The following is a 71,532-nucleotide window of genomic DNA, read 5'->3' as shown; positions in this document are numbered from 1 at the left end:
AAAAGTTGAAAATTTACATGAAAAGATTTCGACTTCAAAAAAGTTGAAAATTTACATGAAAAGATTTCGACTTCAAAAAAGTCTAAGATTTTCATGAAAAGATTTCAGCTTCAAAAAAGTCGAAGATTTTCATGAAAAGATTTCTGCTTCAAAAAAGTTGAAAATTTACATGAAAAGAATTCGACTTCAAAAAAGTCTAAGATTTTCATGAAAAGATTTCTGCTTCAAAAAAGTTGAAAATTTTAATGAAAAGATTACGGCTTCAAAAAGTTGAAAATTTTCAGGAAAATATCTCGTTTTCAAAAAAGTTGAAAATTTTCATGAAAAGATTTCGGCTTCAAAAAGGTTGAAAACTTTTATGAACTATTTCGACTTCAAAAAAGTCGAAGATTTTCATGAAAAGATTTCGGCTTCAAAAAAGTTGAAAATTTTCATGAAGTATTTCGGCTGCAAAAAAATGGAACATTTTCATGAAAAGATTTCTGCTTCAAAAAAGTTGAAAATTTACATGAAAAGATTTCGACTTCAAAAAAGTCTAAGATTTTCATGAAAAGATTTCTGCTTCAAAAAAGTTGAAAATTTTCATGAAAAGATTTCTGCTTCAAAAAGTTGAAAATTTTCATGAAAAGATTTCGGCTTCAAAAAGTTGAAAATTTTCATGAAAAGATTTCTGCTTCAAAAAGGTTGAAAAGTTTTATGAACTATTTCGACTTCAAAAAAGTCGAAGATTTTCATGAAAAGATTTCGGCTTCAAAAAAGTTGAAAATTTTCATGAAGTATTTCGGCTGCAAAAAAATGGAACATTTTCATGAAAAGATTTCTGCTTCAAAAAAGTTGAAAATTTACATGAAAAGATTTCGACTTCAAAAAAGTCTAAGATTTTCATGAAAAGATTTCTGCTTCAAAAAAGTTGAAAATTTTCATGAAAAGATTTCGGCTTCAAAAAGTTGAACATTTTCATGAAAAGATTTCGGTTTCAAAAAGTTGAAAATTTTCATGAAAAGATCTCGGCTTCAAAAAAGTTGAACATTTTCATGAAGTATTTCGTCTTCAAAAAAGTTGAATATCTTCATGAAAAGATTTCTGCTTCAAAAAAGTTGAAAATTAACATGAAAACATTTCGACTTCAAAAAAGTCTAAGATTTTCATGAATAGATATCTGCTTCAAAAAAGTTGAAAATTTTCATGAAAAGATTTCGGCTTCAAAAAAGTTGAAAATTTTCATGAAGTATTTCGGCTGCAAAAAAGTCTAAAATTTTCATGAAAAGATTTATGCTTCAAAAAAGATGAAAATTTTCATGAAAAGATTTCGGCTTCAAAAAGTTGAAAATTTTCATGAAAAGATTTCGGCTTCAAAAAAGTTGACCATTTTCATGAAAAGATTTCGGCTTCAAAAAAGTTGAAAATTTTCATGAAAAGATTTCTGCTTCAAAAAAGTTGAAAATTTTCATGACAGGATTTTGGCTTCAAAAAGTTTGAAAACTTTCATGAACTATTTCGACTTCAAAAAAGTCGAAGATTTTCATGAAAAGATTTCGGCATCAAAAAAGTTGAAAATTTTCATGAAGTATTTCGGCTGCAAAAAAATGGAACATTTTCATGAAAAGATTTCTGCTTCAAAAAAGTTGAAAATTTACATGAAAAGATTTCGACTTCAAAAAAGTCTAAGATTTTCATGAAAAGATTTCTGCTTCAAAAAAGTTGAAAATTTTCATGAAAAGATTTCGGCTTCAAAAAGTTGAAAATTTTCATGAAAAGATTTCGGCTTCAAAAAGTTGAAAATTTTCATGAAAAGATTTCGGCTTCAAAAAGTTGACCATTTTCATAAAAAGATTTCGGCTTCAAAAAAGTTGACCATTTTCATGAAAAGATTTCTGCTTCAAAAAAGTTGAAAATTTTCATGACAGGATTTTGGCTTCAAAAAGGTTGAAAACTTTCATGAACTATTTCGACTTCAAAAAAGTCGAACATTTTCATGAAAAGATTTCGGCTTAAAAAGTTGAAAATTTTCATGAAAAGATTTCGGCTTCAAAAAAGTTGAAAATTTTCATGAAGTATTTCGGCTTCAAAAAAATGGAACATTTTCATGAAAAGATTTCGGCTTCAAAAAAGTTGAAAATTTTCATGAAAAGATTTTGGTTTCAAAAAAGTTGAACATTTTCATGAAAAGATTTCTGCTTCAAAAAGTTGAAAATTTTCATGAAAAGATTTTGGTTTCAAAAAGTTGAAAATTTTCATGAAAAGATCTCGTTTTCAAAAAAGTTGAACATTTTCATGAAAAGATTTCTGCTTCAAAAAAGTTGAAAATTTTCATGAAGTATTTCGGCTTCAAAAAAACGGAACATTTTCATGAAAAGATTTCGGCTTCAAAAAAGTTAAAAATTTTCATGAAAAGATTTTGGTTTCAAAAAAGTTGAACATTTTCATGAAAAGATTTCTGCTTCAAAAAGTTGAAAATTTTCATGAAAAGATTTTGGTTTCAAAAAGTTGAAAATTTTCATGAAAAGATCTCGTTTTCAAAAAAGTTGAACATTTTCATGAAAATATTTCTGCTTCAAAAAAGTTGAAAATTTTCATGAAGTATTTCGGCTTCAAAAAAATGGAACATTTTCATGAAAAGATTTCGGCTTCAAAAAACTTGAACATTTTCATGAAAAGATTTCTGCTTCAAAAAAGTTGAAAATTTACATGAAAAGATTTCGACTTCAAAAAAGTTTAAGATTTTCATGAAAAGATTTCTGCTTCAAAAAAGTTGAAAATTTTCATGAAAAGATATCTGCTTCAAAAAAGTTGAAAATTTTCATGAAAAGATTTCGGCTTCAAATAAGTTGAAAATTTTCATGAAAAGATTTCGGTTTCAAAAAGTTGAAAATTTTCATGAAAAGATCTCGGCTTCAAAAAAGTTGAACATTTTCATGAAGTATTTCGGCTTCAAAAAGTTGAACATTTTCATGAAAAGATTTCGGCTTCAAAAAAGTTGACCATTTTCATGAAAAGATTTCGGCTTCAAAAAAGTTGAAAATTTTCATGAAAAGATTTCGGTTTCAAAAAGTTGAAAATTTTCATGAAAAGATCTCGGCTTCAAAAAACTTGAACATTTTCATGAAAAGATTTCGGCTTCAAAAAAGTTGACCATTTTCATGAAAAGATTTCAGCTTCAAAAAAGTTGAAAATTTTCATGAAAAGATTTCGGTTTCAAAAAGTTGAAAATTTTCATGAAAAGATTTCGGCTTCAAAAAAGTTGAAAGTTTTCATGAAAAGATTTTGTTTTCAAAAAATTGAAAATTTTCATGAAAAGATTTCAGCTTCAAAAAGGTTGAAAACTTTCATGAACTATTTCGACTTCAAAAAAGTCCAAGATTTTCATGAAAAGATTTCGGTTTCAAAAAGTTGAAAATTTTCATGAAAAGATCTCGTTTTCAAAAAAGTTGAACATTTTCATGAAAAGATTTTTGTTTCAAAAAAGTTGAACATTTTCATGAAAAGATTTCTGCTTCAAAAAAGTTGAAAATTTTCATGAAAAGATTTTTGTTTCAAAAAAGTTGAACATTTTCATGAAAAGATTTCTGCTTCAAAAAAGTTGAAAATTTTCATGAAGTATTTCGGCTTCAAAAAAATGGAACATTTTCATGAAAAGATTTCGGCTTCAAATAAGTTGAAAATTTTCATGAAAAGATTTCGGTTTCAAAAAGTTGAAAATTTTCATGAAAAGATCTCGGCTTCAAAAAAGTTGAACATTTTCATGAAGTATTTCGGCTTCAAAAAGTTGAACATTTTCATGAAAAGATTTCGGCTTCAAAAAAGTTGACCATTTTCATGAAAAGATTTCGGTTTCAAAAAGTTGACCATTTTCATGAAAAGATTTCGGCTTCAAAAAAGTTGAACATTTTCATGAAAAGATTTCGGTTTCAAAAAGTTGAAAATTTTCATGAAAAGATTTTGTTTTCAAAAAGTTGAAAATTTTCATGAAAAGATTTCAGCTTCAAAAAGGTTGAAAACTTTCATGAACTATTTCGACTTCAAAAAAGTCGAAGATTTTCATGAAAAGATTTCGGCTTCAAAAAAGTTGAAAATTTTCATGAAAAGATTTCGGCTTCAAAAAGTTGAACATTTTCATGAAAAGATTTCTGCTTCAAAAAAGTTGAAAATTTTCATGAAAAGATTTTTGTTTCAAAAAAGTTGAACATTTTCATGAAAAGATTTCTGCTTCAAAAAAGTTGAAAATTTTCATGAAGTATTTCGGCTTCAAAAAAATGGAACATTTTCATGAAAAGATTTCGGCTTCAAAAAAGTTGAACATTTTCATGGAAAGATTTCGGCTTCAAAAAAGTTGAACATTTTCATGAAAAGATTTCTGCTTCAAAAAGTTGAACATTTTCATGAAAATATTTTGGTTTCAAAAAGTTGAAAGTTTTCATGAAAAGATCTCGTTTTCAAAAAAGTTGAACATTTTCATGAAAAGATTTCTGCTTCAAAAAAGTTGAAAATTTTCATGAAGTATTTCGGCTTCAAAAAAATGGAACATTTTCATGAAAAGATTTCGGCTTCAAAAAACTTGAACATTTTCATGAAAAGATTTCTGCTTCAAAAAAGTTGAAAATTTACATGAAAAGATTTCGACTTCAAAAAAGTTTAAGATTTTCATGAAAAGATTTCTGCTTCAAAAAAGTTGAAAATTTTCATGAAAAGATATCTGCTTCAAAAAAGTTGAAAATTTTCATGAAAAGATTTCGGCTTCAAATAAGTTGAAAATTTTCATGAAAAGATTTCGGCTTAAAAAGTTGAACATTTTCATGAAAAGATTTCGGTTTCAAAAAGTTGAAAATTTTCATGAAAAGATCTCGGCTTCAAAAAAGTTGAACATTTTCATGAAGTATTTCGGCTTCAAAAAGTTGAACATTTTCATGAAAAGATTTCGGCTTCAAAAAAGTTGACCATTTTCATGAAAAGATTTCGGTTTCAAAAAGTTGAACATTTTCATGAAAAGATTTCGGCTTCAAAAAAGTTGACCATTTTCATGAAAAGATTTCGGCTTCAAAAAAGTTGAAAATTTTCATGAAAAGATTTCGGTTTCAAAAAGTTGAAAATTTTCATGAAAAGATTTCGGCTTCAAAAAAGTTGAAAATTTTCATGAAAAGATTTTGTTTTCAAAAAGTTGAAAATTTTCATGAAAAGATTTCAGCTTCAAAAAGGTTGAAAACTTTCATGAACTATTTCGACTTCAAAAAAGTCGAAGATTTTCATGAAAAGATTTCGGCTTCAAAAAAGTTGAAAATTTTCATGAAAAGATTTCGGCTTCAAAAAGTTGAAAATTTTCATGAAAAGATTTCGGCTTCAAAAAGTTGATCATTTTCATAAAAAGATTTCGGCTTCAAAAAAGTTGAACATTTTCATGAAAAGATTTCGGTTTCAAAAAGTTGAAAATTTTCATGAAAAGATTTCGGCTTCAAAAAAGTTGACCATTTTCATGAAAAGATTTCGGTTTCAAAAAGTTGAAAATTTTTATGAAAAGATTTCGGCTTCAAAAAAGTTGAAAATTTTCATGAAGTATTTCGGCTTCAAAAAAATGGAACATTTTCATGAAAAGATTTCGGCTTCAAAAAAGTTGAACATTTTCATGAAAAGATTTTGGTTTCAAAAAAGTTGAACATTTTCATGAAAAGATTTCTGCTTCAAAAAGTTAAAAATTTTCATGAAAAGATATCTGCTTCAAAAAAGTTGAAAATTTTCATGAAAAGATTTCGGCTTCAAAAAAGTTGAAAATTTTCATGAAAAGATTTCGGTTTCAAAAAGTTGAATATTTTCATGAAAAGATTTTGGTTTCAAAAAAGTGGAAAATTTTCATGAAAAGATTTCGGTTTCAAAAAGTTGAAAATTTTCATGAAAAGATTTCGGTTTCAAAAAGTTGAAAATTTTCATGAAAAGATCTCGTTTTCAAAAAAGTTGAACATTTTCATGAAAAGATTTCGGCTTCAAAAAAGTTGAAAATTTTCATGAAAAGATTTTTGTTTCAAAAAAGTTGAACATTTTCATGAAAAGATTTCTGCTTCAAAAAAGTTGAAAATTTTCATGAAGTATTTCGGCTTCAAAAAAATGGAACATTTTCATGAAAAGATTTCGGCTTCAAAAAAGTTGACCATTTTCATGAAAAGATTTCGGCTTCAAAAAAGTTGAAAATTTTCATGAAAAGATTTCGGTTTCAAAAAGTTGAAAATTTTCATGAAAAGATTTCTGCTTCAAAAAAGTTGAAAATTTTCATGACAGGATTTTGGCTTCAAAAATAGTTGAAAACTTTCATGAACTATTTCGACTTCAAAAAAGTCGAAGATTTTCATGAAAAGATTTCGGCTTCAAAAAAGTTGACCATTTTCATGAAAAGATTTCGGTTTCAAAAAAGTTGAAAATTTTCATGAAAAGATTTCGGTTTCAAAAAGTTGAATATTTTCATGAAAAGATTTTGGTTTCAAAAAAGTGGAACATTTTCATGAAAAGATTTCTGCTTCAAAAAGTTGAAAATTTTCATGAAAAGATTTCGGTTTCAAAAAGTTGAAAATTTTCATGAAAAGATCTCGTTTTCAAAAAAGTTGAACATTTTCATGAAAAGATTTCGGCTTCAAAAAAGTTGAAAATTTTCATGAAAAGATTTTTGTTTCAAAAAAGTTGAACATTTTCATGAAAAGATTTCTGCTTCAAAAAAGTTGAAAATTTTCATGAAGTATTTCGGCTTCAAAAAAATGGAACATTTTCATGAAAAGATTTCGGCTTCAAAAAAGTTGAACATTTTCATGAAAAGATTTCTGCTTCAAAAAGTTAAAAATTTTCATGAAAAGATTTTGGTTTCAAAAAGTTGAAAATTTTCATGAAAAGATCTCGTTTTCAAAAAAGTTGAACATTTTCATGAAAAGATTTCTGCTTCAAAAAAGTTGAAAATTTTCATGAAGTATTTCGGCTTCAAAAAAATGGAACATTTTCATGAAAAGATTTCGGCTTCAAAAAAGTTGAAAATTTTCATGAAAAGATTTCGGTTTCAAAAAAGTTGAAAATTTTCATGAAAAGATTTTTGTTTCAAAAAAGTTGAAAATTTTCATGAAAAGATTTCTGCTTCAAAAAAGTTGAAAATTTTCATGAAGTATTTCGGCTTCAAAAAAATGGAACATTTTCATGAAAAGATTTCGGTTTCAAAAAGTTGAACATTTTCATGAAAAGATTTCGGCTTCAAAAAAGTTGAACATTTTCATGAAAAGATTTCTGCTTCAAAAAAGTTGAAAATTTTCATGACAGGATTTTAGCTTTAAAAAAGGTAAAAATTTTCATGAAGTATTTCGGCTTCAAAAAGGTTGAAAACTTTCATCAACTATTTCGGCTTCAAAAAAGTTGAAGATTTTCATGAAAAGATTTCTGCTTCAAAAAAGTTGAACATTTTCATGAAAAGATTTCTGCTTCAAAAAAGTTGAAAATTTACATGAAAAGATTTCGACTTCAAAAAAGTCTAAGATTTTCATGAAAAGATTTCTGCTTCAAAAAAGTTGAAAATTTTCATGAAGTATTTCGGCTTCAAAAAAATGGAACATTTTCATGAAAAGATTTCTGCTTCAAAAAAGTTGAAAATTTACATGAAAAGATTTCGACTTCAAAAAAGTTGAAAATTTTCATGAAGTATTTCGGCTTCAAAAAAATGGAACATTTTCATGAAAAGATTTCGGCTTCAAAAAAGTTGAAAATTTTCATGAAAAGATTTAGACTTCAAAAAAGTTGAATATTTAAATCAAGTATTTCGACTTCAAAAAAGTCGAAGATTTTCATGAAAAGATTTCTGCTTCAAAAAAGTTGAAAATTTTCATGAAAAGATTTCTGCTTCAAAAAAGTTGAAAATTTTCATGAAAAGATTTCGGCTTCAAAAAAGTTGAAGATTTTCATGAAAAGATTTCGACTTCAAAAAAGTTGAAAATTTTCATGAAAAGATTTAGACTTCAAAAAAGTTGAATATTTTCATCTAGTATTTCGGCTTCAAAAAAGTCCAAGATTTTCATGAAAAGATTTCTGCTTCAAAAAAGTTGAAAATTTTTATCAAGTATTTCGGCTTCAAAAAAATGGAACATTTTCATGAAAAGATTTCGGCTTAAAAAAAGTTGAAGATTTACATGAAAAGATTTAGACTTCAAAAAAGTCTAAGATTTTCATGAAAAGATTTCTGCTTCAAAAAAGTTGAAAATTTACATGAAAAGATTTCTACTTCAAAAAAGTCTAAGATTTTCATGAAAAGATTTCGGCTTCAAAAAAGTTGAAAAGTTTCATGAAAAGATTTCGGCTTCAAAAAAGTTGAAAATTTTCATGAAAACATTTCGGCTTCAAAAAAGTTGAACATTTTCATGAAAAGATTTCGGCTTCAAAAAAGTTGAAAATTTTCATGAAAAGATCTCAGCTTCAAAAAAGTTGACCATTTTCATGAAAAGATTTCGGCTTCAAAAAAGTTGAAAATTTTCATGAAGTATTTCGGCTTCAAAAAAGTTGAAAATTTTCATGAATTATTTCGGCTTCAAAAAAATGGAACATTTTCATGAAAAGATTTCTGCTTCAAAAAAGTTGAAAATTTACATGTAAAGATTTCGACTTCAAAAAAGTCTAAGATTTTCATGAAAAGATTTCTGCTTCAAAAAAGTTGAAAATTTTCATGAAAAGATCTCAGCTTCAAAAAAGTTGAACATTTTCATGAAAAGATTTCGGCTTCAAAAAAGTTGAAAATTTTCATGAAAAGATTTCGGCTTCAAAAAAGTTGAACATTTTCATGAAAAGATTTCGGCTTCAAAAAAGTTGAAAATTTTCATGAAGTATTTCGGCTTCAAAAAAGTTGAACATTTTCATGAATTATTTCGGCTTCAAAAAAATGGAACATTTTCATGAAAAGATTTCTGCTTCAAAAAAGTTGAAAATTTACATGTAAAGATTTCGACTTCAAAAAAGTCTAAGATTTTCATGAAAAGATTTCTGCTTCAAAAAAGTTGAAAATTTTCATGAAAAGATTTCGGCTTCAAAAAGTTGAAAATTTTCATGAAAAGATTTCGGCTTCAAAAAAGTCTAAGATTTTCATGAAAAGATTTCTGCTTCAAAAAAGTTGAAAATTTTCATGACAGGATATTGGCTTCAAAAAGGTTGAAAACTTTCATGAACTATTTCGGCTTCAAAAAAGTTGAAAATTTTCATGAAGTATTTCGGCTTCAAAAAAATGGAACATTTTCATGAAAAGATTTCTCCTTCAAAAAAGTTGAAAATTTTCATGAAAAGATTTCGGCTTCAAAAAGTTGAAAATTTTCATGAAAAGATTTCAGCTTCAAAAAAGTTGACCATTTTCATGAAAAGATTTCGGCTTCAAAAAAGTTGAAAATTTTCATGAAAAGATTTCGGCTTCAAAAAAGTTGAAAATTTTCATGAAGTATTTCGGCTTCAAAAAAATGTAACATTTTCATGAAAAGATTTCGGCTTCAAAAAAGTTGAAAATTTTCATGAAGTATTTCGGCTTCAAAAAAATGGAACATTTTCATGAAAAGATTTCTGCTTCAAAAAAGTTGAAAATTTACATGAAAAGATTTCGACTTCAAAAAAGTCTAAAATTTTCATGAAGTATTTCGGCCTCAAAAAAATGGAACATTTTCATGAAAAGATTTCGGCTTCAAAAAAGTTGAAAATTTTCATGAAAAGATTTCTGCTTCAAAAAAGTTGAAAATTTACATGAAAAGATTTCGACTTCAAAAAAGTCTAAGATTTTCATGAAAAGATTTCGGCTTCAAAAACGTTGACCATTTTCATGAAAAGATTTCGGCTTCAAAAAAGTTGAAAATTTTCATGAAAAGATCTCAGCTTCAAAAAAGTTGAACATTTTCATGAAAAGATTTCGGCTTCAAAAAAGTTGAAAATTTTCATGAAAAGATTTCGGCTTCAAAAAAGTTGAACATTTTCATGAAAAGATTTCGACTTCAAAAAGTTGACCATTTTCATGAAAAGATTTCGGCTTCAAAAAAGTTGACCATTTTCATGAAAAGATTTCGGCTTCAAAAAAGTTGAAAATTTTCATGAAAAGATTTCTACTTCAAAAAAGTCTAAGATTTTCATGAAAAGATTTCTGCTTCAAAAATGTTGAAAATTTTCATGAAAAGATTTCGGCTTCAAAAAGTTGAAAATTTTCATGAAAAGATTTCGGCTTCAAAAAGTTGACCATTTTCATGAAAAGATTTCGGCTTCAAAAAAGTTGAAAATTTTCATGAAAAGATTTCGGTTTCAAAAAGTTGAAAATTTTCATGAAAAGATCTCGGCTTCAAAAAAGTTGAACATTTTCATGAAAAGGTTTCGGCTTCAAAAAAGTTGAAAATTTTCATGAAAAGATCTCGGCTTCAAAAAAGTTGAAAATTTTCATGAAAAGATTTCGGCTTCAAAAAAGTTGAAAATTTTCATGAAAAGATTTCGGTTTCAAAAAGTTGAAAATTTTCATGAAAAGATTTCGGCTTCAAAAAGTTGACCATTTTCATGAAAAGATTTCTGCTTCAAAAATGTTGAAAATTTTCATGAAAAGATTTCGGCTTCAAAAAGTTGACCATTTTCATGAAAAGATTTCGGCTTCAAAAAAGTTGAAAACTTTCATGAACTATTTCGGCTTCAAAAAAGTTGAAAATTTTCATGAAGTATTTCGGCTTCAAAAAAATGGAACATTTTCATGAAAAGATTTCTCCTTCAAAAAAGTTGAAAATTTTCATGAAAAGATTTCGGCTTCAAAAAGTTGAAAATTTTCATGAAAAGATTTCAGCTTCAAAAAAGTTGACCATTTTCATGAAAAGATTTCGGCTTCAAAAAAGTTGAAAATTTTCATGAAGTATTTCGGCTTCAAAAAAGTTGAAAATATTCATGAAGTATTTCGGCTTCAAAAAAATGGAACATTTTCATGAAAAGATTTCGGCTTCAAAAAAGATGAAAATTTTCATGAAAAGATTTCGACTTCAAAAAAGTCTAAGATTTTCATGAAAAGATTTCTGCTTCAAAAAAGTTGAAAATTTTCATGAAAAGATTTCGGCTTCAAAAAGTTGAAAATTTTCATGAAAAGATTTCGACTTCAAAAAGTTGACCATTTTCATGAAAAGATTTCGGCTTCAAAAAAGTTGACCATTTTCATGAAAAGATTTCGGCTTCAAAAAGTTGACCATTTTCATGAAAAGATTTCGGCTTCAAAAAAGTTGAAAATTTTCATGAAAAGATTTCGGTTTCAAAAAGTTGAAAATTTTCATGAAAAGATTTCTGCTTCAAAAAAGTTGAAAATTTTCATGACAGGATATTGGCTTCAAAAAGGTTGAAAACTTTCATGAACTATTTCGGCTTCAAAAAAGTTGAAAATTTTCATGAAGTATTTCGGCTTCAAAAAAATGGAACATTTTCATGAAAAGATTTCTCCTTCAAAAAAGTTGAAAATTTTCATGAAAAGATTTCGGCTTCAAAAAGTTGAACATTTTCATGAAAAGATTTCAGCTTCAAAAAAGTTGACCATTTTCATGAAAAGATTTCGGCTTCAAAAAAGTTGAAAATTTTCATGAAAAGATTTCGGCTTCAAAAAAGTTGAAAATTTTCATGAAGTATTTCGGCTTCAAAAAAATGTAACATTTTCATGAAAAGATTTCGGCTTCAAAAAAGTTGAAAATTTTCATGAAGTATTTCGGCTTCAAAAAAATGGAACATTTTCATGAAAAGATTTCTGCTTCAAAAAAGTTGAAAATTTACATGAAAAGATTTCGACTTCAAAAAAGTCTAAAATTTTCATGAAGTATTTCGGCCTCAAAAAAATGGAACATTTTCATGAAAAGATTTCGGCTTCAAAAAAGTTGAAAATTTTCATGAAAAGATTTCTGCTTCAAAAAAGTTGAAAATTTACATGAAAAGATTTCGACTTCAAAAAAGTCTAAGATTTTCATGAAAAGATTTCGGCTTCAAAAACGTTGACCATTTTCATGAAAAGATTTCGGCTTCAAAAAAGTTGAAAATTTTCATGAAAAGATTTCGGTTTCAAAAAGTTGAAAATTTTCATGAAAAGATCTCGGCTTCAAAAAAGTTGAACATTTTCATGAAAAGATTTCGGCTTCAAAAAAGTGGAAAATTTTCATGAAAAGATCTCAGCTTCAAAAAAGTTGAACATTTTCATGAAAAGATTTCGGCTTCAAAAAAGTTGAAAATTTTCATGAAAAGATTTCTGCTTCAAAAAAGTTGAACATTTTCATGAAAAGATTTCGGCTTCAAAAAAGTTGAAAATTTTCATGAAGTATTTCGGCTTCAAAAAAGTTGAAAATTTTCATGAAGTATTTCGGCTTCAAAAAAATGGAACATTTTCATGAAAAGATTTCGGCTTCAAAAAAGATGAAAATTTTCATGAAAAGATTTCGACTTCAAAAAAGTCTAAGATTTTCATGAAAAGATTTCGGCTTCAAAAAAGTTGAAAATTTTCATGAAAAGATTTCGACTTCAAAAAGTTGACCATTTTCATGAAAAGATTTCGGCTTCAAAAAAGTTGACCATTTTCATGAAAAGATTTCGGCTTCAAAAAAGTTGAAAATTTTCATGAAAAGATTTCTACTTCAAAAAAGTCTAAGATTTTCATGAAAAGATTTCTGCTTCAAAAATGTTGAAAATTTTCATGAAAAGATTTCGGCTTCAAAAAGTTGAAAATTTTCATGAAAAGATTTCGGCTTCAAAAAGTTGACCATTTTCATGAAAAGATTTCGGCTTCAAAAAAGTTGAAAATTTTCATGAAAAGATTTCGGTTTCAAAAAGTTGAAAATTTTCATGAAAAGATCTCGGCTTCAAAAAAGTTGAACATTTTCATGAAAAGGTTTCGGCTTCAAAAAAGTTGAAAATTTTCATGAAAAGATCTCGGCTTCAAAAAAGTTGAAAATTTTCATGAAAAGATTTCGGCTTCAAAAAATTTGAAAATTTTCATGAAAAGATTTCGGTTTCAAAAAGTTGAAAATTTTCATGACAAGATTTCGGCTTCAAAAAGTTGACCATTTTCATGAAAAGATTTCTGCTTCAAAAATGTTGAAAATTTTCATGAAAAGATTTCGGCTTCAAAAAGTTGACCATTTTCATGAAAAGATTTCGGCTTCAAAAAAGTTGAAAACTTTCATGAACTATTTCGGCTTCAAAAAAGTTGAAAATTTTCATGAAGTATTTCGGCTTCAAAAAAATGGAACATTTTCATGAAAAGATTTCTCCTTCAAAAAAGTTGAAAATTTTCATGAAAAGATTTCGGCTTCAAAAAGTTGAAAATTTTCATGAAAAGATTTCAGCTTCAAAAAAGTTGACCATTTTCATGAAAAGATTTCGGCTTCAAAAAAGTTGAAAATTTTCATGAAGTATTTCGGCTTCAAAAAAGTTGAAAATATTCATGAAGTATTTCGGCTTCAAAAAAATGGAACATTTTCATGAAAAGATTTCGGCTTCAAAAAAGATGAAAATTTTCATGAAAAGATTTCGACTTCAAAAAAGTCTAAGATTTTCATGAAAAGATTTCTGCTTCAAAAAAGTTGAAAATTTTCATGAAAAGATTTCGGCTTCAAAAAGTTGAAAATTTTCATGAAAAGATTTCGACTTCAAAAAGTTGACCATTTTCATGAAAAGATTTCGGCTTCAAAAAAGTTGACCATTTTCATGAAAAGATTTCGGCTTCAAAAAGTTGACCATTTTCATGAAAAGATTTCGGCTTCAAAAAAGTTGAAAATTTTCATGAAAAGATTTCGGTTTCAAAAAGTTGAAAATTTTCATGAAAAGATTTCTGCTTCAAAAAAGTTGAAAATTTTCATGACAGGATATTGGCTTCAAAAAGGTTGAAAACTTTCATGAACTATTTCGGCTTCAAAAAAGTTGAAAATTTTCATGAAGTATTTCGGCTTCAAAAAAATGGAACATTTTCATGAAAAGATTTCTGCTTCAAAAAAGTTGAAAATTTTCATGAAAAGATTTCGGCTTCAAAAAGTTGAAAATTTTCATGAAAAGATTTCGACTTCAAAAAGTTGACCATTTTCATGAAAAGATTTCGGCTTCAAAAAAGTTGACCATTTTCATGAAAAGATTTCGGCTTCAAAAAGTTGACCATTTTCATGAAAAGATTTCGGCTTCAAAAAAGTTGAAAATTTTCATGAAAAGATTTCGGTTTCAAAAAGTTGAAAATTTTCATGAAAAGATCTCAGCTTCAAAAAAGTTGAACATTTTCATGAAAAGATTTCGGCTTCAAAAAAGTTGAAAATTTTCATGAAAAGATTTCGGCTTCAAAAAAGTTGAACATTTTCATGAAAAGATTTCGGCTTCAAAAAAGTTGAAAATTTTCATGAAGTATTTCGGCTTCAAAAAAGTTGAACATTTTCATGAAAAGATTTCGGCTTCAAAAAAGTTGAAAATTTTCATGAAGTATTTCGGCTTCAAAAAGGTTGAAAATTTTCATGAAAAGATTTCTGCTTCAAAAAAGTTGAAAATTTTCATGAAAAGATTTCGGTTTCAAAAAAGTCTAAGATTTTCATGAAAAGATTTCGGCTTCAAAAAGTTGAAAATTTTCATGAAAAGATTTCGGCTTCAAAAACGTTGAAAATTTTCATGAAAAGATTTAGACTTCAAAAAAGTTGAATATTTTCATCTAGTATTTCGGCTTCAAAAAAGTCCAAGATTTTCATGAAAAGATTTCTGCTTCAAAAAAGTTGAAAATTTTTATCAAGTATTTCGGCTTCAAAAAAATGGAACATTTTCATGAAAAGATTTCGGCTTAAAAAAAGTTGAAGATTTACATGAAAAGATTTAGACTTCAAAAAAGTCTAAGATTTTCATGAAAAGATTTCTGCTTCAAAAAAGTTGAAAATTTACATGAAAAGATTTCGACTTCAAAAAAGTCTAAGATTTTCATGAAAAGATTTCGGCTTCAAAAAAGTTGAAAAGTTTCATGAAAAGATTTCGGCTTCAAAAAAGTTGAAAATTTTCATGAAAACATTTCGGCTTCAAAAAAGTTGAACATTTTCATGAAAAGATTTCGGCTTCAAAAAAGTTGAAAATTTTCATGAAAAGATCTCAGCTTCAAAAAAGTTGAACATTTTCATGAAAAGATTTCGGCTTCAAAAAAGTTGAAAATTTTCATGAAAAGATTTCGGCTTCAAAAAAGTTGAACATTTTCATGAAAAGATTTCGGCTTCAAAAAAGTTGAAAATTTTCATGAAGTATTTCGGCTTCAAAAAAGTTGAAAATTTTCATGAAAAGATTTCGGCTTCAAAAAAGTTGAACATTTTCATGAAAAGATTTCGGCTTCAAAAAAGTTGAACATTTTCATGAAAAGATTTCGGCTTCAAAAAAGTTGAAAATTTTCATGAAGTATTTCGGCTTCAAAAAAGTTGAAAATTTTCATGAATTATTTCGGCTTCAAAAAAATGGAACATTTTCATGAAAAGATTTCTGCTTCAAAAAAGTTGAAAATTTACATGTAAAGATTTCGACTTCAAAAAAGTCTAAGATTTTCATGAAAAGATTTCTGCTTCAAAAAAGTTGAAAATTTTCATGAAAAGATCTCAGCTTCAAAAAAGTTGAACATTTTCATGAAAAGATTTCGGCTTCAAAAAAGTTGAAAATTTTCATGAAAAGATTTCGGCTTCAAAAAAGTTGAACATTTTCATGAAAAGATTTCGGCTTCAAAAAAGTTGAAAATTTTCATGAAGTATTTCGGCTTCAAAAAAGTTGAAAATTTTCATGAATTATTTCGGCTTCAAAAAAATGGAACATTTTCATGAAAAGATTTCTGCTTCAAAAAAGTTGAAAATTTACATGTAAAGATTTCGACTTCAAAAAAGTCTAAGATTTTCATGAAAAGATTTCTGCTTCAAAAAAGTTGAAAATTTTCATGAAAAGATTTCGGCTTCAAAAAGTTGAAAATTTTCATGAAAAGATTTCGGCTTCAAAAAAGTCTAAGATTTTCATGAAAAGATTTCTGCTTCAAAAAAGTTGAAAATTTTCATGACAGGATATTGGCTTCAAAAAGGTTGAAAACTTTCATGAACTATTTCGGCTTCAAAAAAGTTGAAAATTTTCATGAAGTATTTCGGCTTCAAAAAAATGGAACATTTTCATGAAAAGATTTCTCCTTCAAAAAAGTTGAAAATTTTCATGAAAAGATTTCGGCTTCAAAAAGTTGAAAATTTTCATGAAAAGATTTCAGCTTCAAAAAAGTTGACCATTTTCATGAAAAGATTTCGGCTTCAAAAAAGTTGAAAATTTTCATGAAAAGATTTCGGCTTCAAAAAAGTTGAACATTTTCATGAAAAGATTTCGGCTTCAAAAAAGTTGAAAATTTTCATGAAGTATTTCGGCTTCAAAAAAGTTGAAAATTTTCATGAAGTATTTCGGCTTCAAAAAAATGGAACATTTTCATGAAAAGATTTCGGCTTCAAAAAAGATGAAAATTTTCATGAAAAGATTTCGACTTCAAAAAAGTCTAAGATTTTCATGAAAAGATTTCTGCTTCAAAAAAGTTGAAAATTTTCATGAAAAGATTTCGGCTTCAAAAAGTTGAAAATTTTCATGAAAAGATTTCGACTTCAAAAAGTTGACCATTTTCATGAAAAGATTTCGGCTTCAAAAAAGTTGACCATTTTCATGAAAAGATTTCGGCTTCAAAAAGTTGACCATTTTCATGAAAAGATTTCGGCTTCAAAAAAGTTGAAAATTTTCATGAAAAGATTTCGGTTTCAAAAAGTTGAAAATTTTCATGAAAAGATCTCAGCTTCAAAAAAGTTGAACATTTTCATGAAAAGATTTCGGCTTCAAAAAAGTTGAAAATTTTCATGAAAAGATTTCGGCTTCAAAAAAGTTGAACATTTTCATGAAAAGATTTCGGCTTCAAAAAAGTTGAAAATTTTCATGAAGTATTTCGGCTTCAAAAAAGTTGAACATTTTCATGAAAAGATTTCGGCTTCAAAAAAGTTGAAAATTTTCATGAAGTATTTCGGCTTCAAAAAGGTTGAAAATTTTCATGAAAAGATTTCTGCTTCAAAAAAGTTGAAAATTTTCATGAAAAGATTTCGGTTTCAAAAAAGTCTAAGATTTTCATGAAAAGATTTCGGCTTCAAAAAGTTGAAAATTTTCATGAAAAGATTTCGGCTTCAAAAACGTTGACCATTTTCATGAAAAGATTTCGGCTTCAAAAAAGTTGAAAATTTTCATGAAAAGATTTCGGTTTCAAAAAGTTGAAAATTTTCATGAAAAGATCTCAGCTTCAAAAAAGTTGAACATTTTCATGAAAAGATTTCGGCTTCAAAAAAGTTGAAAATTTTCATGAAAAGATTTCGGCTTCAAAAAAGTTGAACATTTTCATGAAAAGATTTCGGCTTCAAAAAAGTTGAAAATTTTCATGAAGTATTTCGGCTTCAAAAAGGTTGAAAACTTTCATGAACTATTTCGGCTTCAAAAAAGTTGAAAATTTTCATGAAGTATTTCGGCTTCAAAAAAATGGAACATTTTCATGAAAAGATTTCTCCTTCAAAAAAGTTGAAAATTTTCATGAAAAGATTTCGGCTTCAAAAAGTTGAAAATTTTCATGAAAAGATTTCAGCTTCAAAAAAGTTGACCATTTTCATGAAAAGATTTCGGCTTCAAAAAAGTTGAAAATTTTCATGAAAAGATTTCGGCTTCAAAAAAGTTGAACATTTTCATGAAAAGATTTCGGCTTCAAAAAAGTTGAAAATTTTCATGAAGTATTTCGGCTTCAAAAAAATGTAACATTTTCATGAAAAGATTTCGGCTTCAAAAAAGTTGAACATTTTCATGAAAAGATTTTGGCTTCAAAAAAGTTGAAAATTTTCATGAACTATTTCGGCTTCAAAAAAATGGAACATTTTCATGAAAAGATTTCGGCTTCAAAAAAGTTGAAAATTTTCATGAAAAGATTTCTGCTTCAAAAAAGTTGAAAATTTACATGAAAAGATTACGACTTCAAAAAAGTCTAAGATTTTCATGAAAAGATTTCTGCTTCAAAAAAGTTGAACATTTTCATGAAAAGATTTCGGCTTCAAAAAGTTGAAAATTTTCATGAAAAGATTTCGGCTTCAAAAAGTTGAAAATTTTCATGAAAAGATTTCAGCTTCAAAAAAGTTGACCATTTTCATGAAAAGATTTCGGCTTCAAAAAAGTTGAACATTTTCATGAAAAGATTTCGGCTTCAAAAAAGTTGAAAATTTTAATGAAGTATTTCGGCTTCAAAAAAATGGAACATTTTCATGAAAAGATTTCTGCTTCAAAAAAGTTGAAAATTTACATGAAAAGATTTCGACTTCAAAAAAGTCTAAAATTTTCATGAAGTATTTCGGCTTCAAAAAAATGGAACATTTTCATGAAAAGATTTCGGCTTCAAAAAAGTTGAAAATTTTCATGAAAAGATTTCTGCTTCAAAAAAGTTGAAAATTTTCATGAAAAGATTTCGGTTTCAAAAAAGTCTAAGATTTTCATGAAAAGATTTCGGCTTCAAAAAGTTGAAAATTTTCATGAAAAGATTTCGGCTTCAAAAAAGTTGACCATTTTCATGAAAAGATTTCGGCTTCAAAAAAGTTGAAAATTTTCATGAAAAGATTTCGGTTTCAAAAAGTTGAACATTTTCATGAAAAGATCTCGGCTTCAAAAAAGTTGAACATTTTCATGAAAAGATCTCGGCTTCAAAAAAGTTGAACATTTTCATGAAAAGATTTCGGCTTCAAAAAAGTGGAAAATTTTCATGAAAAGATCTCAGCTTCAAAAAAGTTGAACATTTTCATGAAAAGATTTCGGCTTCAAAAAAGTTGAAAATTTTCATGAAAAGATTTCGGCTTCAAAAAAGTTGAACATTTTCATGAAAAGATTTCGGCTTCAAAAAAGTTGAAAATTTTCATGAAGTATTTCGGCTTCAAAAAGGTTGAAAACTTTCATGAACTATTTCGGCTTCAAAAAAGTTGAAAATTTTCATGAAGTATTTCGGCTTCAAAAAAATGGAACATTTTCATGAAAAAATTTCTGCTTCAAAAAAGTTGAAAATTTACATGAAAAGATTTCGACTTCAAAAAAGTCTAAAATTTTCATGAAGTATTTCGGCTTCAAAAAAATGGAACATTTTCATGAAAAGATTTCGGCTTCAAAAAAGTTGAAAATTTTCATGAAAAGATTTCTGCTTCAAAAAAGTTGAAAATTTACATGAAAAGATTTCGACTTCAAAAAAGTCTAAGATTTTCATGAAAAGATTTCGGCTTCAAAAACGTTGACCATTTTCATGAAAAGATTTCGGCTTCAAAAAAGTTGAAAATTTTCATGAAAAGATTTCGGTTTCAAAAAGTTGAAAATTTTCATGAAAAGATCTCGGCTTCAAAAAAGTTGAACATTTTCATGAAAAGATTTCGGCTTCAAAAAAGTGGAAAATTTTCATGAAAAGATTTTGGTTTCAAAAAAGTTGAACATTTTCATGAAAAGATTTGGGCTTCAAAAAACTTGAACATTTTCATGAAAAGATTTCTGCTTCAAAAAAGTTGAAAATTTTCATGAAAAGATTTTGGTTTCAAAAAGTTGAAAATTTTCATGAAAAGATTTCGGCTTCAAAAAAGTTGAACATTTTCATTAAAAGATTTCGGCTTCAAAAAAGTTGAAAATTTTCATGAAGTATTTCGGCTTCAAAAAAATGTAACATTTTCATGAAAAGATTTCGGCTTCAAAAAAGTTGAACATTTTCATGAAAAGATTTTGGCTTCAAAAAAGTTGAAAATTTTCATGAACTATTTCGGCTTCAAAAAAATGGAACATTTTCATGAAAAGATTTCGGCTTCAAAAAAGTTGAACATTTTCATGAAAAGATTTCGGCTTCAAAAAAGTTGAAAATTTACATGAAAAGATTACGACTTCAAAAAAGTCTAAGATTTTCATGAAAAGATTTCTGCTTCAAAAAAGTTGAACATTTTCATGAAAAGATTTCGGCTTCAAAAAGTTGAAAATTTTCAGGAAAAGATTTCGGCTTCAAAAAAGTTGACCATTTTCATGAAAAGATTTCGGCTTCAAAAAAGTTGAAAATTTTCATGAAAAGATTTCGGCTTCAAAAAGTTGAAAATTTTCATGAAAAGATTTCGGCTTCAAAAAGTTGACCATTTTCATGAAAAGATTTCGGCTTCAAAAAAGTTGAAAATTTTCATGAAAAGATTTCGGTTTCAAAAAGTTGAAAATTTTCATGAAAAGATCTCGGCTTCAAAAAAGTTGAACATTTTCATGAAAAGATTTCGGCTTCAAAAAAGTTGAAAATTTTCATGAAAAGATCTCAGCTTCAAAAAAGTTGAACATTTTCATGAAAAGATTTCAGCTTCAAAAAAGTTGAAAATTTTCATGAAAAGATTTCGGCTTCAAAAAGTTGAACATTTTCATGAAAAGATTTCGGCTTCAAAAAGTTGACCATTTTCATGAAAAGATTTCGGCTTCAAAAAAGTTGAACATTTCATGAAAAGATTTCGGTTTCAAAAAGTTGAAAATTTTCATGAAAAGATCTCGGCTTCAAAAAAGTTGAACATTTTCATGAAAAGGTTTCGGCTTCAAAAAAGTTGAAAATTTTCATGAAAAGATCTCGGCTTCAAAAAGTTGAAAATTTTCATGAAAAGATTTCGGCTTCAAAAAAGTTGAAAATTTTCATGAAAAGATTTCGGTTTCAAAAAGTTGAAAATTTTCATGAAAAGATCTCGGCTTCAAAAAAGTTGAACATTTTCATGAAAAAATTTCGGCTTCAAAAAAGTTGAACATTTTCATGAAAAGATTTGGGCTTCAAAAAACTTGAACATTTTCATGAAAAGATTTCTGCTTCAAAAAAGTTGAAAATTTTCATGAAAAGATTTTGTTTTCAAAAAGTTGAAAATTTTCATGAAAAGATTTCGGCTTCAAAAAAGTTGAACATTTTCATGAAAAGATTTGGGCTTCAAAAAACTTGAACATTTTCATGAAAAGATTTCTGCTTCAAAAAAGTTGAAAATTTTCATGAAAAGATTTTGTTTTCAAAAAGTTGAAAATTTTCATGAAAAGATTTCGGCTTCAAAAAAGTTGAACATTTTCATGAAAAGATTTCGGCTTCAAAAAAGTTGAAAATTTTCATGACAGGATATTGGCTTCAAAAAGGTTGAAAACTTTCATGAACTATTTCGGCTTCAAAAAAGTTGAAAATTTTCATGAAGTATTTCGGCTTCAAAAAAATGGAACATTTTCATGAAAAGATTTCTGCTTCAAAAAAGTTGAAAATTTTCATGAAAAGATTTCGGCTTCAAAAAGTTGAAAATTTTCATGAAAAGATTTCGACTTCAAAAAGTTGACCATTTTCATGAAAAGATTTCGGCTTCAAAAAAGTTGACCATTTTCATGAAAAGATTTCGGCTTCAAAAAGTTGACCATTTTCATGAAAAGATTTCGGCTTCAAAAAAGTTGAAAATTTTCATGAAAAGATTTCGGTTTCAAAAAGTTGAAAATTTTCATGAAAAGATCTCAGCTTCAAAAAAGTTGAACATTTTCATGAAAAGATTTCGGCTTCAAAAAAGTTGAAAATTTTCATGAAAAGATTTCGGCTTCAAAAAAGTTGAACATTTTCATGAAAAGATTTCGGCTTCAAAAAAGTTGAAAATTTTCATGAAGTATTTCGGCTTCAAAAAAGTTGAACATTTTCATGAAAAGATTTCGGCTTCAAAAAAGTTGAAAATTTTCATGAAGTATTTCGGCTTCAAAAAGGTTGAAAATTTTCATGAAAAGATTTCTGCTTCAAAAAAGTTGAAAATTTTCATGAAAAGATTTCGGTTTCAAAAAAGTCTAAGATTTTCATGAAAAGATTTCGGCTTCAAAAAGTTGAAAATTTTCATGAAAAGATTTCGGCTTCAAAAACGTTGAAAATTTTCATGAAAAGATTTAGACTTCAAAAAAGTTGAATATTTTCATCTAGTATTTCGGCTTCAAAAAAGTCCAAGATTTTCATGAAAAGATTTCTGCTTCAAAAAAGTTGAAAATTTTTATCAAGTATTTCGGCTTCAAAAAAATGGAACATTTTCATGAAAAGATTTCGGCTTAAAAAAAGTTGAAGATTTACATGAAAAGATTTAGACTTCAAAAAAGTCTAAGATTTTCATGAAAAGATTTCTGCTTCAAAAAAGTTGAAAATTTACATGAAAAGATTTCGACTTCAAAAAAGTCTAAGATTTTCATGAAAAGATTTCGGCTTCAAAAAAGTTGAAAAGTTTCATGAAAAGATTTCGGCTTCAAAAAAGTTGAAAATTTTCATGAAAACATTTCGGCTTCAAAAAAGTTGAACATTTTCATGAAAAGATTTCGGCTTCAAAAAAGTTGAAAATTTTCATGAAAAGATCTCAGCTTCAAAAAAGTTGAACATTTTCATGAAAAGATTTCGGCTTCAAAAAAGTTGAAAATTTTCATGAAAAGATTTCGGCTTCAAAAAAGTTGAACATTTTCATGAAAAGATTTCGGCTTCAAAAAAGTTGAAAATTTTCATGAAGTATTTCGGCTTCAAAAAAGTTGAAAATTTTCATGAAAAGATTTCGGCTTCAAAAAAGTTGAACATTTTCATGAAAAGATTTCGGCTTCAAAAAAGTTGAACATTTTCATGAAAAGATTTCGGCTTCAAAAAAGTTGAAAATTTTCATGAAGTATTTCGGCTTCAAAAAAGTTGAAAATTTTCATGAATTATTTCGGCTTCAAAAAAATGGAACATTTTCATGAAAAGATTTCTGCTTCAAAAAAGTTGAAAATTTACATGTAAAGATTTCGACTTCAAAAAAGTCTAAGATTTTCATGAAAAGATTTCTGCTTCAAAAAAGTTGAAAATTTTCATGAAAAGATCTCAGCTTCAAAAAAGTTGAACATTTTCATGAAAAGATTTCGGCTTCAAAAAAGTTGAAAATTTTCATGAAAAGATTTCGGCTTCAAAAAAGTTGAACATTTTCATGAAAAGATTTCGGCTTCAAAAAAGTTGAAAATTTTCATGAAGTATTTCGGCTTCAAAAAAGTTGAAAATTTTCATGAATTATTTCGGCTTCAAAAAAATGGAACATTTTCATGAAAAGATTTCTGCTTCAAAAAAGTTGAAAATTTACATGTAAAGATTTCGACTTCAAAAAAGTCTAAGATTTTCATGAAAAGATTTCTGCTTCAAAAAAGTTGAAAATTTTCATGAAAAGATTTCGGCTTCAAAAAGTTGAAAATTTTCATGAAAAGATTTCGGCTTCAAAAAAGTCTAAGATTTTCATGAAAAGATTTCTGCTTCAAAAAAGTTGAAAATTTTCATGACAGGATATTGGCTTCAAAAAGGTTGAAAACTTTCATGAACTATTTCGGCTTCAAAAAAGTTGAAAATTTTCATGAAGTATTTCGGCTTCAAAAAAATGGAACATTTTCATGAAAAGATTTCTCCTTCAAAAAAGTTGAAAATTTTCATGAAAAGATTTCGGCTTCAAAAAGTTGAAAATTTTCATGAAAAGATTTCAGCTTCAAAAAAGTTGACCATTTTCATGAAAAGATTTCGGCTTCAAAAAAGTTGAAAATTTTCATGAAAAGATTTCGGCTTCAAAAAAGTTGAACATTTTCATGAAAAGATTTCGGCTTCAAAAAAGTTGAAAATTTTCATGAAGTATTTCGGCTTCAAAAAAGTTGAAAATTTTCATGAAGTATTTCGGCTTCAAAAAAATGGAACATTTTCATGAAAAGATTTCGGCTTCAAAAAAGATGAAAATTTTCATGAAAAGATTTCGACTTCAAAAAAGTCTAAGATTTTCATGAAAAGATTTCTGCTTCAAAAAAGTTGAAAATTTTCATGAAAAGATTTCGGCTTCAAAAAGTTGAAAATTTTCATGAAAAGATTTCGACTTCAAAAAGTTGACCATTTTCATGAAAAGATTTCGGCTTCAAAAAAGTTGACCATTTTCATGAAAAGATTTCGGCTTCAAAAAGTTGACCATTTTCATGAAAAGATTTCGGCTTCAAAAAAGTTGAAAATTTTCATGAAAAGATTTCGGTTTCAAAAAGTTGAAAATTTTCATGAAAAGATCTCAGCTTCAAAAAAGTTGAACATTTTCATGAAAAGATTTCGGCTTCAAAAAAGTTGAAAATTTTCATGAAAAGATTTCGGCTTCAAAAAAGTTGAACATTTTCATGAAAAGATTTCGGCTTCAAAAAAGTTGAAAATTTTCATGAAGTATTTCGGCTTCAAAAAAGTTGAACATTTTCATGAAAAGATTTCGGCTTCAAAAAAGTTGAAAATTTTCATGAAGTATTTCGGCTTCAAAAAGGTTGAAAATTTTCATGAAAAGATTTCTGCTTCAAAAAAGTTGAAAATTTTCATGAAAAGATTTCGGTTTCAAAAAAGTCTAAGATTTTCATGAAAAGATTTCGGCTTCAAAAAGTTGAAAATTTTCATGAAAAGATTTCGGCTTCAAAAACGTTGACCATTTTCATGAAAAGATTTCGGCTTCAAAAAAGTTGAAAATTTTCATGAAAAGATTTCGGTTTCAAAAAGTTGAAAATTTTCATGAAAAGATCTCAGCTTCAAAAAAGTTGAACATTTTCATGAAAAGATTTCGGCTTCAAAAAAGTTGAAAATTTTCATGAAAAGATTTCGGCTTCAAAAAAGTTGAACATTTTCATGAAAAGATTTCGGCTTCAAAAAAGTTGAAAATTTTCATGAAGTATTTCGGCTTCAAAAAGGTTGAAAACTTTCATGAACTATTTCGGCTTCAAAAAAGTTGAAAATTTTCATGAAGTATTTCGGCTTCAAAAAAATGGAACATTTTCATGAAAAGATTTCTCCTTCAAAAAAGTTGAAAATTTTCATGAAAAGATTTCGGCTTCAAAAAGTTGAAAATTTTCATGAAAAGATTTCAGCTTCAAAAAAGTTGACCATTTTCATGAAAAGATTTCGGCTTCAAAAAAGTTGAAAATTTTCATGAAAAGATTTCGGCTTCAAAAAAGTTGAACATTTTCATGAAAAGATTTCGGCTTCAAAAAAGTTGAAAATTTTCATGAAGTATTTCGGCTTCAAAAAAATGTAACATTTTCATGAAAAGATTTCGGCTTCAAAAAAGTTGAACATTTTCATGAAAAGATTTTGGCTTCAAAAAAGTTGAAAATTTTCATGAACTATTTCGGCTTCAAAAAAATGGAACATTTTCATGAAAAGATTTCGGCTTCAAAAAAGTTGAAAATTTTCATGAAAAGATTTCTGCTTCAAAAAAGTTGAAAATTTACATGAAAAGATTACGACTTCAAAAAAGTTGAACATTTTCATGAAAAGATTTCGGCTTCAAAAAAGTTGAACATTTTCATGAAAAGATTTCGGCTTCAAAAAAGTTGAAAATTTTCATGAAGTATTTCGGCTTCAAAAAAGTTGAAAATTTTCATGAATTATTTCGGCTTCAAAAAAATGGAACATTTTCATGAAAAGATTTCTGCTTCAAAAAAGTTGAAAATTTACATGTAAAGATTTCGACTTCAAAAAAGTCTAAGATTTTCATGAAAAGATTTCTGCTTCAAAAAAGTTGAAAATTTTCATGAAAAGATCTCAGCTTCAAAAAAGTTGAACATTTTCATGAAAAGATTTCGGCTTCAAAAAAGTTGAAAATTTTCATGAAAAGATTTCGGCTTCAAAAAAGTTGAACATTTTCATGAAAAGATTTCGGCTTCAAAAAAGTTGAAAATTTTCATGAAGTATTTCGGCTTCAAAAAAGTTGAAAATTTTCATGAATTATTTCGGCTTCAAAAAAATGGAACATTTTCATGAAAAGATTTCTGCTTCAAAAAAGTTGAAAATTTACATGTAAAGATTTCGACTTCAAAAAAGTCTAAGATTTTCATGAAAAGATTTCTGCTTCAAAAAAGTTGAAAATTTTCATGAAAAGATTTCGGCTTCAAAAAGTTGAAAATTTTCATGAAAAGATTTCGGCTTCAAAAAAGTCTAAGATTTTCATGAAAAGATTTCTGCTTCAAAAAAGTTGAAAATTTTCATGACAGGATATTGGCTTCAAAAAGGTTGAAAACTTTCATGAACTATTTCGGCTTCAAAAAAGTTGAAAATTTTCATGAAGTATTTCGGCTTCAAAAAAATGGAACATTTTCATGAAAAGATTTCTCCTTCAAAAAAGTTGAAAATTTTCATGAAAAGATTTCGGCTTCAAAAAGTTGAAAATTTTCATGAAAAGATTTCAGCTTCAAAAAAGTTGACCATTTTCATGAAAAGATTTCGGCTTCAAAAAAGTTGAAAATTTTCATGAAAAGATTTCGGCTTCAAAAAAGTTGAACATTTTCATGAAAAGATTTCGGCTTCAAAAAAGTTGAAAATTTTCATGAAGTATTTCGGCTTCAAAAAAGTTGAAAATTTTCATGAAGTATTTCGGCTTCAAAAAAATGGAACATTTTCATGAAAAGATTTCGGCTTCAAAAAAGATGAAAATTTTCATGAAAAGATTTCGACTTCAAAAAAGTCTAAGATTTTCATGAAAAGATTTCTGCTTCAAAAAAGTTGAAAATTTTCATGAAAAGATTTCGGCTTCAAAAAGTTGAAAATTTTCATGAAAAGATTTCGACTTCAAAAAGTTGACCATTTTCATGAAAAGATTTCGGCTTCAAAAAAGTTGACCATTTTCATGAAAAGATTTCGGCTTCAAAAAGTTGACCATTTTCATGAAAAGATTTCGGCTTCAAAAAAGTTGAAAATTTTCATGAAAAGATTTCGGTTTCAAAAAGTTGAAAATTTTCATGAAAAGATCTCAGCTTCAAAAAAGTTGAACATTTTCATGAAAAGATTTCGGCTTCAAAAAAGTTGAAAATTTTCATGAAAAGATTTCGGCTTCAAAAAAGTTGAACATTTTCATGAAAAGATTTCGGCTTCAAAAAAGTTGAAAATTTTCATGAAGTATTTCGGCTTCAAAAAAGTTGAACATTTTCATGAAAAGATTTCGGCTTCAAAAAAGTTGAAAATTTTCATGAAGTATTTCGGCTTCAAAAAGGTTGAAAATTTTCATGAAAAGATTTCTGCTTCAAAAAAGTTGAAAATTTTCATGAAAAGATTTCGGTTTCAAAAAAGTCTAAGATTTTCATGAAAAGATTTCGGCTTCAAAAAGTTGAAAATTTTCATGAAAAGATTTCGGCTTCAAAAACGTTGACCATTTTCATGAAAAGATTTCGGCTTCAAAAAAGTTGAAAATTTTCATGAAAAGATTTCGGTTTCAAAAAGTTGAAAATTTTCATGAAAAGATCTCAGCTTCAAAAAAGTTGAACATTTTCATGAAAAGATTTCGGCTTCAAAAAAGTTGAAAATTTTCATGAAAAGATTTCGGCTTCAAAAAAGTTGAACATTTTCATGAAAAGATTTCGGCTTCAAAAAAGTTGAAAATTTTCATGAAGTATTTCGGCTTCAAAAAGGTTGAAAACTTTCATGAACTATTTCGGCTTCAAAAAAGTTGAAAATTTTCATGAAGTATTTCGGCTTCAAAAAAATGGAACATTTTCATGAAAAGATTTCTCCTTCAAAAAAGTTGAAAATTTTCATGAAAAGATTTCGGCTTCAAAAAGTTGAAAATTTTCATGAAAAGATTTCAGCTTCAAAAAAGTTGACCATTTTCATGAAAAGATTTCGGCTTCAAAAAAGTTGAAAATTTTCATGAAAAGATTTCGGCTTCAAAAAAGTTGAACATTTTCATGAAAAGATTTCGGCTTCAAAAAAGTTGAAAATTTTCATGAAGTATTTCGGCTTCAAAAAAATGTAACATTTTCATGAAAAGATTTCGGCTTCAAAAAAGTTGAACATTTTCATGAAAAGATTTTGGCTTCAAAAAAGTTGAAAATTTTCATGAACTATTTCGGCTTCAAAAAAATGGAACATTTTCATGAAAAGATTTCGGCTTCAAAAAAGTTGAAAATTTTCATGAAAAGATTTCTGCTTCAAAAAAGTTGAAAATTTACATGAAAAGATTACGACTTCAAAAAAGTCTAAGATTTTCATGAAAAGATTTCTGCTTCAAAAAAGTTGAACATTTTCATGAAAAGATTTCGGCTTCAAAAAGTTGAAAATTTTCATGAAAAGATTTCGGCTTCAAAAAGTTGAAAATTTTCATGAAAAGATTTCAGCTTCAAAAAAGTTGACCATTTTCATGAAAAGATTTCGGCTTCAAAAAAGTTGAACATTTTCATGAAAAGATTTCGGCTTCAAAAAAGTTGAAAATTTTAATGAAGTATTTCGGCTTCAAAAAAATGGAACATTTTCATGAAAAGATTTCTGCTTCAAAAAAGTTGAAAATTTACATGAAAAGATTTCGACTTCAAAAAAGTCTAAAATTTTCATGAAGTATTTCGGCTTCAAAAAAATGGAACATTTTCATGAAAAGATTTCGGCTTCAAAAAAGTTGAAAATTTTCATGAAAAGATTTCTGCTTCAAAAAAGTTGAAAATTTTCATGAAAAGATTTCGGTTTCAAAAAAGTCTAAGATTTTCATGAAAAGATTTCGGCTTCAAAAAGTTGAAAATTTTCATGAAAAGATTTCGGCTTCAAAAAAGTTGACCATTTTCATGAAAAGATTTCGGCTTCAAAAAAGTTGAAAATTTTCATGAAAAGATTTCGGTTTCAAAAAGTTGAACATTTTCATGAAAAGATCTCGGCTTCAAAAAAGTTGAACATTTTCATGAAAAGATCTCGGCTTCAAAAAAGTTGAACATTTTCATGAAAAGATTTCGGCTTCAAAAAAGTGGAAAATTTTCATGAAAAGATCTCAGCTTCAAAAAAGTTGAACATTTTCATGAAAAGATTTCGGCTTCAAAAAAGTTGAAAATTTTCATGAAAAGATTTCGGCTTCAAAAAAGTTGAACATTTTCATGAAAAGATTTCGGCTTCAAAAAAGTTGAAAATTTTCATGAAGTATTTCGGCTTCAAAAAGGTTGAAAACTTTCATGAACTATTTCGGCTTCAAAAAAGTTGAAAATTTTCATGAAGTATTTCGGCTTCAAAAAAATGGAACATTTTCATGAAAAAATTTCTGCTTCAAAAAAGTTGAAAATTTACATGAAAAGATTTCGACTTCAAAAAAGTCTAAAATTTTCATGAAGTATTTCGGCTTCAAAAAAATGGAACATTTTCATGAAAAGATTTCGGCTTCAAAAAAGTTGAAAATTTTCATGAAAAGATTTCTGCTTCAAAAAAGTTGAAAATTTACATGAAAAGATTTCGACTTCAAAAAAGTCTAAGATTTTCATGAAAAGATTTCGGCTTCAAAAACGTTGACCATTTTCATGAAAAGATTTCGGCTTCAAAAAAGTTGAAAATTTTCATGAAAAGATTTCGGTTTCAAAAAGTTGAAAATTTTCATGAAAAGATCTCGGCTTCAAAAAAGTTGAACATTTTCATGAAAAGATTTCGGCTTCAAAAAAGTGGAAAATTTTCATGAAAAGATTTTGGTTTCAAAAAAGTTGAACATTTTCATGAAAAGATTTGGGCTTCAAAAAACTTGAACATTTTCATGAAAAGATTTCTGCTTCAAAAAAGTTGAAAATTTTCATGAAAAGATTTTGGTTTCAAAAAGTTGAAAATTTTCATGAAAAGATTTCGGCTTCAAAAAAGTTGAACATTTTCATTAAAAGATTTCGGCTTCAAAAAAGTTGAAAATTTTCATGAAGTATTTCGGCTTCAAAAAAATGTAACATTTTCATGAAAAGATTTCGGCTTCAAAAAAGTTGAACATTTTCATGAAAAGATTTTGGCTTCAAAAAAGTTGAAAATTTTCATGAACTATTTCGGCTTCAAAAAAATGGAACATTTTCATGAAAAGATTTCGGCTTCAAAAAAGTTGAACATTTTCATGAAAAGATTTCGGCTTCAAAAAAGTTGAAAATTTACATGAAAAGATTACGACTTCAAAAAAGTCTAAGATTTTCATGAAAAGATTTCTGCTTCAAAAAAGTTGAACATTTTCATGAAAAGATTTCGGCTTCAAAAAGTTGAAAATTTTCAGGAAAAGATTTCGGCTTCAAAAAAGTTGACCATTTTCATGAAAAGATTTCGGCTTCAAAAAAGTTGAAAATTTTCATGAAAAGATTTCGGCTTCAAAAAGTTGAAAATTTTCATGAAAAGATTTCGGCTTCAAAAAGTTGACCATTTTCATGAAAAGATTTCGGCTTCAAAAAAGTTGAAAATTTTCATGAAAAGATTTCGGTTTCAAAAAGTTGAAAATTTTCATGAAAAGATCTCGGCTTCAAAAAAGTTGAACATTTTCATGAAAAGATTTCGGCTTCAAAAAAGTTGAAAATTTTCATGAAAAGATCTCAGCTTCAAAAAAGTTGAACATTTTCATGAAAAGATTTCAGCTTCAAAAAAGTTGAAAATTTTCATGAAAAGATTTCGGCTTCAAAAAGTTGAACATTTTCATGAAAAGATTTCGGCTTCAAAAAGTTGACCATTTTCATGAAAAGATTTCGGCTTCAAAAAAGTTGAACATTTCATGAAAAGATTTCGGTTTCAAAAAGTTGAAAATTTTCATGAAAAGATCTCGGCTTCAAAAAAGTTGAACATTTTCATGAAAAGGTTTCGGCTTCAAAAAAGTTGAAAATTTTCATGAAAAGATCTCGGCTTCAAAAAGTTGAAAATTTTCATGAAAAGATTTCGGCTTCAAAAAAGTTGAAAATTTTCATGAAAAGATTTCGGTTTCAAAAAGTTGAAAATTTTCATGAAAAGATCTCGGCTTCAAAAAAGTTGAACATTTTCATGAAAAAATTTCGGCTTCAAAAAAGTTGAACATTTTCATGAAAAGATTTGGGCTTCAAAAAACTTGAACATTTTCATGAAAAGATTTCTGCTTCAAAAAAGTTGAAAATTTTCATGAAAAGATTTTGTTTTCAAAAAGTTGAAAATTTTCATGAAAAGATTTCGGCTTCAAAAAAGTTGAACATTTTCATGAAAAGATTTGGGCTTCAAAAAACTTGAACATTTTCATGAAAAGATTTCTGCTTCAAAAAAGTTGAAAATTTTCATGAAAAGATTTTGTTTTCAAAAAGTTGAAAATTTTCATGAAAAGATTTCGGCTTCAAAAAAGTTGAACATTTTCATGAAAAGATTTCGGCTTCAAAAAAGTTGAAAATTTTCATGAAGTGTTTCGGCTTCAAAAAAATGTAACATTTTCATGAAAAGATTTCGGCTTCAAAAAAGTTGAACATTTTCATGAAAAGATTTCGGCTTCAAAAAGTTGAAAATTTTCATGAAAAGATTTCGGCTTCAAAAAGTTGACCATTTTCATGAAAAGATTTCGGCTTCAAAAAAGTTGAAAATTTTCATGAAAAGATATCGGTTTCAAAAAGTTGAAAATTTTCATGAAAAGATCTCGGCTTCAAAAAAGTTGAAAATTTTTATGAAAAGATTTCGGTTTCAAAAAGTTGAAAATTTTCATGAAAAGATCTCGGCTTCAAAAAAGTTGAACATTTTCATGAAAAGATTTCGGCTTCAAAAAAGTTGAAAATTTTCATGAAAAAATCTCAGCTTCAAAAAAGTTGAACATTTTCATGAAAAGATTTCAGCTTCAAAAAAGTTGAAAATTTTCATGAAAAGATTTCGGCTTCAAAAAAGTTGAAAATTTTCATGAAAAGATTTCGAATTCAAAAAAGTCTAAGATTTTCATGAAAAGATTTCTGCTTCAAAAAAGTTGAAAATTTTCATGAAAAGATTTCGGCTTCAAAAAGTTGAAAATTTTCATGAAAAGATTTCGGCTTCAAAAAGTTGACCATTTTCATGAAAAGATTTCGGCTTCAAAAAAGTTGAACATTTTCATGAAAAGATTTCGGTTTCAAAAAGTTGAAAATTTTCATGAAAAGATTTCTGCTTCAAAAAAGTTGAAAATTTTCATGACAGGATATTGGCTTCAAAAAGGTTGAAAACTTTCATGAACTATTTCGGCTTCAAAAAAGTTGAAAATTTTCATGAAGTATTTCGTCTTCAAAAAAATGGAACATTTTCATGAAAAGATTTCTGCTTCAAAAAAGTTGAAAATTTTCATGAAAAGATTTCGGCTTCAAAAAGTTGAAAATTTTCATGAAAAGATTTCGGGTTCAAAAAAGTTGAAAATTTTCATGAACTATTTCGTCATCAAAAAAGTTGAAAATTTTCATGAAAAGATTTCGGCTTCAAAAAAGTTGAACATTTTCATGAAAACATTTCGGCTTCAAAAAAGTTGAAAATTTTCATGAAAAGATTTCGGCTTCAAAAAAGTTGAACATTTTCATGAAAAGATTTCTGCTTCAAAAAAGTTGAAAATTTACATGAAAAGATTTCGACTTCAAAAAAGTCTAAAATTTTCATGAAGTATTTCGGCTTCAAAAAAATGGAACATTTTCATGAAAAGATTTCGGCTTCAAAAAAGTTGAAAATTTTCATGAAAAGAATTCTGCTTCAAAAAAGTTGAAAATTTACATGAAAAGATTTCGACTTCAAAAAAGTCTAAGATTTTCATGAAAAGATTTCGGCTTCAAAAAAGTTGAACATTTTCATGAAAAGATTTCGGCTTCAAAAAAGTTGAAAATTTTCATGAAGTATTTCGGCTTCAAAAAAATGTAACATTTTCATGAAAAGATTTCGGCTTCAAAAAAGTTGAACATTTTCATGAAAAGATTTCGGCTTCAAAAAGTTGAAAATTTTCATGAAAAGATTTCGGCTTCAAAAAAGTTGAACATTTTCATGAAAAGATTTCGGCTTCAAAAAAGTTGAAAATTTTCATGAAAAGATTTCGGCTTCAAAAAAGTTGAAAATTTTCATGAAAAGATTTCTGCTTCAAAAAAGTCTAAAATTTTCATGAAAAGATTTCGGCTTCAAAAAGTTGAAAATTTTCATGAAAAGATTTCGGCTTCAAAAAAGTCTAAGATTTTCATGAAAAGATTTCTGCTTCAAAAAAGTTGAAAATTTACATGAAAAGATTTCGACTTCAAAAAAGTCTAAGATTTTCATGAAAAGATTTCTGCTTCAAAAAAGTTGAAAATTTTCATGAAATGATTTCGGCTTCAAAAAAGTTGACCATTTTCATGAAAAGATTTCTGCTTCAAAAAAGTTGAAAATTTACATGAAAAGATTTCGACTTCAAAAAAGTTGAAAATTTACATAAAAAGATATTGGTTTCAAAAAGTCTAAAATTTTCATGAAAAGATTTCGGCTTTAACAAAGTTGAACATTTTCATGAAAAGATTTCTGCTTCAAAAAAGTTGAAAATTTACATGAAAAGATTTCGACTTCAAAAAAGTCTAAGATTTTCATGAAAAGATTTCGACTTCAAAAAAGTTGAAAATTTTCATGAAAAGATTTCGGCTTCAAAAAGTTGAAAATTTTCATGAAAAGATTTCGGCTTCAAAAAAGTTGACCATTTTCATGAAAAGATTTCTGCTTCAAAAAAGTTGAAAATTTTCATGAAAAGATTTCGGCTTCAAAAAGTTGAAAATTTTCATGAAGAATTTCGGCTTCAAAAAAAAGGAACATTTTCATGAAAAGATTTCGGCTTCAAAAAAGTTGAACATTTTCATGAAAAGATTTCTGCTTCAAAAAAGTTGAAAATTTACATGAAAAGATTGCGACTTCAAAAAAGTTGAAAATTTACATGAAAAGATTTCGACTTCAAAAAAGTCTAAGATTTTCATGAAAAGATTTCTGCTTCAAAAAAGTTGAACATTTTCATGAAAAGATTTCGGCTTCAAAAAAGTTGAAAATTTTCATGAAGAATTTCGGCTTCAAAAAAAAGGAACATTTTCATGAAAAGATTTCGGCTTCAAAAAAGTTGAACATTTTCATGAAAAGATTTCTGCTTCAAAAAAGTTGAAAATTTACATGAAAAGATTTCGACTTCAAAAAAGTTGAAAATTTACATGAAAAGATTTCGACTTCAAAAAAGTCTAAGATTTTCATGAAAAGATTTCTGCTTCAAAAAAGTTGAACATTTTCATGAAAAGATTTCGGCTTCAAAAAAGTTGAAAATTTTCATGAAGTATTTCGGCTTCAAAAAAATGTAACATTTTCATGAAAAGATTTCGGCTTCAAAAAAGTTGAACATTTTCATGAAAAGATTTCGGCTTCAAAAAGTTGAAAATTTTCATGAAAAGATTTCGGCTTCAAAAAAGTTGAACATTTTCATGAAAAGATTTCGGCTTCAAAAAAGTTGAAAATTTTCATGAAAAGATTTCGGCTTCAAAAAAGTTGAAAATTTTCATGAAAAGATTTCTGCTTCAAAAAAGTCTAAAATTTTCATGAAAAGATTTCGGCTTCAAAAAGTTGAAAATTTTCATGAAAAGATTTCGGCTTCAAAAAAGTCTAAGATTTTCATGAAAAGATTTCTGCTTCAAAAAAGTTGAAAATTTACATGAAAAGATTTCGACTTCAAAAAAGTCTAAGATTTTCATGAAAAGATTTCTGCTTCAAAAAAGTTGAAAATTTTCATGAAATGATTTCGGCTTCAAAAAAGTTGACCATTTTCATGAAAAGATTTCTGCTTCAAAAAAGTTGAAAATTTACATGAAAAGATTTCGACTTCAAAAAAGTTGAAAATTTACATAAAAAGATATTGGTTTCAAAAAGTCTAAAATTTTCATGAAAAGATTTCGGCTTTAACAAAGTTGAACATTTTCATGAAAAGATTTCTGCTTCAAAAAAGTTGAAAATTTACATGAAAAGATTTCGACTTCAAAAAAGTCTAAGATTTTCATGAAAAGATTTCGACTTCAAAAAAGTTGAAAATTTTCATGAAAAGATTTCGGCTTCAAAAAGTTGAAAATTTTCATGAAAAGATTTCGGCTTCAAAAAAGTTGACCATTTTCATGAAAAGATTTCTGCTTCAAAAAAGTTGAAAATTTTCATGAAAAGATTTCGGCTTCAAAAAGTTGAAAATTTTCATGAAGAATTTCGGCTTCAAAAAAAAGGAACATTTTCATGAAAAGATTTCGGCTTCAAAAAAGTTGAACATTTTCATGAAAAGATTTCTGCTTCAAAAAAGTTGAAAATTTACATGAAAAGATTTCGACTTCAAAAAAGTTGAAAATTTACATGAAAAGATTTCGACTTCAAAAAAGTCTAAGATTTTCATGAAAAGATTTCTGCTTCAAAAAAGTTGAACATTTTCATGAAAAGATTTCGGCTTCAAAAAAGTTGAAAATTTTCATGAAGTATTTCGGCTTCAAAAAAATGGAACATTTTCAAGAAAAGATTTCGGCTTCAAAAAAGTTGAACATTTTCATGAAAAGATTTCTGCTTCAAAAAAGTTGAAAATTTTCATGAAAAGATTTCGATTTCAAAAAGTTGAAAATTTTCATGAAAAGATTTCTGCTTCAAAAAAGTTGAAAATTTTCATGAAAAGATTTCGGCTTCAAAAAAGTTGAAAATTTTCATGAACTTTTTCGGCATCAAAAAAGTTGAAAATTTTCATGAAAAGATTTCAGCTTCAAAAAAGTTGACCATTTTCATGAAAAGATTTCGGCTTCAAAAAAGTCTAAGATTTTCATGAAAAGATTTATTTTTCAAAAAAGATGAAAATTTTCATGAAAAGATTTGAGCTTCAAAAAGTTGAAAATTTTCATGAAAAGATTTCGGCATCAAAAAAGTTGAACATTTTCATGAAAAGATTTCGGCTTCAAAAAAGTTGAAAATTTTCATGAACTTTTTCGGCATCAAAAAAGTTGAAAATTTTCATGAAAAGATTTCTGTTTCAAAAAAGTCTAAAATTTTCATGAAAAGATTTATGTTTCAAAAAAGTTGAAAATTTTCATGAAAAGATTTGGGCTTCAAAAAGTTGAAAATTTTCATGAAAAGATTTCGGCATCAAAAAAGTTGAACATTTTCATGAAAAGATTTCGGCTTCAAAAAAGTTGAAAATTTTCATGAAATATTTCCGCATCAAAAAAGTTGAAAATTTTCATGAAAAGATTTAGGTTTCAAAAAAAGTTGAAAATTTTCATGAAGTATTTCTGCTTCAAAAAAGTCGAAAATTTTCATGAACTATTTCGGCATCAAAAAAGTTGAAAATTTTCATGAAAAGATTTCGGCTTCAAAAAAGTTGAAAATTTTCATGAAAAGATTTAGACTTGAAAAAAGTTGAATATTTTCATCAAGTATTTCGGCTTCAAAAAAGTCGAAGATTTTCATGAAAAGATTTCTGCTTCAAAAAAGTTGAAAATTTACATGAAAAGATTTCGACTTCAAAAAAGTCTAAGATTTTCATGAAAAGATTTCTGCTTCAAAAAAGTTGAAAATTTTCATGAAAAGATTTCGGCTTCAAAAAAGTTGACCATTTTCATGAAAAGATTTCGGCTTCAAAAAAGTTGAAAATTTTCATGAAAAGATTTTGGTTTCAAAAAGTTGAACATTTTCATGAAAAGATTTCGGCTTCAAAAAAGTTGAAAATTTTCATGAAAAGATTTCGGCTTCAAAAAAATGGAACATTTTCATGAAAAGATTTCGGCTTCAAAAAAGTTGACCATTTTCATGAAAAGATTTCGGCTTCAAAAAAGTTGAAAATGTTCATGAAAAGATTTCGGTTTCAAAAAGTTGAAAATTTTCATGAAAAGATTTCGGCTTCAAAAAAGTTGAAAATTTTCATGAAAAGATTTCGGTTTCAAAAAAGTTGAAAATTTTCATGAAAAGATTTCGGCTTCAAAAAAGTTGACCATTTTCATGAAAAGATTTCGACTACAAAAAAGTCTAAAGTTTTCATGAAAAGATTTATGTTTCAAAAAAGTTGAAGATTTTCATGAAAAGATTTGGGCTTCAAAAAGTTGAAAATTTTCATGAAAAGATTTCGGCATCAAAAAAGTTGAAAATTTTCATGAAAAGATTTCGGCTTCAAAAAAGTTGAAAATTTTCATGAAATATTTCCGCATCAAAAAAGTTGAAAATTTTCATGAAAAGATTTATGTTTCAAAAAAGTTGAAGATTTTCATGAAAAGATTTGGGCTTCAAAAAGTTGAAAATTTTCATGAAAACATTTCGGCATCAAAAAAGTTGAACATTTTCATGAAGTATTTCGGCTTCAAAAAAGTCGAAAATTTTCATGAACTATTTCGGCATCAAAAAAGTTGAAAATTTTCATGAAAAGATTTCGGCTTCAAAAAAGTTGAAAATTTTCATGAAAAGATTTAGACTTGAAAAAAGTTGAATATTTTCATCAAGTATTTCGGCTTCAAAAAAGTCGAAGATTTTCATGAAAAGATTTCGGCTTCAAAAAAGTTGAACATTTTCATGAAAAGATTTCTGCTTCAAAAAAGTTGAAAATTTTCATGAAAAGATATTGGTTTCAAAAAGTTGAAAATTTTCATGAAAAGATTTCGACTTCAAAAAAGTCTAAGATCTTCATGAAAAGATTTCGGCTTCAAAAAAGTTGAAAATTTTCATGAAAAGATTTCGGCTTTAAAAAAGTTGAAAATTTTCATGAAGTATTTCGACTACAAAAAAGTCTAAAATTTTAATGAAAAGATTTATGTTTCAAAAAAGTTGAAAATTTTCATGAAAAGATTTGGGCTTCAAAAAGTTGAAAATTTTCATGAAAAGATTTCGGCATCAAAAAAGTTGAACATTTTCATGAAAAGATTTCGGCTTCAAAAAAGTTGAAAATTTTCATGAACTGTTTCCGCATCAAAAAAGTTGAAAATTTTCATGAAAAGATTTCGGTTTCAAAAAAAGTTGAACATTTTCATGAAGTATTTCGGCTTCAAAAAAGTCGAAAATTTTCATGAACTATTTCGGCATCAAAAAAGTTGAAAATTTTCATGAAAAGATTTCGGCTTCAAAAAAGTTGAAAATTTTCATGAAAAGATTTAGACTTGAAAAAAGTTGAATATTTTCATCAAGTATTTCGGCTTCAAAAAAGTCGAAGATTTTCATGAAAAGATTTCTGCTTCAAAAAAGTTGAAAATTTACATGAAAAGATTTCTGCTTCAAAAAAGTTGAAAATTTTCATGAAAAGATTTCGGCTTCAAAAAAGTTGACCATTTTCATGAAAAGATTTCGGCTTCAAAAAAGTTGAAAATTTACATGAAAAGATTTCGACTTCAAAAAAGTCTAAGATTTTCATCAAAAGATTTCTGCTTCAAAAAAGTTGAAAATTTACATGAAAAGATTTCTGCTTCAAAAAAGTTGAAAATTTTCATGAAAAGATTTCGGCTTCAAAAAAGTTGACCATTTTCATGAAAAGATTTCGGCTTCAAAAAAGTTGAAAATTTTCATGAAAAGATTTCGGTTTCAAAAAGTTGAAAATTTTCATGAAAAGATTTTGGTTTCAAAAAGTTGAACATTTTCATGAAAAGATTTCGGCTTCAAAAAAGTTGAAAATTTTCATGAAAAGATTTCGGCTTCAAAAAAATGGAACATTTTCATGAAAAGATTTCGGCTTCAAAAAAGTTGAAAATTTACATGAAAAGATTTCGACTTCAAAAAAGTTGAAAATTTTCATGAAGTATTTCTGCTTCAAAAAAATGGAACATTTTCATGAAAAGATTTCGGCTTCAAAAAAGTTGAAAATTTTCATGAAAATATTTCTGCTTCAAAAAAGTTGAAAATTTACATGAAAAAATTTCGGCTTCAAAAAAGTCTAAGATTTTCATGAAAAGGTTTCTGCTTCAAAAAAGTTGAAAGTATTTTAATGAAAAGATATCGACTTCAAAAAAGTTGAAAATTTACATGAAAAGATATCGACTTCAAAAAAGTTGAAAATTTTCATGAAGTATTTCTGCTTCAAAAAAATGGAACATTTTCATGAAAAGATTTCGGCTTCAAAAAAGTTGAACATTTTCATGAAAAGATTTCGGTTTCAAAAAAGTTGAAAACTTACATGAAAAAATTTCGGCTTCAAAAAGTTGAAAATTTTCATGAAAAGATTTCGGCTTCAAAAAAGTTGACCATTTTCATGAAAAGATTTCGGCTTCAAAAAAGTTGAAAATTTACATGAAAAAATTTCGACTTCAAAAAAGTCTAAGATTTTCATGAAAAGATTTCTGCTTCAAAAAGTTGAAAATTTTCATGAAGTAATTCGGCTTCAAAAACATTGAACATTTTCATGAAAAGATTTCGGCTTCAAAAAAGTTGAAAATTTTCATGAAAAGATTTCGGGTTCAAAAAAGTTGAAAATGTTCATGAACTATTTCGGCATCAAAAAAGTTGAAAATTTTCATGAAAAGATTTAGGTTTCAAAAAAGTTGAAAATTTTCATGAAGTATTTCGGCTTCAAAAAAGTCTAAAATTTTCATGAACTATTTCGGCTTCAAAAAAGTTGAAAATTTTCATGAAAAGATTTCTGCTTCAAAAAAGTTGAAAATTTTCATGAAAAGATTTCGGCTTCAAAAAAGTTGAAAATTTTCATGAAAAGATTTAGACTTCAAAATAGTTAAATATTTTCATCAAGTATTTCGGCTTCAAAAAAGTCGAAGATTTTCATGAAAAGATTTCTGCTTCAAAAAAGTTGAAAATTTTCATGACAGGATTTTGGCTTCAAAAAAGTTGAACATTTTCATGAAAAGATTTCTGCTTCAAAAAAGTCGAAGATTTTCATGAAAAGATTTCGGTTTCAAAAAGTTGAAAATTTTCATGAAAAGATCTCGGCTTCAAAAAAGTTGAAAATTTTCATGAACTATTTCGGCATCAAAAAAGTTGAAAATTTTCATGAAAAGATTTCGGCTTCAAAAAAGTTGAACATTTTCATGAAAAGATTTCGGGTTCAAAAAAGTTGAAAATGTTCATGAACTATTTCGGCATCAAAAAAGTTGAAAATTTTCATGAAAAGATTTAGGTTTCAAAAAAGTTGAAAATTTTCATGAAGTATTTCGGCTTCAAAAAATTCTAAGATTTTCATGAAAAGATTTCGGCTTCAAAAAAGTTGAAAATTTTCATGAAAAGATTTCGGCTTCAAAAAAGTTGACCATTTTCATGAAAAGATTTCGGCTTCAAAAAAGTTGAAAATTTTCAGGAAAAGATTTCGGTTTTAAAAAAGTTGAAAATTTTCATGAAAAGATTTCGGCTTTAAAAAAGTTGAAAATTTTCATGAAGTATTTCGACTACAAAAAAGTCTAAAATTTTCATAAAAAGATTTATGTTTCAAAAAAGTTGAAAATTTTCATGAATAGATTTATGTTTCAAAAAAGTTGAAAATTTTCATGAAAAGATATTGGTTTCAAAAAGTTGAAAATTTTCATGAAAAGATTTCGACTTCAAAAAAGTCTAAGATTTTCATGAAAAGATTTCGGCTTCAAAAAAGTTGCAAATTTACATGAAAAGATTTCGACTTCAAAAAAGTTGAAAATTTTCATGAAAAGATTTCTGCTTCAAAAAGTTGAAAATTTTCATGAAAAGATTTCGGCTTCAAAAAAGTTGAACATTTTCATGAAAAGATTTCGGCTTCAAAAAAGTTGAAAATTTTCATGAAGTATTTCGGCTTCAAAAAAATGGAACATTTTCATGAAAAAATTTCAGCTTCAAAAAAGTTGAAAATTTACATGAAAAGATTTCGACTTCAAAAAAGTTGACCATTTTCATGAAAAGATTTCGGCTTCAAAAAAGTTGACCATTTTCATGAAAAGATTTCGGCTTCAAAAAAGTTGAAAATTTTCATGAAAAGATTTCGGTTTCAAAAAGTTGAAAATTTTCATGAAAAGATTTTGGTTTCAAAAAGTTGAACATTTTCATGAAAAGATTTCGGCTTCAAAAAAGTTGAAAATTTTCATGAAAAGATTTCGGCTTCAAAAAAATGGAACATTTTCATGAAAAGATTTTGGCTTCAAAAAGTTGAACATTTTCATGAAAAGATTTCGGCTTCAAAAAAGTCGAAGATTTTCATGAAAAGATTTCTGCTTCAAAAAAGTTGAACATTTTCATGAAAAGATTTTGGCTTCAAAAAAGTTGACCATTTTCATGAAAAGATTTCAGCTTCAAAAAAGTTGAAAATGTTCATGAAAAGATTTTGGTTTCAAAAAGTTGAAAATTTTCATGAAAAGATTTCGGCTTCAAAAAAGTTGAAAATTTTCATGAAAAGATTTTGGTTTCAAAAAGTTGAAAATTTTCATGAAAAGATTTCTGCTTCAAAAAGGTTGAAAACTTTCATGAAGTATTTCAGCTTCAAAAAAGTCGAAGATTTTCATGAAAAGATTTCTGCTTCAAAAAAGTTGAAAATTTTCATGACAGGATTTTGGCTTTAAAAAAAGTAGAAATTTTCATAAATTATTTCGGCTTCAAAAAGGTTGAAAACTTTCATGAACTATTTCGGCTTCAAAAAAGTCGAAGATTTTCATGAAAAGATTTCTGCTTCAAAAAAGTTGAACATTTTCATGAAATGATTTCTGCTTCAAGAAAGTTGAAATTTTACATGAAAAGATTTCGGCTTCAAAAAAGTTGAAAATTTTCATGAAGTATTTCGGCTTCAAAAAAATGGAACATTTTCATGAAAAGATTTCTGCTTCAAAAAAGTTGAAAATTTACATGAAAAGATTTCGACTTCAAAAAAGTTGAACATTTTCATGAAAAGATTTCTGCTTCAAAAAAGTTGAAAATTTACATGAAAAAATTTCGGCTTCAAAAAAGTCTAAGATTTTCATGAAAAGGTTTCTGCTTCAAAAAAGTTGAAAATTTTCATGAAAAGATTTCGGCTTCAAAAAGTTGAAAATTTTCATGAAAAGATTTCGGCTTCAAAAAAGTTGACCATTTTCATGAAAAGATTTCTGCTTCAAAAAAGTTGAAAATTTACATGAAAAAATTTCGACTTCAAAAAAGTCTAAGATTTTCATGAAAAGATTTCTGCTTCAAAAAAGTTGAAAATATTTTAATCAAAAGATATCGACTTCAAAAAAGTTGAAAATTTACATGAAAAGATATCGACTTCAAAAAAGTTGAAAATTTTCATGAAGTATTTCTGCTTCAAAAAAATGGAACATTTTCATGAAAAGATTTCGGCTTCAAAAAAGTTGAACATTTTCATGAAAAGATTTGGTTTCAAAAAAGTTGAAAATTTACATGAAAAAATTTCGGCTTCAAAAAGTTGAAAATTTTCATGAAAAGATTTCGGCTTCAAAAAAGTTGACCATTTTCATGAAAAGATTTCGGCTTCAAAAAAGTTGAAAATTTACATGAAAAAATTTCGACTTCAAAAAAGTCTAAGATTTTCATGAAAAGATTTCTGCTTCAAAAAGTTGAAAATTTTCATGAAGTAATTCGGCTTCAAAAACATTGAACATTTTCATGAAAAGATTTCGGCTTCAAAAAAGTTGAAAATTTTCATGAAAAGATTTCGGGTTCAAAAAAGTTGAAAATGTTCATGAACTATTTCGGCATCAAAAAAGTTGAAAATTTTCATGAAAAGATTTAGGTTTCAAAAAAGTTGAAAATTTTCATGAAGTATTTCGGCTTCAAAAAAGTCTAAAATTTTCATGAACTATTTCGGCTTCAAAAAAGTTGAAAATTTTCATGAAAAGATTTCTGCTTCAAAAAAGTTGAAAATTTTCATGAAAAGATTTCGGCTTCAAAAAAGTTGAAAATTTTCATGAAAAGATTTAGACTTCAAAATAGTTAAATATTTTCATCAAGTATTTCGGCTTCAAAAAAGTCGAAGATTTTCATGAAAAGATTTCTGCTTCAAAAAAGTTGAAAATTTTCATGACAGGATTTTGGCTTCAAAAAAGTTGAACATTTTCATGAAAAGATTTCTGCTTCAAAAAAGTCGAAGATTTTCATGAAAAGATTTCGGTTTCAAAAAGTTGAAAATTTTCATGAAAAGATCTCGGCTTCAAAAAAGTTGAAAATTTTCATGAACTATTTCGGCATCAAAAAAGTTGAAAATTTTCATGAAAAGATTTCGTGTTCAAAAAAGTTGAACATTTTCATGAAAAGATTTCGGGTTCAAAAAAGTTGAAAATTTTCATGAACTATTTCGGCATCAAAAAAGTTGAAAATTTACATGAAAAGATTTAGGTTTCAAAAAAGTTGAAAATTTTCATGAAGTATTTCGGCTTCAAAAAAGTCTAAGATTTTCATGAAAAGATTTCGGCTTCAAAAAAGTTGAAAATTTTCATGAAAAGATTTCGGCTTCAAAAAAGTTGACCATTTTCATGAAAAGATTTCGGCTTCAAAAAAGTTGAAAATTTTCATGAAAAGATTTCGGTTTCAAAAAGTTGAAAATTTTCATGAAAAGATTTCGGCTTTAAAAAAGTTGAAAATTTTCATGAAGTATTTCGACTACAAAAAAGTCTAAAATTTTCATAAAAAGATTTATGTTTCAAAAAAGTTGAAAATTTTCATGAAAAAATTTATGTTTCAAAAAAGTTGAAAATTTTCATGAAAAGATATTGGTTTTAAAAAGTTGAAAATTTTCATGAAAAGATTTCGACTTCAAAAAAGTCTAAGATTTTCATGAAAAGATTTCGGCTTCAAAAAAGTTGAAAATTTTCATGAAAAGATTTCGGCTTCAAAAAAGTTGAACATTTTCATGAAAAGATTTCTGCTTCAAAAAAGTTGAAAATTTACATGAAAAGATTTCGACTTCAAAAAAGTTGAAAATTTTCATGAAGTATTTCTGCTTCAAAAAAATGGAACATTTTCATGAAAAGATTTCGGCTTCAAAAAAGTTGAACATTTTCATGAAAAGATTTCTGCTCCAAAAAAGTTGAAAATTTACATGAAAAGATTTCGACTTCAAAAAAGTTGAAAATTTTCATGAAAAGATTTCTGCTTCAAAAAGTTGAAAATTTTCATGACAGGATTTTGGCTTCAAAAAGGTTGAAAACTTTCATGATCTATTTCGACTTTGAAAAAGTCGAAGATTTTCATGAAAAGATTTCGGCTTCTAAAAAGTTGAAAATTTTCATGAAGTATTTCAGCTTCAAAAAAGTCGAAGATTTTCATGAAAAGATTTCTGCTTCAAAAAACTTGAAAATTTTCATGACAGGATTTTGGCTTCAAAAAAGTTGAAAATTTTCATGAAAAGATCTCGGCTTCAAAAAAGTTGAAAATTTTCATGAACTATTTCGGCATCAAAAAAGTTGAAAATTTTCATGAACTATTTCGGCATCAAAAAAGTTGAAAATTTTCATGAAAAGATTTCGGCTTCAAAAAAGTTGAAAATTTTCATGAAAAGATTTAGGTTTCAAAAAAGTTGAAAATTTTCATGAAGTATTTCGGCTTCAAAAAAGTCTAAGATTTTCATGAAAAGATTTCGGCTTCAAAAAGTTGAAAATTTTCATGAAAAGATTTCTGCTTTAAAAAAGTCGAAGATTTTCATGAAAAGATTTCGGCTTCTAAAAAGTTGAAAATTTTCATGAAGTATTTCGGCTTCAAAAAAATGTAACATTTTCATGAAAAGATTTCGGCTTCAAAAAAGTTGAACATTTTCATGAAAAGATTTCGGCTTCAAAAAAGTTGAAAATTTACATGAAAAGATTTCGACTTCAAAAAAGTCTAAGATTTTCATGAAAAGATTTCTGCTTCAAAAAAGTTGAAAATTTTCATGAAAAGATTTCGGTTTCAAAAAAGTCTAAGATTTTCATGAAAAGATTTCTGCTTCAAAAAAGTTGAAAATTTTCATGAAAAGATTTCGGTTTCAAAAAGTTGAAAATTTTCATGAAAAGATTTCTGCTTCAAAAAAGTTGAAAATTTTCATGTCAGGATTTTGGCTTCAAAAAGGTTGAAAACTTTCATGAACTATTTCGACTTTAAAAAAGTCGAAGATTTTCATGAAAAGATTTCGGCTTCTAAAAAGTTGAAAATTTTCATGAAGTATTTCGGCTTCAAAAAAATGTAACATTTTCATGAAAAGATTTCTGCTTCAAAAAAGTTGACCATTTTCATGAAAAGATTTCGGCTTCAAAAAAGTTGAAAATTTTCATGAAGTATTTCGGCTGCAAAAAAATGGAACATTTTCATGAAAAGATTTCTGCTTCAAAAAAGTTGAACATTTTCATGAAAAGATTTCGGCTTCAAAAGAGTTGAACATTTTCATGAAAAGATTTCTGCTTCAAAAAAGTTGAAAATTTTCATGAAAAGTTTTCGTCTTCAAAAAGTTGAAAATTTTCATGAAAAGATTTCTGCTTCAAAAAAGTTGACCATTTTCATGAAAAGATTTCGGCTTCTAAAAAGTTGAAAATTTTCATGACAGGATTTTGGCTTTAAAAAAAGTAGAAATTTTCATAAATTATTTCGGCTTCAAAAAGGTTGAAAACTTTCATGAACTATTTCGGCTTCAAAAAAGTCGAAGATTTTCATGAAAAGATTTCGGCTTCAAAAAAGTTGAAAATTTTCATGAAAAGATTTTGGTTTCAAAAAGTTGAAAATTTTCATGAAAAGATTTCTGCTTCAAAAAGGTTGAAAACTTTCATGAAGTATTTCAGCTTCAAAAAAGTCGAAGATTTTCATGAAAAAATTTCTGCTTCAAAAAAGTTGAAAATTTTCATGACAGGATTTTGGCTTTAAAAAAAGTAGAAATTTTCATAAATTATTTCGGCTTCAAAAAGGTTGAAAACTTTCATGAACTATTTCGGCTTCAAAAAAGTCGAAGATTTTCATGAAAAGATTTCTGCTTCAAAAAAGTTGAACATTTTCATGAAATGATTTCTGCTTCAAGAAAGTTGAAATTTTACATGAAAAGATTTCGGCTTCAAAAAAGTTGAAAATTTTCATGAAGTATTTCGGCTTCAAAAAAATGGAACATTTTCATGAAAAGATTTCTGCTTCAAAAAAGTTGAAAATTTACATGAAAAGATTTCGACTTCAAAAAAGTTGAAAATTTTCATGAAGTATTTCGGCTTCAAAAAAATGGAAAATTTTCATGAAAAGATTTCGGCTTCAAAAAAGTTGAACATTTTCATGAAAAGATTTCTGCTTCAAAAAAGTTGAAAATTTACATGAAAAAATTTCGGCTTCAAAAAAGTCTAAGATTTTCATGAAAAGGTTTCTGCTTCAAAAAAGTTGAAAATTTTCATGAAAAGATTTCGGCTTCAAAAAGTTGAAAATTTTCATGAAAAGATTTCGGCTTCAAAAAAGTTGACCATTTTCATGAAAAGATTTCTGCTTCAAAAAAGTTGAAAATTTACATGAAAAAATTTCGACTTCAAAAAAGTCTAAGATTTTCATGAAAAGATTTCTGCTTCAAAAAAGTTGAAAATATTTTAATGAAAAGATATCGACTTCAAAAAAGTTGAAAATTTACATGAAAAGATATCGACTTCAAAAAAGTTGAAAATTTTCATGAAGTATTTCTGCTTCAAAAAAATGGAACATTTTCATGAAAAGATTTCGGCTTCAAAAAAGTTGAACATTTTCATGAAAAGATTTCGGTTTCAAAAAAGTTGAAAATTTACATGAAAAAATTTCGGCTTCAAAAAGTTGAAAATTTTCATGAAAAGATTTCGGCTTCAAAAAAGTTGACCATTTTCATGAAAAGATTTCGGCTTCAAAAAAGTTGAAAATTTACATGAAAAAATTTCGACTTCAAAAAAGTCTAAGATTTTCATGAAAAGATTTCTGCTTCAAAAAGTTGAAAATTTTCATGAAGTAATTCGGCTTCAAAAACATTGAACATTTTCATGAAAAGATTTCGGCTTCAAAAAAGTTGAAAATTTTCATGAAAAGATTTCGGGTTCAAAAAAGTTGAAAATGTTCATGAACTATTTCGGCATCAAAAAAGTTGAAAATTTTCATGAAAAGATTTAGGTTTCAAAAAAGTTGAAAATTTTCATGAAGTATTTCGGCTTCAAAAAAGTCTAAAATTTTCATGAACTATTTCGGCTTCAAAAAAGTTGAAAATTTTCATGAAAAGATTTCTGCTTCAAAAAAGTTGAAAATTTTCATGAAAAGATTTCGGCTTCAAAAAAGTTGAAAATTTTCATGAAAAGATTTAGACTTCAAAATAGTTAAATATTTTCATCAAGTATTTCGGCTTCAAAAAAGTCGAAGATTTTCATGAAAAGATTTCTGCTTCAAAAAAGTTGAAAATTTTCATGACAGGATTTTGGCTTCAAAAAAGTTGAACATTTTCATGAAAAGATTTCTGCTTCAAAAAAGTTGAACATTTTCATGAAAAGATTTCTGCTCCAAAAAAGTTGAAAATTTACATGAAAAGATTTCGACTTCAAAAAAGTTGAAAATTTTCATGAAAAGATTTCTGCTTCAAAAAGTTGAAAATTTTCATGACAGGATTTTGGCTTCAAAAAGGTTGAAAACTTTCATGATCTATTTCGACTTTGAAAAAGTCGAAGATTTTCATGAAAAGATTTCGGCTTCTAAAAAGTTGAAAATTTTCATGAAGTATTTCAGCTTCAAAAAAGTCGAAGATTTTCATGAAAAGATTTCTGCTTCAAAAAACTTGAAAATTTTCATGACAGGATTTTGGCTTCAAAAAAGTTGAAAATTTTCATGAAAAGATCTCGGCTTCAAAAAAGTTGAAAATTTTCATGAACTATTTCGGCATCAAAAAAGTTGAAAATTTTCATGAACTATTTCGGCATCAAAAAAGTTGAAAATTTTCATGAAAAGATTTCGGCTTCAAAAAAGTTGAAAATTTTCATGAAAAGATTTCGGTTTCAAAAAAGTTGAAAATTTTCATGAAGTATTTCGGCTTCAAAAAAGTCTAAGATTTTCATGAAAAGATTTCGGCTTCAAAAAGTTGAAAATTTTCATGAAAAGATTTCTGCTTTAAAAAAGTCGAAGATTTTCATGAAAAGATTTCGGCTTCTAAAAAGTTGAAAATTTTCATGAAGTATTTCGGCTTCAAAAAAATGTAACATTTTCATGAAAAGATTTCGGCTTCAAAAAAGTTGAACATTTTCATGAAAAGATTTCGGCTTCAAAAAAGTTGAAAATTTACATGAAAAGATTTCGACTTCAAAAAAGTCTAAGATTTTCATGAAAAGATTTCTGCTTCAAAAAAGTTGAAAATTTTCATGAAAAGATTTCGGTTTCAAAAAAGTCTAAGATTTTCATGAAACGATTTCTGCTTCAAAAAAGTTGAAAATTTTCATGAAAAGATTTCGGTTTCAAAAAGTTGAAAATTTTCATGAAAAGATTTCTGCTTCAAAAAAGTTGAAAATTTTCATGACAGGATTTTGGCTTCAAAAAGGTTGAAAACTTTCATGAACTATTTCGACTTTAAAAAAGTCGAAGATTTTCATGAAAAGATTTCGGCTTCTAAAAAGTTGAAAATTTTCATGAAAAGATTTCGGCTTCAAAAAAGTTGAAAATTTTCATGAAAAGATTTAGACTTCAAAATAGTTAAATATTTTCATCAAGTATTTCGGCTTCAAAAAAGTCGAAGATTTTCATGAAAAGATTTCTGCTTCAAAAAAGTTGAAAATTTTCATGACAGGATTTTGGCTTCAAAAAAGTTGAACATTTTCATGAAAAGATTTCTGCTTCAAAAAAGTTGAAAATTTTCATGAAAAGATTTCGGCTTCAAAAAAGTTGAAAATTTTCATGAAAAGATTTAGACTTCAAAATAGTTAAATATTTTCATCAAGTATTTCGGCTTCAAAAAAGTCGAAGATTTTCATGAAAAGATTTCTGCTTCAAAAAAGTTGAAAATTTTCATGACAGGATTTTGGCTTCAAAAAAGTTGAACATTTTCATGAAAAGATTTCTGCTTCAAAAAAGTTGAACATTTTCATGAAAAGATTTCTGCTCCAAAAAAGTTGAAAATTTACATGAAAAGATTTCGACTTCAAAAAAGTTGAAAATTTTCATGAAAAGATTTCTGCTTCAAAAAGTTGAAAATTTTCATGACAGGATTTTGGCTTCAAAAAGGTTGAAAACTTTCATGATCTATTTCGACTTTGAAAAAGTCGAAGATTTTCATGAAAAGATTTCGGCTTCTAAAAAGTTGAAAATTTTCATGAAGTATTTCAGCTTCAAAAAAGTCGAAGATTTTCATGAAAAGATTTCTGCTTCAAAAAACTTGAAAATTTTCATGACAGGATTTTGGCTTCAAAAAAGTTGAAAATTTTCATGAAAAGATCTCGGCTTCAAAAAAGTTGAAAATTTTCATGAACTATTTCGGCATCAAAAAAGTTGAAAATTTTCATGAACTATTTCGGCATCAAAAAAGTTGAAAATTTTCATGAAAAGATTTCGGCTTCAAAAAAGTTGAAAATTTTCATGAAAAGATTTAGGTTTCAAAAAAGTTGAAAATTTTCATGAAGTATTTCGGCTTCAAAAAAGTCTAAGATTTTCATGAAAAGATTTCGGCTTCAAAAAGTTGAAAATTTTCATGAAAAGATTTCTGCTTTAAAAAAGTCGAAGATTTTCATGAAAAGATTTCGGATTCTAAAAAGTTGAAAATTTTCATGAAGTATTTCGGCTTCAAAAAAATGTAACATTTTCATGAAAAGATTTCTGCTTCAAAAAAGTTGACCATTTTCATGAAAAGATTTCGGCTTCAAAAAAGTTGAAAATTTTCATGAAGTATTTCGGCTGCAAAAAAATGGAACATTTTCATGAAAAGATTTCTGCTTCAAAAAAGTTGAACATTTTCATGAAAAGATTTCGGCTTCAAAAGAGTTGAACATTTTCATGAAAAGATTTCTGCTTCAAAAAAGTTGAAAATTTTCATGAAAAGTTTTCGTCTTCAAAAAGTTGAAAATTTTCATGAAAAGATTTCTGCTTCAAAAAAGTTGACCATTTTCATGAAAAGATTTCGGCTTCTAAAAAGTTGAAAATTTTCATGAAGTATTTCTGCTTCAAAAAAGTTGAAAATTTTCATGAAAAGATTTCGGCTTCAAAAAGTTTAACATTTTCATGAAAAGATTTCGGCTTCAAAAAAGTTGACCATTTTCATGAAAAGATTTCGGCTTCAAAAAAGTTGAAAATTTTCATGAAAAGATTTCTGCTTCAAAAAAGTTGAAAATTTTCATGAAAAGATTTCGGCTTCAAAAAAGTTGAACATTTTCATGAAAAGATTTCTGCTTCAAAAAAGTTGAACATTTTCATGAAAAGATTTCGGCTTCAAAAAAGTTGAAAATTTTCATGAAAAGATTTCTGCTTCAAAAAAGTTGAACATTTTCATGACAAGATTTCTGCTTCAAAAAAGTTGAAAATTTTCATGAAAAGATTTCGGCTTCAAAAAGTTGAAAATTTTCATGAAAAGATTTCTGCTTCAAAAAAGTTGACCATTTTCATGAAAAGATTTCGGCTTCTAAAAAGTTGAAAATTTTCATGAAGTATTTCTGCTTCAAAAAAGTTGAAAATTTTCATGAAAAGATTTCGGCTTCAAAAAGTTGAACATTTTCATGAAAAGATTTCGGCTTCAAAAAAGTTGAACATTTTCATGAAAAGATTTCGGCTTCAAAAAAGTTGAAAATTTTCATGAAAAGATTTTGGTTTCAAAAAAGTTGAACATTTTCATGAAAAGATTTCGGCTTCAAAAAAGTTGAAAATTTTCATGAACTATTTTGGCATCAAAAAAGTTGAAAATTTTCATAAAAAGATTTGGGTTTCAAAAAAGTTGAACATTTTCTTGAAGTATTTTCGACTTCAAAAAAGTCGAAAATTTTCATGAACTATTTCGGCATCAAAAAAGTTGAAAATTTTCATGAAAAGATTTCGGCTTCAAAAAAGTTGAAAATTTTCATGAACTATTTCGGCATCAAAAAAGTTGAATATTTTCATCAAGAATTTCGGCTTCAAAAAAGTCGAAGATTTTCATGAAAAGATTTCTGCTTCAAAAAAGTTGAACATTTTCATGAAAAGATTTCGGCTTCAAAAAAGTTGACCATTTTCATGAAAAGATTTCTGCTTCAAAAAAGTTGAAAATTTACATGAAAAGATTTCTGCTACAAAAAAGTTGAAAATTTACATGAAAAGATTTTGGTTTCAAAAAGTTGAAAATTTTCATGAAAAGATTTCGGCTTCAAAAAAGTCGAAGATTTTCATGAAAAGATTTCGTCTTCAAAAAAGTTGACCATTTTCATGAAAAGATTTCTGCTTCAAAAAAGTCGAAGATTTTCATGAAAAGATTTCTGCTTCAAAAAAGTTGAAAATTTTCATGAAAAGATTTTGGTTTCAAAAAGTTGAAAATTTTCATGAAGTATTTCGGCTTCAAAAAAATGTAACATTTTCATGAAAAAATTTCTGCTTCAAAAAAGTTGAAAATTTTCATGAAAAGATTTTGGTTTCAAAAAGTTGAAAATTTTCATGAAAAGATTTCGTCTTCAAAAAAGTTGAAAATTTTCATGAAAAGATTTCTGCTTCAAAAAGTTGAAGATTTTCATGAAAAGATTTCGGCTTCAAAAAAGTTGACCATTTTCATGAAAAGATTTCTGCTTCAAAAAAGTCGAAGATTTTCATGAAAAGATTTCTGCTTCAAAAAAGTTGAAAATTTTCATGAAAAGATTTTGGTTTCAAAAAGTTGAACATTTTCATGAAAAGATTTCGGCTTCAAAAAAGTTGAAAATTTTCATGAAAAGATTTCTGCTTCAAAAAAGTTGAACATTTTCATGACAAGATTTCTGCTTCAAAAAAGTTGAAAATTTTCATGAAAAGATTTCGGCTTCAAAAAGTTGAAAATTTTCATGAACAGATTTCTGCTTCAAAAAAGTTGACCATTTTCATGAAAAGATTTCGGCTTCAAAAAAGTTGAAAATTTTCATGAAAAGATTTCTGCTTCAAAAAAGTTGACCATTTTCATGAAAAGATTTCGGCTTCTAAAAAGTTGAAAATTTTCATGAAGTATTTCTGCTTCAAAAAAGTTGAAAATTTTCATGAAAAGATTTCTGCTTCAAAAAAGTCGAAGATTTTCATGAAAAGATTTCTGCTTCAAAAAAGTTGAAAATTTTCATGAAAAGATTTCGGCTTCAAAAAAGTTGACCATTTTCATGAAAAGATTTCTGCTTCAAAAAAGTCGAAGATTTTCATGAAAAGATTTCTGCTTCAAAAAAGTTGAAAATTTTCATGAAAAGATTTTGGTTTCAAAAAGTTGAAAATTTTCATGAAGTATTTCGGCTTCAAAAAAATGTAACATTTTCATGAAAAAATTTCTGCTTCAAAAAAGTTGAAAATTTTCATGAAAAGATTTTGGTTTCAAAAAGTTGAAAATTTTCATGAAAAGATTTCGTCTTCAAAAAAGTTGAAAATTTTCATGAAAAGATTTCTGCTTCAAAAAAGTTGAAGATTTTCATGAAAAGATTTCGGCTTCAAAAAGTTGAAAATTTTCATGAAAAGATTTCTGCTTCAAAAAAGTTGACCATTTTCATGAAAAGATTTCGGCTTCAAAAAAATGGAACATTTTCATGAAAAGATTTCGGCTTCAAAAAAGTTGAACATTTTCATGAAAAGATTTTGGTTTCAAAAAGTTGAAAATTTTCATGAAAAGATTTCGGCTTCAAAAAAGTTGAAAATTTTCATGAAGTATTTCGGCTTCAAAAAAATGGAAGATTTTCATGAAAAGATTTCGGCTTCAAAAAAGTTGAACATTTCATGAAAAGATTTCTGCTTCAAAAAAGTTGAAAATTTACTTGAAAAGATTTCGACTTCAAAAAAGTCTAAGATTTTCATGAAAAGATTTCGTCTTCAAAAAAGTTGAAAATTTTCATGAAAAGATTTCGGCTTCAAAAAGTTGAACATTTTCATGAAAAGATTTCGGCTTCAAAAAAGTTGACCATTTTCATGAAAAGATTTCTGCTTCAAAAAAGTTGAAAATTTACATGAAAAGATTTTGGTTTCAAAAAGTTGAAAATTTTCATGAAAAGATTTCGGCTTCAAAAAAGTCGAAGATTTTCATGAACTATTTCGGCATCAAAAAAGTTGAAAATTTTCATGAAAAGATTTCGGCTTCAAAAAAGTTGAATATTTTCATGAACTATTTCGGCATCAAAAAAGTTGAATATTTTCATCAAGAATTTCGGCTTCAAAAAAGTCGAAGATTTTCATGAAAAGATTTCTGCTTCAAAAAAGTTGAACATTTTCATGAAAAGATTTCGGCTTCAAAAAAGTTGACCATTTTCATGAAAAGATTTCTGCTTCAAAAAAGTTGAAAATTTACATGAAAAGATTTCTGCTACAAAAAAGTTGAAAATTTACATGAAAAGATTTTGGTTTCAAAAAGTTGAAAATTTTCATGAAAAGATTTCGGCTTCAAAAAAGTCGAAGATTTTCATGAAAAGATTTCGTCTTCAAAAAAGTTGACCATTTTCATGAAAAGATTTCTGCTTCAAAAAAGTCGAAGATTTTCATGAAAAGATTTCTGCTTCAAAAAAGTTGAAAATTTTCATGAAAAGATTTTGGTTTCAAAAAGTTGAAAATTTTCATGAAGTATTTCGGCTTCAAAAAAATGTAACATTTTCATGAAAAAATTTCTGCTTCAAAAAAGTTGAAAATTTTCATGAAAAGATTTTGGTTTCAAAAAGTTGAAAATTTTCATGAAAAGATTTCGTCTTCAAAAAAGTTGACCATTTTCATGAAAAGATTTCGACTACAAAAAAGTCTAAAGTTTTCATGAAAAGATTTATGTTTCAAAAAAGTTGAAGATTTTCATGAAAAGATTTGGGCTTCAAAAAGTTGAAAATTTTCATGAAAAGATTTCGGCATCAAAAAAGTTGAAAATTTTCATGAAAAGATTTCGGCTTCAAAAAAGTTGAAAATTTTCATGAAATATTTCCGCATCAAAAAAGTTGAAAATTTTCATGAAAAGATTTATGTTTCAAAAAAGTTGAAGATTTTCATGAAAAGATTTGGGCTTCAAAAAGTTGAAAATTTTCATGAAAACATTTCGGCTTCAAAAAAGTTGAAAATTTTCATGAAAAGATTTCGGCTTCAAAAAAGTTGAACATTTTCATGAAAAGATTTCTGCTTCAAAAAAGTTGAAAATTTACATGAAAAGATTTCGACTTCAAAAAAGTCTAAAATTTTCATGAAGTATTTCGGCTTCAAAAAAATGGAACATTTTCATGAAAAGATTTCGGCTTCAAAAAAGTTGAAAATTTTCATGAAAAGAATTCTGCTTCAAAAAAGTTGAAAATTTACATGAAAAGATTTCGACTTCAAAAAAGTCTAAGATTTTCATGAAAAGATTTCGGCTTCAAAAAAGTTGAACATTTTCATGAAAAGATTTCGGCTTCAAAAAAGTTGAAATTTTCCTGAAGTATTTCGGCTTCAAAAAAATGTAACATTTTCATGAAAAGATTTCGGCTTCAAAAAAGTTGAACATTTTCATGAAAAGATTTCGGCTTCAAAAAGTTGAAAATTTTCATGAAAAGATTTCGGCTTCAAAAAAGTTGAACATTTTCATGAAAAGATTTCGGCTTCAAAAAAGTTGAAAATTTTCATGAAAAGATTTCGGCTTCAAAAAAGTTGAAAATTTTCATGAAAAGATTTCTGCTTCAAAAAAGTCTAAAATTTTCATGAAAAGATTTCGGCTTCAAAAAGTTGAAAATTTTCATGAAAAGATTTCGGCTTCAAAAAAATCTAAGATTTTCATGAAAAGATTTCTGCTTCAAAAAAGTTGAAAATTTACATGAAAAGATTTCGACTTCAAAAAAGTCTAAGATTTTCATGAAAAGATTTCTGCTTCAAAAAAGTTGAAAATTTTCATGAAATGATTTCGGCTTCAAAAAAGTTGACCATTTTCATGAAAAGATTTCTGCTTCAAAAAAGTTGAAAATTTACATGAAAAGATTTCGACTTCAAAAAAGTTGAAAATTTACATAAAAAGATATTGGTTTCAAAAAGTCTAAAATTTTCATGAAAAGATTTCGGCTTTAACAAAGTTGAACATTTTCATGAAAAGATTTCTGCTTCAAAAAAGTTGAAAATTTACATGAAAAGATTTCGACTTCAAAAAAGTCTAAGATTTTCATGAAAAGATTTCGACTTCAAAAAAGTTGAAAATTTTCATGAAAAGATTTCGGCTTCAAAAAGTTGAAAATTTTCATGAAAAGATTTCGGCTTCAAAAAAGTTGACCATTTTCATGAAAAGATTTCTGCTTCAAAAAAGTTGAAAATTTTCATGAAAAGATTTCGGCTTCAAAAAGTTGAAAATTTTCATGAAGAATTTCGGCTTCAAAAAAAAGGAACATTTTCATGAAAAGATTTCGGCTTCAAAAAAGTTGAACATTTTCATGAAAAGATTTCTGCTTCAAAAAAGTTGAAAATTTACATGAAAAGATTGCGACTTCAAAAAAGTTGAAAATTTACATGAAAAGATTTCGACTTCAAAAAAGTCTAAGATTTTCATGAAAAGATTTCTGCTTCAAAAAAGTTGAACATTTTCATGAAAAGATTTCGGCTTCAAAAAAGTTGAAAATTTTCATGAAGAATTTCGGCTTCAAAAAAAAGGAACATTTTCATGAAAAGATTTCGGCTTCAAAAAAGTTGAACATTTTCATGAAAAGATTTCTGCTTCAAAAAAGTTGAAAATTTACATGAAAAGATTTCGACTTCAAAAAAGTTGAAAATTTACATGAAAAGATTTCGACTTCAAAAAAGTCTAAGATTTTCATGAAAAGATTTCTGCTTCAAAAAAGTTGAACATTTTCATGAAAAGATTTCGGCTTCAAAAAAGTTGAAAATTTTCATGAAGTATTTCGGCTTCAAAAAAATGTAACATTTTCATGAAAAGATTTCGGCTTCAAAAAAGTTGAACATTTTCATGAAAAGATTTCGGCTTCAAAAAGTTGAAAATTTTCATGAAAAGATTTCGGCTTCAAAAAAGTTGAACATTTTCATGAAAAGATTTCGGCTTCAAAAAAGTTGAAAATTTACATGAAAAGATTTCTGCTACAAAAAAGTTGAAAATTTACATGAAAAGATTTTGGTTTCAAAAAGTTGAAAATTTTCATGAAAAGATTTCGGCTTCAAAAAAGTCGAAGATTTTCATGAAAAGATTTCGTCTTCAAAAAAGTTGACCATTTTCATGAAAAGATTTCTGCTTCAAAAAAGTCGAAGATTTTCATGAAAAGATTTCTGCTTCAAAAAAGTTGAAAATTTTCATGAAAAGATTTTGGTTTCAAAAAGTTGAAAATTTTCATGAAGTATTTCGGCTTCAAAAAAATGTAACATTTTCATGAAAAAATTTCTGCTTCAAAAAAGTTGAAAATTTTCATGAAAAGATTTTGGTTTCAAAAAGTTGAAAATTTTCATGAAAAGATTTCGTCTTCAAAAAAGTTGACCATTTTCATGAAAAGATTTCGACTACAAAAAAGTCTAAAGTTTTCATGAAAAGATTTATGTTTCAAAAAAGTTGAAGATTTTCATGAAAAGATTTGGGCTTCAAAAAGTTGAAAATTTTCATGAAAAGATTTCGGCATCAAAAAAGTTGAAAATTTTCATGAAAAGATTTCGGCTTCAAAAAAGTTGAAAATTTTCATGAAATATTTCCGCATCAAAAAAGTTGAAAATTTTCATGAAAAGATTTATGTTTCAAAAAAGTTGAAGATTTTCATGAAAAGATTTGGGCTTCAAAAAGTTGAAAATTTTCATGAAAACATTTCGGCTTCAAAAAAGTTGAAAATTTTCATGAAAAGATTTCGGCTTCAAAAAAGTTGAACATTTTCATGAAAAGATTTCTGCTTCAAAAAAGTTGAAAATTTACATGAAAAGATTTCGACTTCAAAAAAGTCTAAAATTTTCATGAAGTATTTCGGCTTCAAAAAAATGGAACATTTTCATGAAAAGATTTCGGCTTCAAAAAAGTTGAAAATTTTCATGAAAAGAATTCTGCTTCAAAAAAGTTGAAAATTTACATGAAAAGATTTCGACTTCAAAAAAGTCTAAGATTTTCATGAAAAGATTTCGGCTTCAAAAAAGTTGAACATTTTCATGAAAAGATTTCGGCTTCAAAAAAGTTGAAAATTTTCATGAAGTATTTCGGCTTCAAAAAAATGTAACATTTTCATGAAAAGATTTCGGCTTCAAAAAAGTTGAACATTTTCATGAAAAGATTTCGGCTTCAAAAAGTTGAAAATTTTCATGAAAAGATTTCGGCTTCAAAAAAGTTGAACATTTTCATGAAAAGATTTCGGCTTCAAAAAAGTTGAAAATTTTCATGAAAAGATTTCGGCTTCAAAAAAGTTGAAAATTTTCATGAAAAGATTTCTGCTTCAAAAAAGTCTAAAATTTTCATGAAAAGATTTCGGCTTCAAAAAGTTGAAAATTTTCATGAAAAGATTTCGGCTTCAAAAAAGTCTAAGATTTTCATGAAAAGATTTCTGCTTCAAAAAAGTTGAAAATTTACATGAAAAGATTTCGACTTCAAAAAAGTCTAAGATTTTCATGAAAAGATTTCTGCTTCAAAAAAGTTGAAAATTTTCATGAAATGATTTCGGCTTCAAAAAAGTTGACCATTTTCATGAAAAGATTTCTGCTTCAAAAAAGTTGAAAATTTACATGAAAAGATTTCGACTTCAAAAAAGTTGAAAATTTACATAAAAAGATATTGGTTTCAAAAAGTCTAAAATTTTCATGAAAAGATTTCGGCTTTAACAAAGTTGAACATTTTCATGAAAAGATTTCTGCTTCAAAAAAGTTGAAAATTTACATGAAAAGATTTCGACTTCAAAAAAGTCTAAGATTTTCATGAAAAGATTTCGACTTCAAAAAAGTTGAAAATTTTCATGAAAAGATTTCGGCTTCAAAAAGTTGAAAATTTTCATGAAAAGATTTCGGCTTCAAAAAAGTTGACCATTTTCATGAAAAGATTTCTGCTTCAAAAAAGTTGAAAATTTTCATGAAAAGATTTCGGCTTCAAAAAGTTGAAAATTTTCATGAAGAATTTCGGCTTCAAAAAAAAGGAACATTTTCATGAAAAGATTTCGGCTTCAAAAAAGTTGAACATTTTCATGAAAAGATTTCTGCTTCAAAAAAGTTGAAAATTTACATGAAAAGATTGCGACTTCAAAAAAGTTGAAAATTTACATGAAAAGATTTCGACTTCAAAAAAGTCTAAGATTTTCATGAAAAGATTTCTGCTTCAAAAAAGTTGAACATTTTCATGAAAAGATTTCGGCTTCAAAAAAGTTGAAAATTTTCATGAAGAATTTCGGCTTCAAAAAAAAGGAACATTTTCATGAAAAGATTTCGGCTTCAAAAAAGTTGAACATTTTCATGAAAAGATTTCTGCTTCAAAAAAGTTGAAAATTTACATGAAAAGATTTCGACTTCAAAAAAGTTGAAAATTTACATGAAAAGATTTCGACTTCAAAAAAGTCTAAGATTTTCATGAAAAGATTTCTGCTTCAAAAAAGTTGAACATTTTCATGAAAAGATTTCGGCTTCAAAAAAGTTGAAAATTTTCATGAAGTATTTCGGCTTCAAAAAAATGTAACATTTTCATGAAAAGATTTCGGCTTCAAAAAAGTTGAACATTTTCATGAAAAGATTTCGGCTTCAAAAAGTTGAAAATTTTCATGAAAAGATTTCGGCTTCAAAAAAGTTGAACATTTTCATGAAAAGATTTCGGCTTCAAAAAAGTTGAAAATTTTCATGAAAAGATTTCGGCTTCAAAAAAGTTGAAAATTTTCATGAAAAGATTTCTGCTTCAAAAAAGTCTAAAATTTTCATGAAAAGATTTCGGCTTCAAAAAGTTGAAAATTTTCATGAAAAGATTTCGGCTTCAAAAAAGTCTAAGATTTTCATGAAAAGATTTCTGCTTCAAAAAAGTTGAAAATTTACATGAAAAGATTTCGACTTCAAAAAAGTCTAAGATTTTCATGAAAAGATTTCTGCTTCAAAAAAGTTGAAAATTTTCATGAAATGATTTCGGCTTCAAAAAAGTTGACCATTTTCATGAAAAGATTTCTGCTTCAAAAAAGTTGAAAATTTACATGAAAAGATTTCGACTTCAAAAAAGTTGAAAATTTACATAAAAAGATATTGGTTTCAAAAAGTCTAAAATTTTCATGAAAAGATTTCGGCTTTAACAAAGTTGAACATTTTCATGAAAAGATTTCTGCTTCAAAAAAGTTGAAAATTTACATGAAAAGATTTCGACTTCAAAAAAGTCTAAGATTTTCATGAAAAGATTTCGACTTCAAAAAAGTTGAAAATTTTCATGAAAAGATTTCGGCTTCAAAAAGTTGAAAATTTTCATGAAAAGATTTCGGCTTCAAAAAAGTTGACCATTTTCATGAAAAGATTTCTGCTTCAAAAAAGTTGAAAATTTTCATGAAAAGATTTCGGCTTCAAAAAGTTGAAAATTTTCATGAAGAATTTCGGCTTCAAAAAAAAGGAACATTTTCATGAAAAGATTTCGGCTTCAAAAAAGTTGAACATTTTCATGAAAAGATTTCTGCTTCAAAAAAGTTGAAAATTTACATGAAAAGATTTCGACTTCAAAAAAGTTGAAAATTTACATGAAAAGATTTCGACTTCAAAAAAGTCTAAGATTTTCATGAAAAGATTTCTGCTTCAAAAAAGTTGAACATTTTCATGAAAAGATTTCGGCTTCAAAAAAGTTGAAAATTTTCATGAAGTATTTCGGCTTCAAAAAAATGGAACATTTTCAAGAAAAGATTTCGGCTTCAAAAAAGTTGAACATTTTCATGAAAAGATTTCTGCTTCAAAAAAGTTGAAAATTTTCATGAAAAGATTTCGATTTCAAAAAGTTGAAAATTTTCATGAAAAGATTTCTGCTTCAAAAAAGTTGAAAATTTTCATGAAAAGATTTCGGCTTCAAAAAAGTTGAAAATTTTCATGAACTTTTTCGGCATCAAAAAAGTTGAAAATTTTCATGAAAAGATTTCAGCTTCAAAAAAGTTGACCATTTTCATGAAAAGATTTCGGCTTCAAAAAAGTCTAAGATTTTCATGAAAAGATTTATTTTTCAAAAAAGATGAAAATTTTCATGAAAAGATTTGAGCTTCAAAAAGTTGAAAATTTTCATGAAAAGATTTCGGCATCAAAAAAGTTGAACATTTTCATGAAAAGATTTCGGCTTCAAAAAAGTTGAAAATTTTCATGAACTTTTTCGGCATCAAAAAAGTTGAAAATTTTCATGAAAAGATTTCTGTTTCAAAAAAGTCTAAAATTTTCATGAAAAGATTTATGTTTCAAAAAAGTTGAAAATTTTCATGAAAAGATTTGGGCTTCAAAAAGTTGAAAATTTTCATGAAAAGATTTCGGCATCAAAAAAGTTGAACATTTTCATGAAAAGATTTCGGCTTCAAAAAAGTTGAAAATGTTCATGAACTATTTCGGCATCAAAAAAGTTGAAAATTTTCATGAAAAGATTTAGGTTTCAAAAAAGTTGAAAATTTTCATGAAGTATTTCGGCTTCAAAAAAGTCTAAAATTTTCATGAACTATTTCGGCTTCAAAAAAGTTGAAAATTTTCATGAAAAGATTTCTGCTTCAAAAAAGTTGAAAATTTTCATGAAAAGATTTCGGCTTCAAAAAAGTTGAAAATTTTCATGAAAAGATTTAGACTTCAAAATAGTTAAATATTTTCATCAAGTATTTCGGCTTCAAAAAAGTCGAAGATTTTCATGAAAAGATTTCTGCTTCAAAAAAGTTGAAAATTTTCATGACAGGATTTTGGCTTCAAAAAAGTTGAACATTTTCATGAAAAGATTTCTGCTTCAAAAAAGTCGAAGATTTTCATGAAAAGATTTCGGTTTCAAAAAGTTGAAAATTTTCATGAAAAGATCTCGGCTTCAAAAAAGTTGAAAATTTTCATGAACTATTTCGGCATCAAAAAAGTTGAAAATTTTCATGAAAAGATTTCGTGTTCAAAAAAGTTGAACATTTTCATGAAAAGATTTCGGGTTCAAAAAAGTTGAAAATTTTCATGAACTATTTCGGCATCAAAAAAGTTGAAAATTTACATGAAAAGATTTAGGTTTCAAAAAAGTTGAAAATTTTCATGAAGTATTTCGGCTTCAAAAAAGTCTAAGATTTTCATGAAAAGATTTCGGCTTCAAAAAAGTTGAAAATTTTCATGAAAAGATTTCGGCTTCAAAAAAGTTGACCATTTTCATGAAAAGATTTCGGCTTCAAAAAAGTTGAAAATTTTCATGAAAAGATTTCGGTTTCAAAAAGTTGAAAATTTTCATGAAAAGATTTCGGCTTTAAAAAAGTTGAAAATTTTCATGAAGTATTTCGACTACAAAAAAGTCTAAAATTTTCATAAAAAGATTTATGTTTCAAAAAAGTTGAAAATTTTCATGAAAAAATTTATGTTTCAAAAAAGTTGAAAATTTTCATGAAAAGATATTGGTTTTAAAAAGTTGAAAATTTTCATGAAAAGATTTCGACTTCAAAAAAGTCTAAGATTTTCATGAAAAGATTTCGGCTTCAAAAAAGTTGAAAATTTTCATGAAAAGATTTCGGCTTCAAAAAAGTTGAACATTTTCATGAAAAGATTTCTGCTTCAAAAAAGTTGAAAATTTACATGAAAAGATTTCGACTTCAAAAAAGTTGAAAATTTTCATGAAGTATTTCTGCTTCAAAAAAATGGAACATTTTCATGAAAAGATTTCGGCTTCAAAAAAGTTGAACATTTTCATGAAAAGATTTCTGCTCCAAAAAAGTTGAAAATTTACATGAAAAGATTTCGACTTCAAAAAAGTTGAAAATTTTCATGAAAAGATTTCTGCTTCAAAAAGTTGAAAATTTTCATGACAGGATTTTGGCTTCAAAAAGGTTGAAAACTTTCATGATCTATTTCGACTTTGAAAAAGTCGAAGATTTTCATGAAAAGATTTCGGCTTCTAAAAAGTTGAAAATTTTCATGAAGTATTTCAGCTTCAAAAAAGTCGAAGATTTTCATGAAAAGATTTCTGCTTCAAAAAACTTGAAAATTTTCATGACAGGATTTTGGCTTCAAAAAAGTTGAAAATTTTCATGAAAAGATCTCGGCTTCAAAAAAGTTGAAAATTTTCATGAACTATTTCGGCATCAAAAAAGTTGAAAATTTTCATGAACTATTTCGGCATCAAAAAAGTTGAAAATTTTCATGAAAAGATTTCGGCTTCAAAAAAGTTGAAAATTTTCATGAAAAGATTTAGGTTTCAAAAAAGTTGAAAATTTTCATGAAGTATTTCGGCTTCAAAAAAGTCTAAGATTTTCATGAAAAGATTTCGGCTTCAAAAAGTTGAAAATTTTCATGAAAAGATTTCTGCTTTAAAAAAGTCGAAGATTTTCATGAAAAGATTTCGGCTTCTAAAAAGTTGAAAATTTTCATGAAGTATTTCGGCTTCAAAAAAATGTAACATTTTCATGAAAAGATTTCGGCTTCAAAAAAGTTGAACATTTTCATGAAAAGATTTCGGCTTCAAAAAAGTTGAAAATTTACATGAAAAGATTTCGACTTCAAAAAAGTCTAAGATTTTCATGAAAAGATTTCTGCTTCAAAAAAGTTGAAAATTTTCATGAAAAGATTTCGGTTTCAAAAAAGTCTAAGATTTTCATGAAAAGATTTCTGCTTCAAAAAAGTTGAAAATTTTCATGAAAAGATTTCGGTTTCAAAAAGTTGAAAATTTTCATGAAAAGATTTCTGCTTCAAAAAAGTTGAAAATTTTCATGTCAGGATTTTGGCTTCAAAAAGGTTGAAAACTTTCATGAACTATTTCGACTTTAAAAAAGTCGAAGATTTTCATGAAAAGATTTCGGCTTCTAAAAAGTTGAAAATTTTCATGAAGTATTTCGGCTTCAAAAAAATGTAACATTTTCATGAAAAGATTTCTGCTTCAAAAAAGTTGACCATTTTCATGAAAAGATTTCGGCTTCAAAAAAGTTGAAAATTTTCATGAAGTATTTCGGCTGCAAAAAAATGGAACATTTTCATGAAAAGATTTCTGCTTCAAAAAAGTTGAACATTTTCATGAAAAGATTTCGGCTTCAAAAGAGTTGAACATTTTCATGAAAAGATTTCTGCTTCAAAAAAGTTGAAAATTTTCATGAAAAGTTTTCGTCTTCAAAAAGTTGAAAATTTTCATGAAAAGATTTCTGCTTCAAAAAAGTTGACCATTTTCATGAAAAGATTTCGGCTTCTAAAAAGTTGAAAATTTTCATGACAGGATTTTGGCTTTAAAAAAAGTAGAAATTTTCATAAATTATTTCGGCTTCAAAAAGGTTGAAAACTTTCATGAACTATTTCGGCTTCAAAAAAGTCGAAGATTTTCATGAAAAGATTTCGGCTTCAAAAAAGTTGAAAATTTTCATGAAAAGATTTTGGTTTCAAAAAGTTGAAAATTTTCATGAAAAGATTTCTGCTTCAAAAAGGTTGAAAACTTTCATGAAGTATTTCAGCTTCAAAAAAGTCGAAGATTTTCATGAAAAAATTTCTGCTTCAAAAAAGTTGAAAATTTTCATGACAGGATTTTGGCTTTAAAAAAAGTAGAAATTTTCATAAATTATTTCGGCTTCAAAAAGGTTGAAAACTTTCATGAACTATTTCGGCTTCAAAAAAGTCGAAGATTTTCATGAAAAGATTTCTGCTTCAAAAAAGTTGAACATTTTCATGAAATGATTTCTGCTTCAAGAAAGTTGAAATTTTACATGAAAAGATTTCGGCTTCAAAAAAGTTGAAAATTTTCATGAAGTATTTCGGCTTCAAAAAAATGGAACATTTTCATGAAAAGATTTCTGCTTCAAAAAAGTTGAAAATTTACATGAAAAGATTTCGACTTCAAAAAAGTTGAAAATTTTCATGAAGTATTTCGGCTTCAAAAAAATGGAAAATTTTCATGAAAAGATTTCGGCTTCAAAAAAGTTGAACATTTTCATGAAAAGATTTCTGCTTCAAAAAAGTTGAAAATTTACATGAAAAAATTTCGGCTTCAAAAAAGTCTAAGATTTTCATGAAAAGGTTTCTGCTTCAAAAAAGTTGAAAATTTTCATGAAAAGATTTCGGCTTCAAAAAGTTGAAAATTTTCATGAAAAGATTTCGGCTTCAAAAAAGTTGACCATTTTCATGAAAAGATTTCTGCTTCAAAAAAGTTGAAAATTTACATGAAAAAATTTCGACTTCAAAAAAGTCTAAGATTTTCATGAAAAGATTTCTGCTTCAAAAAAGTTGAAAATATTTTAATGAAAAGATATCGACTTCAAAAAAGTTGAAAATTTACATGAAAAGATATCGACTTCAAAAAAGTTGAAAATTTTCATGAAGTATTTCTGCTTCAAAAAAATGGAACATTTTCATGAAAAGATTTCGGCTTCAAAAAAGTTGAACATTTTCATGAAAAGATTTCGGTTTCAAAAAAGTTGAAAATTTACATGAAAAAATTTCGGCTTCAAAAAGTTGAAAATTTTCATGAAAAGATTTCGGCTTCAAAAAAGTTGACCATTTTCATGAAAAGATTTCGGCTTCAAAAAAGTTGAAAATTTACATGAAAAAATTTCGACTTCAAAAAAGTCTAAGATTTTCATGAAAAGATTTCTGCTTCAAAAAGTTGAAAATTTTCATGAAGTAATTCGGCTTCAAAAACATTGAACATTTTCATGAAAAGATTTCGGCTTCAAAAAAGTTGAAAATTTTCATGAAAAGATTTCGGGTTCAAAAAAGTTGAAAATGTTCATGAACTATTTCGGCATCAAAAAAGTTGAAAATTTTCATGAAAAGATTTAGGTTTCAAAAAAGTTGAAAATTTTCATGAAGTATTTCGGCTTCAAAAAAGTCTAAAATTTTCATGAACTATTTCGGCTTCAAAAAAGTTGAAAATTTTCATGAAAAGATTTCTGCTTCAAAAAAGTTGAAAATTTTCATGAAAAGATTTCGGCTTCAAAAAAGTTGAAAATTTTCATGAAAAGATTTAGACTTCAAAATAGTTAAATATTTTCATCAAGTATTTCGGCTTCAAAAAAGTCGAAGATTTTCATGAAAAGATTTCTGCTTCAAAAAAGTTGAAAATTTTCATGACAGGATTTTGGCTTCAAAAAAGTTGAACATTTTCATGAAAAGATTTCTGCTTCAAAAAAGTTGAACATTTTCATGAAAAGATTTCTGCTCCAAAAAAGTTGAAAATTTACATGAAAAGATTTCGACTTCAAAAAAGTTGAAAATTTTCATGAAAAGATTTCTGCTTCAAAAAGTTGAAAATTTTCATGACAGGATTTTGGCTTCAAAAAGGTTGAAAACTTTCATGATCTATTTCGACTTTGAAAAAGTCGAAGATTTTCATGAAAAGATTTCGGCTTCTAAAAAGTTGAAAATTTTCATGAAGTATTTCAGCTTCAAAAAAGTCGAAGATTTTCATGAAAAGATTTCTGCTTCAAAAAACTTGAAAATTTTCATGACAGGATTTTGGCTTCAAAAAAGTTGAAAATTTTCATGAAAAGATCTCGGCTTCAAAAAAGTTGAAAATTTTCATGAACTATTTCGGCATCAAAAAAGTTGAAAATTTTCATGAACTATTTCGGCATCAAAAAAGTTGAAAATTTTCATGAAAAGATTTCGGCTTCAAAAAAGTTGAAAATTTTCATGAAAAGATTTCGGTTTCAAAAAAGTTGAAAATTTTCATGAAGTATTTCGGCTTCAAAAAAGTCTAAGATTTTCATGAAAAGATTTCGGCTTCAAAAAGTTGAAAATTTTCATGAAAAGATTTCTGCTTTAAAAAAGTCGAAGATTTTCATGAAAAGATTTCGGCTTCTAAAAAGTTGAAAATTTTCATGAAGTATTTCGGCTTCAAAAAAATGTAACATTTTCATGAAAAGATTTCGGCTTCAAAAAAGTTGAACATTTTCATGAAAAGATTTCGGCTTCAAAAAAGTTGAAAATTTACATGAAAAGATTTCGACTTCAAAAAAGTCTAAGATTTTCATGAAAAGATTTCTGCTTCAAAAAAGTTGAAAATTTTCATGAAAAGATTTCGGTTTCAAAAAAGTCTAAGATTTTCATGAAACGATTTCTGCTTCAAAAAAGTTGAAAATTTTCATGAAAAGATTTCGGTTTCAAAAAGTTGAAAATTTTCATGAAAAGATTTCTGCTTCAAAAAAGTTGAAAATTTTCATGACAGGATTTTGGCTTCAAAAAGGTTGAAAACTTTCATGAACTATTTCGACTTTAAAAAAGTCGAAGATTTTCATGAAAAGATTTCGGCTTCTAAAAAGTTGAAAATTTTCATGAAAAGATTTCGGCTTCAAAAAAGTTGAAAATTTTCATGAAAAGATTTAGACTTCAAAATAGTTAAATATTTTCATCAAGTATTTCGGCTTCAAAAAAGTCGAAGATTTTCATGAAAAGATTTCTGCTTCAAAAAAGTTGAAAATTTTCATGACAGGATTTTGGCTTCAAAAAAGTTGAACATTTTCATGAAAAGATTTCTGCTTCAAAAAAGTTGAAAATTTTCATGAAAAGATTTCGGCTTCAAAAAAGTTGAAAATTTTCATGAAAAGATTTAGACTTCAAAATAGTTAAATATTTTCATCAAGTATTTCGGCTTCAAAAAAGTCGAAGATTTTCATGAAAAGATTTCTGCTTCAAAAAAGTTGAAAATTTTCATGACAGGATTTTGGCTTCAAAAAAGTTGAACATTTTCATGAAAAGATTTCTGCTTCAAAAAAGTTGAACATTTTCATGAAAAGATTTCTGCTCCAAAAAAGTTGAAAATTTACATGAAAAGATTTCGACTTCAAAAAAGTTGAAAATTTTCATGAAAAGATTTCTGCTTCAAAAAGTTGAAAATTTTCATGACAGGATTTTGGCTTCAAAAAGGTTGAAAACTTTCATGATCTATTTCGACTTTGAAAAAGTCGAAGATTTTCATGAAAAGATTTCGGCTTCTAAAAAGTTGAAAATTTTCATGAAGTATTTCAGCTTCAAAAAAGTCGAAGATTTTCATGAAAAGATTTCTGCTTCAAAAAACTTGAAAATTTTCATGACAGGATTTTGGCTTCAAAAAAGTTGAAAATTTTCATGAAAAGATCTCGGCTTCAAAAAAGTTGAAAATTTTCATGAACTATTTCGGCATCAAAAAAGTTGAAAATTTTCATGAACTATTTCGGCATCAAAAAAGTTGAAAATTTTCATGAAAAGATTTCGGCTTCAAAAAAGTTGAAAATTTTCATGAAAAGATTTAGGTTTCAAAAAAGTTGAAAATTTTCATGAAGTATTTCGGCTTCAAAAAAGTCTAAGATTTTCATGAAAAGATTTCGGCTTCAAAAAGTTGAAAATTTTCATGAAAAGATTTCTGCTTTAAAAAAGTCGAAGATTTTCATGAAAAGATTTCGGATTCTAAAAAGTTGAAAATTTTCATGAAGTATTTCGGCTTCAAAAAAATGTAACATTTTCATGAAAAGATTTCTGCTTCAAAAAAGTTGACCATTTTCATGAAAAGATTTCGGCTTCAAAAAAGTTGAAAATTTTCATGAAGTATTTCGGCTGCAAAAAAATGGAACATTTTCATGAAAAGATTTCTGCTTCAAAAAAGTTGAACATTTTCATGAAAAGATTTCGGCTTCAAAAGAGTTGAACATTTTCATGAAAAGATTTCTGCTTCAAAAAAGTTGAAAATTTTCATGAAAAGTTTTCGTCTTCAAAAAGTTGAAAATTTTCATGAAAAGATTTCTGCTTCAAAAAAGTTGACCATTTTCATGAAAAGATTTCGGCTTCTAAAAAGTTGAAAATTTTCATGAAGTATTTCTGCTTCAAAAAAGTTGAAAATTTTCATGAAAAGATTTCGGCTTCAAAAAGTTTAACATTTTCATGAAAAGATTTCGGCTTCAAAAAAGTTGACCATTTTCATGAAAAGATTTCGGCTTCAAAAAAGTTGAAAATTTTCATGAAAAGATTTCTGCTTCAAAAAAGTTGAAAATTTTCATGAAAAGATTTCGGCTTCAAAAAAGTTGAACATTTTCATGAAAAGATTTCTGCTTCAAAAAAGTTGAACATTTTCATGAAAAGATTTCGGCTTCAAAAAAGTTGAAAATTTTCATGAAAAGATTTCTGCTTCAAAAAAGTTGAACATTTTCATGACAAGATTTCTGCTTCAAAAAAGTTGAAAATTTTCATGAAAAGATTTCGGCTTCAAAAAGTTGAAAATTTTCATGAAAAGATTTCTGCTTCAAAAAAGTTGACCATTTTCATGAAAAGATTTCGGCTTCTAAAAAGTTGAAAATTTTCATGAAGTATTTCTGCTTCAAAAAAGTTGAAAATTTTCATGAAAAGATTTCGGCTTCAAAAAGTTGAACATTTTCATGAAAAGATTTCGGCTTCAAAAAAGTTGAACATTTTCATGAAAAGATTTCGGCTTCAAAAAAGTTGAAAATTTTCATGAAAAGATTTTGGTTTCAAAAAAGTTGAACATTTTCATGAAAAGATTTCGGCTTCAAAAAAGTTGAAAATTTTCATGAACTATTTTGGCATCAAAAAAGTTGAAAATTTTCATAAAAAGATTTGGGTTTCAAAAAAGTTGAACATTTTCTTGAAGTATTTTCGACTTCAAAAAAGTCGAAAATTTTCATGAACTATTTCGGCATCAAAAAAGTTGAAAATTTTCATGAAAAGATTTCGGCTTCAAAAAAGTTGAAAATTTTCATGAACTATTTCGGCATCAAAAAAGTTGAATATTTTCATCAAGAATTTCGGCTTCAAAAAAGTCGAAGATTTTCATGAAAAGATTTCTGCTTCAAAAAAGTTGAACATTTTCATGAAAAGATTTCGGCTTCAAAAAAGTTGACCATTTTCATGAAAAGATTTCTGCTTCAAAAAAGTTGAAAATTTACATGAAAAGATTTCTGCTACAAAAAAGTTGAAAATTTACATGAAAAGATTTTGGTTTCAAAAAGTTGAAAATTTTCATGAAAAGATTTCGGCTTCAAAAAAGTCGAAGATTTTCATGAAAAGATTTCGTCTTCAAAAAAGTTGACCATTTTCATGAAAAGATTTCTGCTTCAAAAAAGTCGAAGATTTTCATGAAAAGATTTCTGCTTCAAAAAAGTTGAAAATTTTCATGAAAAGATTTTGGTTTCAAAAAGTTGAAAATTTTCATGAAGTATTTCGGCTTCAAAAAAATGTAACATTTTCATGAAAAAATTTCTGCTTCAAAAAAGTTGAAAATTTTCATGAAAAGATTTTGGTTTCAAAAAGTTGAAAATTTTCATGAAAAGATTTCGTCTTCAAAAAAGTTGAAAATTTTCATGAAAAGATTTCTGCTTCAAAAAGTTGAAGATTTTCATGAAAAGATTTCGGCTTCAAAAAAGTTGACCATTTTCATGAAAAGATTTCTGCTTCAAAAAAGTCGAAGATTTTCATGAAAAGATTTCTGCTTCAAAAAAGTTGAAAATTTTCATGAAAAGATTTTGGTTTCAAAAAGTTGAACATTTTCATGAAAAGATTTCGGCTTCAAAAAAGTTGAAAATTTTCATGAAAAGATTTCTGCTTCAAAAAAGTTGAACATTTTCATGACAAGATTTCTGCTTCAAAAAAGTTGAAAATTTTCATGAAAAGATTTCGGCTTCAAAAAGTTGAAAATTTTCATGAACAGATTTCTGCTTCAAAAAAGTTGACCATTTTCATGAAAAGATTTCGGCTTCAAAAAAGTTGAAAATTTTCATGAAAAGATTTCTGCTTCAAAAAAGTTGACCATTTTCATGAAAAGATTTCGGCTTCTAAAAAGTTGAAAATTTTCATGAAGTATTTCTGCTTCAAAAAAGTTGAAAATTTTCATGAAAAGATTTCTGCTTCAAAAAAGTCGAAGATTTTCATGAAAAGATTTCTGCTTCAAAAAAGTTGAAAATTTTCATGAAAAGATTTCGGCTTCAAAAAAGTTGACCATTTTCATGAAAAGATTTCTGCTTCAAAAAAGTCGAAGATTTTCATGAAAAGATTTCTGCTTCAAAAAAGTTGAAAATTTTCATGAAAAGATTTTGGTTTCAAAAAGTTGAAAATTTTCATGAAGTATTTCGGCTTCAAAAAAATGTAACATTTTCATGAAAAAATTTCTGCTTCAAAAAAGTTGAAAATTTTCATGAAAAGATTTTGGTTTCAAAAAGTTGAAAATTTTCATGAAAAGATTTCGTCTTCAAAAAAGTTGAAAATTTTCATGAAAAGATTTCTGCTTCAAAAAAGTTGAAGATTTTCATGTAAAGATTTCGGCTTCAAAAAGTTGAAAATTTTCATGAAAAGATTTCTGCTTCAAAAAAGTTGACCATTTTCATGAAAAGATTTCGGCTTCAAAAAAATGGAACATTTTCATGAAAAGATTTCGGCTTCAAAAAAGTTGAACATTTTCATGAAAAGATTTTGGTTTCAAAAAGTTGAAAATTTTCATGAAAAGATTTCGGCTTCAAAAAAGTTGAAAATTTTCATGAAGTATTTCGGCTTCAAAAAAATGGAAGATTTTCATGAAAAGATTTCGGCTTCAAAAAAGTTGAACATTTCATGAAAAGATTTCTGCTTCAAAAAAGTTGAAAATTTACTTGAAAAGATTTCGACTTCAAAAAAGTCTAAGATTTTCATGAAAAGATTTCGTCTTCAAAAAAGTTGAAAATTTTCATGAAAAGATTTCGGCTTCAAAAAGTTGAACATTTTCATGAAAAGATTTCGGCTTCAAAAAAGTTGACCATTTTCATGAAAAGATTTCTGCTTCAAAAAAGTTGAAAATTTACATGAAAAGATTTTGGTTTCAAAAAGTTGAAAATTTTCATGAAAAGATTTCGGCTTCAAAAAAGTCGAAGATTTTCATGAACTATTTCGGCATCAAAAAAGTTGAAAATTTTCATGAAAAGATTTCGGCTTCAAAAAAGTTGAATATTTTCATGAACTATTTCGGCATCAAAAAAGTTGAATATTTTCATCAAGAATTTCGGCTTCAAAAAAGTCGAAGATTTTCATGAAAAGATTTCTGCTTCAAAAAAGTTGAACATTTTCATGAAAAGATTTCGGCTTCAAAAAAGTTGACCATTTTCATGAAAAGATTTCTGCTTCAAAAAAGTTGAAAATTTACATGAAAAGATTTCTGCTACAAAAAAGTTGAAAATTTACATGAAAAGATTTTGGTTTCAAAAAGTTGAAAATTTTCATGAAAAGATTTCGGCTTCAAAAAAGTCGAAGATTTTCATGAAAAGATTTCGTCTTCAAAAAAGTTGACCATTTTCATGAAAAGATTTCTGCTTCAAAAAAGTCGAAGATTTTCATGAAAAGATTTCTGCTTCAAAAAAGTTGAAAATTTTCATGAAAAGATTTTGGTTTCAAAAAGTTGAAAATTTTCATGAAGTATTTCGGCTTCAAAAAAATGTAACATTTTCATGAAAAAATTTCTGCTTCAAAAAAGTTGAAAATTTTCATGAAAAGATTTTGGTTTCAAAAAGTTGAAAATTTTCATGAAAAGATTTCGTCTTCAAAAAAGTTGAAAATTTTCATGAAAAGATTTCTGCTTCAAAAAGTTGAAGATTTTCATGAAAAGATTTCGGCTTCAAAAAAGTTGACCATTTTCATGAAAAGATTTCTGCTTCAAAAAAGTCGAAGATTTTCATGAAAAGATTTCTGCTTCAAAAAAGTTGACCATTTTCATGAAAAGATTTCGGCTTCTAAAAAGTTGAAAATTTTCATGAAGTATTTCTGCTTCAAAAAAGTTGAAAATTTTCATGAAAAGATTTCTGCTTCAAAAAAGTCGA

Source organism: Labrus bergylta, chromosome 13, assembly GCF_963930695.1.
Source record: "Labrus bergylta chromosome 13, fLabBer1.1, whole genome shotgun sequence".
In the NCBI taxonomy this organism is placed as follows: Eukaryota; Metazoa; Chordata; class Actinopteri; order Labriformes; family Labridae; genus Labrus; species Labrus bergylta.
This window is presented reverse-complemented; position numbering follows the sequence as displayed.